This window comes from Pinus tabuliformis, chromosome 6, assembly GCF_031772625.1.
Source record: "Pinus tabuliformis cultivar Carrire ecotype Pingquan chromosome 6, CPIR1, whole genome shotgun sequence".
Lineage (NCBI taxonomy): Eukaryota > Viridiplantae > Streptophyta > Pinopsida > Pinales > Pinaceae > Pinus > Pinus tabuliformis.
In genome coordinates this window covers 859,582,912-859,655,000 of record NC_142292.1, presented here as the reverse complement: position 1 = coordinate 859,655,000, position 72,089 = coordinate 859,582,912, and the positions used below count along the sequence as shown (strand labels likewise).

Below are 72,089 nucleotides of genomic sequence, written 5' to 3'. Positions count from 1 at the left end.
GAAGGCAAAGGATAGCAAGTAAGTGCAAGGGAATAGATGGATCAATAATTATAGTTGGATTGCTTTGCAGGTAAGAGATTGCATGTGTAATTTCCTTGTTGATTTATGAATACATGGTATATGCATGTGATTATATAGTTATGTGATGTCATTGACATGGAGGATTTCCTGAATTTATAGTGGTTTTAGTCTTGCCTTGCCATTTCCTAGATAGCCATGGTGTCGTGGGATATTCCATTTGATTTTTTTCTGATTGGTACTCATTATTCCTTATGGTTGTGGGCTGGAACAAATGATTTCGAAGCCCTAGAACAACTTGGGTTGAGTTACTAGTCCTGGAGCCTAGGTTGGGACAAATGCTCTGGAGCCCTTAGTGGGTTGAGTTACTATTTCTTGGATGATCTGTATTCCAAACTTGAAGGTTTATGGAAAATTTGCAAGTAAATTTTTATGTCTTTTAGGCTGGATCAATTTGCAAAAGTACATAAATTAATGGTTTTTTAAACTCAGTTTGTAGCATAAAAACAAATACAAATATACCATATACAACAACAGAAGACAACAAAATGATAAAGGAGTTCACCCCTCTTGGGCTACATCTCTTGGTCCAGCTTCTAATGTTGGGTCTCTTTCATTAAGTGCTCAAATTTGTGTTTTCATGTATATATAATGCTCAAAATGTAAAAATAATGTCTCTAATGGCTCCAGAATAGTAAAAAACCTTAAGTTGGGCTCTTGTTGGGCTCAATTTGGCCCAAAACTGAGAAAGTTATGCTCAAGAGAAGTTGTGTTGCTAACTGCTCTACAAACTGGGCTTCCCTACTAACTGTTCTACGAATTTTGCCTTTTCTGACACTGCCAAGCGATATTTTCACCCGGCACCGACAAGGTTCGCATCATTTCAGGTGTAATTTGTCACTTCCTTTAAATTCCCTATGAACCCTTCAGGTGGAAAAATAATTCCACATGGGCCATATGCTCAGGGGCTGGGGCTAACCGCTCCCCCCCCACCGATGTAGACCCCATGTACCTTGCGCCATGGTTATATCGGTTCCACATAATCTGGGGTTGGCCCCCTGAACTCCAAAACTATCGATTTAACTCTGTTCCTGTGGTTCTGTCTGCGCTATATGACTTGGACTGAGACCTTATCTCGCACCTTCTCCTGTGAGCACTCAATTTCACTAGGGTTCTGTCCCATGGCACAACATAAGACCATGACCTGGGTTATACCTAGCCCCCTTTGTGAACACTCCAAAGCATTGAACTGTGGTTATATGGGAATTTTGGAACCTTGGGTCGGGGCTAAGCCCTAGCCATCAGCTTCCCTTCACCTACGATCTCGTGGATGTAAGGTGATCAAGGGCCAAAGCTTAGCCCTAGCCCATCCCCCATATACCATTCAATGAAACTTTAAATAGGACTTGCCACCCATATGGGTTAATTCCCACTGAAAAACATAATGGTAGAGCACTATATTGATATGCTTGAGGTTCTGTGTTCAACCCCCACGAAGTTTGGTTCAAGGCAAAACAAAATTTTACACAACCCAAGGTGTCGCGTGGCAGCCTGTGATTGAGCCACTTGGCACCCATTCATTGGTCCATGAAAAAATTCCATTAACTAATCATGAACTTGCCAATTCGAGCCAATCTGGTGAGGCCACTTGGCACCCTGCCATTGGCCCGAGAAACACAGTCAGTTTGCCTAGTCAACAGTCCTACATCTAACCTGCAAAAAAATTTAGTTATTTAGGAAAGCAATCATAACACAATAACGAGAGCATACGATATCAGTTTTGATTGATTCAAGTTGTGTTGGATTCAAGGTGATGAGATTTATGTTTTGGCACTGGTTTCGAGCACTTTTGAACACTTTGAATTTTGAGCACTTTACTAATTCCCTGGATCACTGGAGCTAGGTTTGACAAACACTATGGAGCCCTAAAAGGTTGTGGGTTGAGTTACTAATTCCTCGAGAATTAGAAAACTTGGGTAGAGACTGATCTGGTTGGTGTTAGTGATGTCCAACCGTGAGGTGGAGTCACTATGGTTGAGGGTTGAGGTGGTTTGGCATCTCGAAGCCCTGGTTTGGTTTTGTCTTGGTTTATTCCATGAGATCCCACATTCATGCTTGGAATATGGCACGAGGGTGATTGGCTGAAAGAGAAATTTGGTTCATCCAAATCTATGGTCAGGTGGTATGTGTGTTACAGGGAAAAGTGTCTATGCAGAACTGCTCTATCCCACTAAGGTGTGGCAGCTACCTTAGAAACAAACAAAGTAAAGTCTACTTTTGTTTTCCTTTATGAAAGATAGATGAGAGAAGAATAAAGGAGACCAACCTCTGTCTTGCGCTTGGCTCCTTGTTTGGTTCCTCTCTCTTCTGATAGTCTTTTGCTACTTGCCTTCTCATATACCCAGCTTCCCAGAGTACCTATAGGATCAAAGCAGCATAAAACTATACAAGAATATGGATCTATTATCATAAACAATCTAGGGTCAGATGTAGATTGACCATACAAATGCACAAAACATAGATTACACAAGAGTATGGAAGAAAACTAGAATAGCTTTATTAATAATCAAGAAAGAGCCAAGAGAGTTACAACCAGCTATTCTGACCCAGCATCATCCTCTTGGCAAGAAAGCCCTCCTTCACCTCATACAAAGCTTAGATCACCCAACACACACTGATGTTACCTCAAGAAACTAACAGCAATTCCTTACAAGATGCAAAATTGCAGCCTTTGGATCTATGGGATGAGGGATCCATATATAGATATCTGTAAGGGAGATGAGTCAACTTGTGGTTTGATTAGTGTCTTCCCTCTGATAGTTCTTGCTTCCACTTGGAGATTGATGATCTCTTACTCATACTTGGTCGAATTCAGAGAGGCAAGTGTCACAGGGGAAGTCTTTGGAAGATTCCATGATTTTCCACCTTGCGGATTGACATTTCCATTTGTCTCTTCTCACCCATCGCACCCCATAGAAGGGCTTTTTGAAATGCAACGCACCCACTGAGTGTACTTAGGTGAGATGCATCGCACCTTGTCCATGGAGCAAGTGCAATGATTCTGTTTTGACCCGTTCTGAGTAGTTTTTCATGGAGAACTTCTAGGAGAAGCTATAATCAGTTGACCTTGTTCCTTTAGGGGTTGGAACAACACTTTTAGGGACGTAGGAGCCCTTAGTTTATGGATATTTTATGCCTGGGGTTGCAGGGCCCAAAAATATCTATAACAGTTGCCCCCTAAAGCATGAGGTCGTTAATCTTTTTTGATGTCAGGTGAAATGCTTTATCATGAGGATCCGAAGTTCTTTCAAGCTGGGAGGAGACCTGTAATAAGATACAATACAATACATTATCTTCATAATATTTTCATGATCTAGCTGAGGCGGGCATTCCCATGCTCAGCTTTATAAATTCATTTTCATGTACATAGGACAGACAATCGTCTGAGTGTAGACTGATGATTCTTGTAGAGCCATCATCCCTTTGATTGGATGATTATCTGTGCAGCAATGATGTACATTTGATGTCTTTATTTTCCTGAATATATATCGCAACCCAGATGGATGAAACTAGATCCAGGGTCTTCAATCTCATTCGATCTTCACTCAAAGTACAAGTCGATCCATGTGAGAGATGTTTTGGAGTCAAACATGGAAAGACATCGCCTAATTACCAGCCAATGATGTAAGTTGTTAACAGGCGCGAGAGGAATCACCGATAATGATAATGACCCTCAAGGTACTGCAGTACAATTCACGTGGCGTGAATAAAGGACTTGGCGTCGAACACCACGCAAAATCTTTCGATCGAAGGCCATTGATGTAAACCTTTCGCCGGAAGTGAGAAACTTGCCATTGAGGCATGCAAGCTTCAAAGTACTAAAGGGGTGTTCCTAGATCGACTTCTTGGATAATGAGCTGATGTCGACAAGAAGCGATCCGTCATAGGAGGGCCTTAATGAATCCCACATCTACGACACGGAACGGAGCAAATGATTTTAATGGAGGTGAAAACGGTCTGGTGATATAAGGTTCAGGGTGGCGGTCATGAAAGAATGGAGCGTGAATGTATTGCAGCGGGTGAGGCACAGGTGAAATCTCTGAATGACTTCTCTTGAACATATCAACGACACTGACATGGTGGATTGGTAGCATTAACCCCAAATGTGGATGGTGTGATGTGACCATGGTGATGTGACCGGTGAATGAGACAACCCAACCCGACTTGGATGCGGAGCGAAAGTGTCATGTTCAAGAGCGACTTGCTACCAACAAAGTTTATTCAAGTTTTCTTCCCAATTTTTCCCCAGTCATTTCTGACTAGTACCTCTTTATTTTTGTCAAGCTTGAGGAGGATAACATATGCTTGTTCTATAATTTTCCCTTCGAGCAAACCCATCGCTATGTTTTAACGAGCCTAGCGATAGTGAAACTCGTTCTTGTCTGCCATGGACAAGCTTGTCGCTATTAGGTTTTCGTCATCTAATCCCTTAAGTCCAAAAAAGTATAAAACAATACAGAAGGGATGAATTTTCGATACTTTTAACGAGCCGAACAAAACAAGCGCTCGATCTTTTTGTGTAGTAATCCCTCAGGTCCAAAAAGATTAAAGTCTAAAGGAGGGATAGCACTTCCGGTCGCTTTAACGAGCTAGAGAGGCCAATGGCTCGGCAATATTTTCATATTTTATGAGTCAGTTGAAAAGAGCTTAAAGGAGACTCGTCTTTTGAGGAACGAGTGATAAAATTGGGTAGCAGCTGATTCCAGGTAAGGCTTGGAATTTTCCAATCACGGCAGTGTTACAAGGATGGCTAATAGGATCACTCTTCGCAGCTGTTCCTCAAAAGGGGTAAACAATCAAATGGAGGTGAATGATCGGCCAATGCAAAAGTGGAGGTGATGGTGCGAACACGACCAAGGCTTTTAAAGGCTGAAGTACTACATTCACGATGGTTATTTACCTGTTCATTTTTTAATGAGCTTAAACGCGGGGAGAAACATTTGCTCATGTCTTATGTTTATTTTTTAACGAGCTTGAACTATGTGCTAAAACTGCTCGATTAATCCAGTCGTATAATAAGAATGTCTCATTTAAAACGGCAATTTTTCAAATCTTTGCCCCACATCCTTCCTTTATGCAGGTTAGGAAACGACCAATCCTACGAGTTTAAAGGGTTAGAGGACCTACAAATTTAAAAAAATAAATGGTCGCTCTTCGCTTGCATGCCAAAAGGTTTGCATGCCCCCAGGTATAAAATAGAGTTTCGAGGTTACCCCTCAATTTGCAAACAAAATATTTATTTTATCAGGAAAGGCTTACCTCTTTCAGGTTACCAAAGATTGTTCTATTCACAGCGCAAACAAAACACTTCTTCGGCAATGTCTACCGAAATAGACAAAGGTGAGTGGTGATGCTTGCTCACCCACATAACTTTGACAAGAGAATCTTGTTCCAGTCCAACCCCCATTTCCAAACGCGGAGGGGAGTGTCAGACTAGTCATATATCTCTCGCGGAAACCTACCCTATACCTGAAGTTTTTCTGCCGTAGCAGACCAGGGTGCATGCCCCCTGGGTTTCAGTCACGCCCCTGAATCACTCGCGCTCATTGGGCAGACGAACTGGGGATTGATGAGACATTCCTTGTGTGAAAAGACCATTTAGGGATGGTATACGACTATTTTCCATGTGTGAACCGGGAAATGAAAGCTGGTCTACGAACCTGACCACTCTTCCTTCGTGCGGAAAACACATTACTCTAAAGAGTGAGGAGACAATGGCCTTCATGCAATAAATATAGTCTCACCCAAGGAGTAGATTGTAATCTAGGGGTCCTTGGACTACCATTACATAAATTTGAACGGTTTTCCTTCTCAATGTTATGGGCACATTGGGAAGGATCCCTAACGGTCGACTGGTTCCTTTGTCAAAGCCTATTAGATTTCTCATCTCAGGCAAAAGCGATGGCGAACCAAGCGCTTTCCAAGCAGTCGAGGAAAGGATACTCACAGAAGCCCCTTCATCTATAATGGTGCCGGCTATGACCATTCTGTATATTTGAGTAATGATTCGAAACAGTACACTAGCCGGTAAACGGGTTCTGCCTAGTTGATTCCAATCGAAGGAAACAACTAGGTTGCTTGGAGGTGGGACCGAATAGACGGCCGGGTATGACTCTGACGAACTTCCTTCCTACAGTAAAGGAATGGGTAGATTGCCCCCATGTTCATCGGAGTCTGTGCTTCCGAAAAGAATTTGGACGGTGTCATCCTTGTTCTCTTCGGTGACTGTATCATCTGAAGATGGAACCTCTGAAGGCAAGACCAAGTCAACTGCCGCCTCGACTTTTTGACTTTTGTCTGGTGTGAATTCAGATGGGTTATCTTCAATGATAGACGCTTTAGTCGACCAACTGGGCGGGTCAGCCGGATTCTCAACTAGTGAAGGACTCGACAAGAGTTTTTTATATCCAGGAGGAAGTCGTAACGGTGAAACCGGATGATCGTCCAAAACTCTTTTAGCCTCATCTAAGAAGGGACAACGGTGGATGGCATGATCGCCTTCACACAGTTTACAAGGAAATCTATATTTTCCTTTTTGTCCAGGGGCTTCACTTTCACTAGTCGACGGTGTGCTTTCAACATGATAATCAGAGGTTGACGACACCGGATTGTGCAAACGAGGAGACCAGTCCCTTAAGATCCAAGGGATGCAGGGACAATCTCTGTGATAGTGGTCTCCTTTGCAAATGACACATGGCAATTTAGGCCTGGTCGGTGCAGTGTGTGGATTTTTGCTAGACGACGCTTGGTTGCTCCCTTTCACCTTTGGCTCCTTCTTCTTCTTCTCTTTCTTCTTCTTTTCCTTCTTCTTCTCAGGTACTTGATTTTTGGCTTTACTAGCCCTATCAAGCGAAGAGGAAGGAGGAGAGGAAGAATTGGACGAAGTGGAGGGTTGGGGGGTAACTCTGGAATCGTCTAGTTGCTGACTCGATTGTTCAGGAATTGCGGCGTTCTGAATGACAGAGGTTGAGAAGAGCCATACGGGCAAGCCTATTGTCAATCCTGGAAGCGACAATGTGGCCATATGGGGTGCACCAACATCTCCCCAAGAGGAGAAGGGACTACGATTTCCTCCAAGGGGAACTCCTTGGTTGGTGGACTCCATTTTCTCAACCCAAGACCAACGTGGGAAAGGTGATGATTTTTCCGTTTAAAATAAATTTTTAGATGCTTTGACACAACTTGTTTTTTCAATTTTAAAGAGTCGAGAAAAAACAAAAGATGACTCTAGTCGCCTTCGATTTTTAATGAGCCTGAAGTGACAAGTGCTCAGATGGACCTTTTCCGTTAAGGAGTCTGAAAAGGAACGAAAGGGACTACTCTGGAAATCTAGGTAGAGGGTTTACCAAACCAATCGCAAAACTGCAGAATACTTTTTACGGTACGACAGTCAATCTTCCCGAATGCTGTGTTCAGTGCATTGCGATCGATAGGGTGGCAGACATGGCTTCCTATGGATAAAGGATAAAGCCTATTGTGGTCTCCCAAAATATACTCGACGGTACGTGGGAGCACAAGTCCATATTGGCACTTGTCGTCTCAAAGTGGGGGAATCACCCAACCAACAATGAAAGCGATAGTTACCACGTTTTACGACACTGGAACACGTCTTATCCTAGACTCTAGATGTTGTGCGTTAGGTTCCAAAGCGTTGTTAGATTCATTCAATTTATTTTATAGTTGATCTTGTTTAAGAAATTTGTCTTTCAGGTTCACCGCGTGATGTATATACACAATTCCTAAAATGCAATCTAAGATGATAAACAATCATTTTATCTTCTTTATGCCATGAAAATCCTAGCTACTAAGGAAAGATAGACAATATTCTTTCAACAAAGAGCAAAGAGCACACACTATATGCACTGTCCTAAATCAAACCAATCAAACAGTCTAAATGCAAATGCACATGCATGTATTTGTTTTCGACTTTCTTAATATGTAGATGATAAAAAGAAAGCTTATGTGCAAATCTGAATTACTTTTAAAGCGACAGTACTTAACAATTTTCTTTCCAAAACGAAGTGAAGGCAAGAGAGACACTTAGCGATTTTGAAATGAAATATTGCTTTTCGACACTTTAAAACTCACAAATTCAAATCATATGCAATAGTAACTCGTATAATCGACTACCAAAACAAGAGGATTGCCTTCTATGGCTGAAAACGATAGCTACGACACTTTCAGATCAAAGAATGACAGCTCGATTATGTTACTTTTTGCAAAAGAGAACTGAAAATGACGATAAAATACACTAAAACATTTGCAGTTCTTTGCACATTGGAGGCGGAATAACAGCAAGGAAAAGGGTTTCAAACAGAGGTGTACTGATTACAGGCAGCAAAATTCATGAATAGAACTGAAAAGAATGAACACAGAAACCAAGATTCAGGGACAAAGCCTAGTCTGATCAGCGCACCTGTAACACAGGGAAACTGAAATGCAGCGCACCTGCTACACTCGGGAAGTGCGCTGAATGTCAGTTTCACAGACCAGAGGGTGCGATGGACCAGGGACGAGACTTTGAACGGGTTCCGGGTCACAGTTTGCAGTTCAGTTCAGGGATTTTGGCCAAGCAAATGGTAATCAGTAACTCAACAACAGGGGTAGATCTAAAGAGGTTATCAAGGCTACCACAAGGGCAATTAGAGAGCTTGTAGATCAAGTGTTTAATTCATAAACAAACCCAGAGATTGACTGAAGCAGCGTTGATCTAATTTGCATTCGTAAAACAAATGCAGTTCGAAGGCTAGCTGGCTTGGCTTCAGGCTCTGTCTGTGAGTTTATAAAGTAAACAAATGTAGATAAACAATCAATCTATTCGCTCCCCTGTAGAGTCGCCATTTTGTTACAGGGAAAAGTGTCTATGCAGAACTGCTCTATCCCACTAAGGTGTGACATCTACCTTAAAAACAAACAAAGTAAAGTCTACTTTCATTTTCCTTTATGAAAGATAGATGAGAGAAGAATAAAGGAGACCAACCTCTATCTTGCGCTTGGCTCCTTGTTCGGTTCCTCTCTCTTCTGATAGTCTTTTGCTACTTGCCTTCTCGTATACCCAGCTTCCCAGAGTACCTATAGGATCAAAGCAGCATAAAACTATACAAGAATATGGATCTATTATCATAAACAATCTAGGGTAAGATGTAAATTGACCATACAAATGCACAAAACATAGATTACACAAGAGTATGGAAGAAAACCAGAATAGCTTTATTGATAATCAAGAAAGAGCCAAGAGAGTTACAACCAGATGTTCTAACCCAGCATCATCCTCTTGGCAAGAAAGCCCTCCTTCACCTCATACAAAGCTTATATCACCCAACACACACTGATGTTACCTCAAGAAACTAACAACAATTCCTTACAAGATGCAAAATTCCATCCTCTGGATCTATGGGATGAGGGATCCATATATAGATATCTGTAAGGGAGATGAGTCAGCTTGTGATTTGATTAGTGTCTTCCCTCTGATAGTTCTTGCTTCCACTTGGAGATTGATGATCTCTTACTCATCCTTGGTCGAATTCAGAGAGGCAAGTGTCACAGGGGAAGTCTCTGGCAGATTCCATGCTTTTCCAACTTGCGGATTGACACTGTCATTTTCCTTTTCTCACCCATTGCACCCCATAGAAGGGCTTTTTGAAATGCAACGCACCCACTGAGTGTACTTAGGTGAGATGCATCACACCCTGGCCATGGAGCAAGTGCAATGATTCTGTTTTGACCCGTTCTGAGTAGTTTTTCATGGAGAACTTCTGGGAGAAGCTATAATCAATTGACCTTGTTCCTTTAGGGGTTGGAACAACACTTTTAGGGACTTAGGAGCCCTTAGTTTATGGATATTTTATGCCTGGGGTTGCAGGGCCCAAAAATATCTATAACAATGTGGAAGTTCGTGACTTGGTTGGTATTTTCCCATGTTAATATGAGACATTTTCCTATTGTGATCTATGAGTATATGTGTTGATTATGATAGTAATCTTATGGTCGCTATTCCATGATCTCTATGTTGGTTATTTTTTGGTTATATGGTGTATATTATCTATGGCTCTTATCATGAATTTCTTAGTTATTGATTGGTTAATGAATATATGGACTAATAAGTGTTGTTGCAACTATGTGGAGAGGGCATAAAGCCTTCTTGGTGATTCTCATATGAATCTCAGACTATTATGATCATATATGCATTCATGACTTGTAGCTTACATGTTTGCCATGTGTTTGATGAAATGTCTAATGTGTTCTAAGCAGTCTAAGTCAAGTTCTTGATTCAAGTTTGAATGTTTAGATTTGTCTTCATGTTAATAATGATTATGGAAAGTCTTAGATAGTTCTGGGTAGTGGTATGGAGGCTAGCCTAGAATTGTGGCTCAGATCTTGGGACCACACCCTCTGAACTGGAGATTTTGGACTATAATCGCATGGAAGTAGTCTCATGCATGCGGTTGGAGCTCTATAACCATGCCCTCGCGGGCTTGTGCATGCGGTTGGGCTATTAAGTCAGAGAGTAGCAGCCCTAGCTCAGGGTTTGGTCACCTGATTTGGTTATTTAGCCCCTGAGTGTCTTGTAAGCCTTGATGGATGTATGTGAGTTGTCGATTGTCGGCTTCACTTTCATAACTAAAGCTTGAAGGTCGAGTCATGTCATAGTAACTCTTCATCTCATGTTTACCCTAGAAGGCTAGTGAAATTGAATAAATGTGGGAGGGGTGGTTACAACATTGTAGAAAGCCATAGAATACACATCAAATGCAAAGGAAAAAGAAGAAATTCTTGAGGGGTGAATCTTTGATGCTGAAAAAAGTCTTGATTAAACTAGAGAATGAGATTCAGGAACCATCACAAAGGAGGAGCTTATTTAAAACAATATGTAAATCCAAAGGAAAATGTTATGAATGGTTGTTGAGAGTGGGAGTGTTGACAATCTGGTCTCTACAGATATGGTGGAGAAGATAGGATTATAGAGGATGGCGCATCCTACTCCATACCAAGTGTCCTGGCTATAGAAAGGACATCAAATTTTGGTAAGTGAATCAAGTAAGGTAGAATTCAAGATTGGTAGTTATTGAGATGAATTGTTATGTGATATTATTCCTATTTATGTATATCACATCTTGTTGGAAGACCATGAAAATATAACATGAGACTTGTCCACAATGGAAGGAGAAATACATACACCCCTGAAAAGGATGGTCATAAGCATGTGTTGTTACCATTAAATGATGAAGGGGAAAAGGAAGAAGTAGGCCCAAGAGTGTTGATGATGAGTGGGAAGGAGCTACTACAAGAGATCAAAAACGAAAATAATGTATACTTCACTCTAGTTGGTAAGCCTAAGTTCTTACTAATACAAAATTGGATGATTTACTTGATGAAATGCAAAATTTGTTGATATTGCTATTGTTGAATTGCCAAACACCTTGCCACCTTTAAGACGTATTAGTCATCAGATTGATTTGATTCTCATTGCGAGTCTATCAAATAAAGCAACTAATAGAAAAATGCCGCAGGAAAATGAAGAGATCATAAAACAAGTCCAAAAGCTATTAGAAAAATGATTAATTTAGGAAAGCTTAAGTCCTTGCACTATACCAACAGTTTTGAGCCCAAAGAAAGATGGGGGTTGGAGAATATGTTTTGATTCAAGGGAAATAAGAAAGATAGCAATCATGTATAGATTTCCCCTACCTCACATGGATGATTTAATGCATTGTTTGAGGAGTGCACAATATTTTTCAAAAATAGATCTGAAAAGTGGGCATCACCATATTAGAATGAGAGAGGCCGATGAGTGGAAAACAAACTTCAAAACTAACAATGAGTTGTCTGAGTGGTTGCTTATGCCTTTTGGCTTAACTAATTACCCTAGTACCTTCATGGGGCTCATGAATGAGATCCTTAAGGATTTCATTGGAAAATTTGTAATCATGTATCTGGATGATATCCTTGTATACAACATGACAAAAGAAGAGCATTTCAAATTTTTAAAATTGATGTTAAGAAAGATACAACAAGAAAATCTCCTAATAAAGCTAAAAAAAATGTTCTTTTCTAAAATGGACCTAGTCTATTTGGGAGTTTTAATTTCTCCATAGGGGCTGAAAAATAGACCCAGAGAAGGTGAAATCCATCAAAGATTGGCCTTCTCCAAAGAATATCCATGAGGTATGAAGCTTCCATGGACTGGCCATTTTTTTTAGCAAAAGTTCATTCGAAACTTTAGCCATATTTGTGCACCGATAGTGGAAACCATTGAAAGAGAACACCAACCATTTAAATGGTCTAGAAAAAACATTTAGATTATTGAAAGATAAAATAATAGAGCAACCAATCCTAATGCTTCATAATTTTTACAAACCACTTCACGTGAAATGTGATGCTAGTGGAATGTCTATAGGCACTATTCTCAGCCAAGATGATAATTCCTTTACCTATTTTAGTGAATAATTTTGGATTTGAACATCTCAAAGAAATGTACAAGGAAGATCAAGAGTTTAAATAAGTTTATGAATCTTGTGAGCATCCCATGCTAAGAGATAGAAGTCCTTGGATCGAGTACATGATTCATGAGGGGTTCTTGTTCAAACACAAATAATTGTGCATTCCAAAATGTTTCATGAGAGACAACCTATTGAAGAAAAAGCAAAATGGAGGATCGGCTAGTCACTTTGGACATGTCAAGGCTTATGCTCAATTGATTTCTTCTTACCACTGACTGGGTATGAGGTCTAATGTAAAGCAATTTGTAGACACTTGTAAAATTTTCCAATATGCAAAAGGGAAGCAATAAAACACTAGCTTGTATCAACCACTACTTGTACCAAGTGGAACTTGGGATGCTATAAGCATGGACTTTGTTTTGGGTCTACCTAGAACTCAAAGGGGAAATGATTTTATCCTCGTGGTTGTTGACATATTTTTCAAAATGACACACTTTGTACTTTGCTCCAAATCCAGTGATGCCATTCATGTTGTGAACCCATTCTTCAAAGAGGTTATGAAATTGCATTGGCTACCCATGACTATAGTCATAAACAGAGACACTAAATTTGTTGGACATTTTTGGAGGATGTTGTGGAAAATGCTTAGAACCAATATTTCATTTAGCTCATCCTCTCACACTCAAATAGATAGGAAAATTGAAGTTGTAAACAAAATCATGGGAAATTTTCTAAGGAGTTTGGTGAGTGAGCATAGAAAGCAGTGGGATCAAGTTCTCCCACAAGCTGAATTCGCTTATAATGACTCACCTAATAGAAGTACATGAAAAATCCCATTCCAAATTGTGAATGGTATGCATCCAAGGGGCATCTAAGGACTCAAAATGTTGGGAAGAGAAGAAATGAGAAGTACAAATGTAGAAGAGTTTGCTTCAGGCATGCAAAATTTACATGAGCAGGTCAAGGGACAGATACATGGCATCAACCAAAAATATAAACAAAGGGCAGATTATAGAAAATAGAATTACATTATGAAATCATATATTTGGTTTTGGCACACTTAAGAAAGGAGAGATTTCCAAAAAATGAATATAACAAGTTGAAATTGAAGAAGATAAGACCCTACAAGATCGTAAGAAAACTTTTAGCTAATTCTTATGAACATGAACTACCAACTGATATAGGAATCTCCCCATTATTCAATGTTGCTAATTTATATCCTTATAGAGAACCTGAAACAGAGGAGGATGATCAAGAGGAGGTTTAGTGGGTGAAACAACTTCCGACAACCAAGAAGTTTCATATGGAAAAGATCCTTGATCAGAATGTTGGCATAAGGACAAAAAAAGGATTATTATGAATATCTAGTTAAGTAGAATGACCTCCGAGCTGAAGATGCAACTTGGACATGAGCGACGTCGAGATTCAGAAGCATGGCAAGACTATAGAAGACCTCATGGACAAAAGTCCATGAAAATCTTATGCTTTGTGGTAGTCTGATGCAGGAGCATCCTACGTGGGTTCTTTTGTTTTTCCCATGAAAGAAGTTACCATTTGAAAGAATTTGTTTGTTATTCTTGTGCCCCTACGGGATAGATGTAAATAATCAATTAGGGTATATTTCTAGAAACATACTAGACATAGCCATATGAGAGGTATTTTTGGCAAGTGGCCTGTCGTTTTGTTATGTGATATTTCCCCCCTATTGAATATATATGAATATGTCAAGCTCATATGAGAGAGGGACAAAGGGAAAAAGGAATTTGGGTCTCTGTGAGAAACCCTAAGATCCGCCTGAATCAAATTATAATTAGTATTCTAACATATATAGAATAAATAGAATGTTATCATGTTTGCATATATATTGATCTTTGGAATATTCTTTGCCTTTTTCTCTCATTTGCAAGAAATTGTAATCACCAGGAGGTAGAATAACGAGACAAAGCTTGCTTCTCAAGAGGCTGAAGGGGTTTAGAGTTGGATTCATGAAACTTTGGAGTTCAATAAAATTCAGGCTCAACTGAAGTTGGAATTGTATCACAAACCTCAAAGTTTTTAAAGAGACTTTTTCGTTCTAGTTTTGTCGCCCCTTCCCCCCTCTCGTATCAAAATGGACAAACTGGGATTTTCAATGAACAAAGACAATTGTGCTAATAAGTTTGCAAAGTAGAACGTTGGAGTTCACAGCTCGCGGGAAATCAACCATACTGTGCGAAAAATTAAAATTTGGGCAAACACACAATTTTTTCTATCAAACCCTAAGAGCCCACCCAATAGAGCTACGTCAAGTCACCTAGAGGGAGGATCCAAAACAATGTTCAAAGAGAAAAGTACATTCTAACTAAGAGAAACAAAGTTATCATACTTGCATTAATAATTGGATCATTCTTTATACACTTCATTGCTTGGTGTGAGTTTCAATTATTACAAATATCATTAGAAATAGTTGTCAAAACCTATTTTGCATGAGATCTTCGATGTGTTTAAGTATTTTAATTGAGGTTTCTAATCCTTCTTTTCCCATCAACTATTTGTACAGTGATCATAATGTAAGTAGTGTTCTTTCCTTTCTTTTATTTGAATTCATATTAGTTCAAGAGATTTTCCCAATTGGGGAAGTGATAAACCTTAGTTTCTTCTTCCCTAAAATTTTCAACATCATAATGAAAAATGAAAAAATCTAGTTCTTGTTGCTATTTGCATTTGTGTTTAAAAAGAATTAGCTTAATTTCAATTTCCTTCATTTCAAGATCTCTTTCTTTCGTTGCAAATGGTAGTTAGTGCACTAGAGTGAAATAGGAAAAAAATCTAGTTTTTATTTTTTTCTTCTTTGTTGTTTGTTGATTTACCTGTTATTGAAATACTTAAGAGAAATCACCATTCTAAAATTGAAATCTAAGGTTCACATTAGGCATATCTTAATTTTAATGAACCTCTAAGTGGCCTTTTTTGGCTACCATAATTTCATGGTTTCTCCCCCAAATAGGTGGCAACTCCACCTTCCTTTCTAGCCTTATAGTGTTTTGGATTTTTCATTAGAGTAAAGTGGGCCTTCACTCTAACCATCATGCTATAATGATTTTTCATAATGTTATTAGAACAATTATCAAAATATACTCGGAACCCCTTGATTGTATTTTTAAAGTTGAAAAAAAATTAATGTAAACATTGTGAGAAGCTCTTATGCATTGGAGATATAATGGTACTTCTTTTAATCAAGTCTATGTTTGGACTCATAAAGGATACAATGTTAGGTAAGGGAGGTAATTAAGATTCTACCAGTTTTAGTTTACTTGGTTTTTTTTGAAAAGGTAAAAAAGGAAGTCCAATGCTTAAAACTTGTATTTCTTATTGGCAACCACTTCAAAGTAAATGATATATTACCTTTGTTTTCAGAGAAATTATTCTTAAATATACATTTAAAACTACATTATATATTAAAACAACTACATTATATAACACAGTTTTTTTATATTACCTTTGTTTTCAGAGAAATTATTCTTAAATATACATTTAAAACAACTACATTATATAACACAGTTTTTTTTGTTTTGCTTAAATGTCAAGTTACAAATTTCAAGGACTACACAACATAAGATATTTTATTTGGTTTAAATGGCAGGGTTTTGGAAATTATCCCAAGACTTGAATTTGGCTTGAAACCTTTATATATATGTGTAATTCAAATGAAACAATAAAATCATGCTGAAAGATTTAACAAATTGTAATCTTATCAATGAACAAAATCTAGAGTAACTTCAATCTATTTGAAATTGGTAAATAATGACTTATAATACTCTCTCTCCTTAAATATGGGGGACTTGAATCTTATGGTTTTACATAAGACTTCATAACATGACTTGAATTTCATGGTTTTACATAATGCTTCATAACATTAAACCAAATATTAAACTAAGATGTATGATATTGGAATTTTATTTTAATAAATCTAATTTTGGATAGAATAAGTCAGTTCAAATATTCCTCGTATGCTCTCAGTTCAAAGATTCTATAATATGAATGGGTGATAGAATATACCTCGTATGCTCTCAGTTCAAAGATTCTATAATATGAATGGGTGATAGAATATAGCTCTATAAAATGAGGATGGTTATAGATTTGAGATTCTATAATATAAATGGGTGATAGAGTATAGCTCTATAAAATGAGGATGGTTATAGATTTGCATGCCTTTCATAACCAGTAGTGTATAACCATTGTTGTTTATGAAAGTAGTGTATAACCAGTGTTGTATTGCAGAGTGATTAGTGGAGTCATTTCACTCAACTCAGACAAAACAACATATCTTGAAGCATGTTGCTGCGTATATAGGAACAACCAGGCTATAAGATAGCATCCTAATAACAATTCAAAACCTAAATTTACAACAGCATAGTTATAAAAAATAGAAGTTTTCAATGACACACATTCATCTCACTGCAACTGAAGCTTAACGGTTGCCTGTATACTCTTCAGCCAAGGATTATTAAGCAGACCCATCAAGGAAAATAATATAAAATATATCTGATGAGCATGTCAGGGGATGTCTATCTTTTCTGAAAGTTGAAGTATTTGATGGCCAGAGCAAAGAACAAAGCAAAGACAACGGGGATACACACCATCACCGGTGCTACAATTCCTAAAAAGTCGTGTCTCATCCCGAAATAAGATTTTATGAATGTGCCCACCTTCACTTTCCCATCTGCTGTCTCCATCTCGGTTTCTACATCACCCAACTGTGAAGCAATCAGACCATAGAGTGTCCAAGACGAAGGACTTGCCCAGTAGTACCATCTCCACCATACAGGCATTTTCTGTTTTCAAAACTCAACCAGAGAATTTACCTTGTTAGGATCACTCAATAGGGGGATTGCCAACTACAGTCAACATTGCAATTCAAATCATTGCCGGAAGAAAAAATTGATGAAGGGATCAAGAGTTGAAAATATGGCCTTACAGGTCGAGGAATAATGAAACCACAGAAGAGATTCCATGCAGAATAAAAAGCTGATGAAACGATTGCAGCAATATGGTAACTTGGAGTCAAGGCTACTATCATCATTCCATAATATGTATAGTATAGAAAAGTGAAGAACATAACGAAGAAGAACCATAAGAACTTGGGAGCTGTCCACTCGAAAGAAATCATAGAATAGACCAAGATGGCATAGACTACGGACTGTATCAAAACATAGGGCACCTCAATTGCCACCTGTACAGATAACAAGGATGGTCATTCGATGAAATTGATCTTCATAACAAAACTATAATTGACTAGCTGTTCACATTTAGATTACCTGTCCAAGGGCATAAGGAAGTGCTGAATACATTCCAGCAGCTTTTTCTCTGTAAAAGACAGTTCGTTCAACCTCGACAACTGGCTGGACACTCGATGAATTGCTAACACCCAGAAAAAGTACAGCACAGTACATCGATCCCATAATATTCATTAGGTCTTCTTGTTTTCCTCTGTAGAAGGACACTGAAGGATACTTAAGACAACATTGAAGAATACTTAGACAACATTGAGCAGTTGAAGCAAAAGACGTTAAGAGAAACACAATTTACTCTGCTTACAGAGAACAACAAAATAGTTTTCAAGGGAACAAATAAAGACTACAAGTTCACTTGGAAGACATACGTCAGACTGATTTCTCAATATGCTAAGTGACTCTGTTGACTCAAATATGTAATAGACAATAAACTAATCAATGATAGAGAAAACAAAATGTCAAATTGAGGCCGGACCAGTTTTGCAAATAAGTCTATTATGCCTGTCAAGAGAGTGTCCAACCTCTTTGTTCCAAGGTCCCAAAAGATGGTTCCAAACAGTAGGGCAACCACTGTAGTGAAGAAAAACCGCACAACATTATAGTGTGGATTCCTCCAATATGACCAATGTTGCTTCCAAAGGCATGCCAGGCACTGAACTTTGAAGGACTGTGCATACTGTGTTGGAAAATTCAAATCCTGCAAGCCGGGAGCAGGGGTGCTTAGCTCTTTAATAAGAGCTTGATTCCATCTGAAAGCAGAACAACACATCAATCAAAAAAGGTTTAAAAAAATTGCAGTCGATTCTTCGGGGGCGATAAGTGACAAAAAAATTAACAAAATCAGATATAGATATGAAAAAGCTCTTTCTCAAACAAGTTCCTACAATTACGTCTAGACATACTCATAAAGTGCTGATTTTCTGTAGATTTCAACGAAGTCCACACCAAGCCTTTCCTCAACAGCTATGGAACTTACTTCTAGTGCCCATGTCGCTGGATTGTATCCTTCTCTAATCTGCGGTATTTCTGGAACGGCCTAACCGACCAAACAAGAATCAGACAAGATCTCTATTTTTTACCACGGATTGATAATGGTAAGCACAATCATTTACTAAATAGCTTATAAAATACAATAAAAAAATCACCGTTACCTCAAAATACTCAATGAGTTTATGAGAATGATGACCCAAAGGACCTGCGTAGATGATTTGGCCACCCCTTTTCAGGAGCAAGAGCTGCAGTTCAACAAACCAATAAAACTGAAGATTTAGCAATTATTGGTTCTGTGGAACCCTGCTTTATTCTAGCCCTTTGCACCCCTTTCCTTTTGTTAAGCCAAGCAAAGAAACATAAAAAATGCCGTTTGTTTCACATTGCATGGATTGATAGTGAAAGTTTTTGAATTGACCTCATCAAAAGCTTCGAAGATATCAATGCTGGGTTGGTGGATGGTACAAACAACTGTTCGACCTGTATTGACTATGTTGCGAACAGTACGCATAACTATTGCTGCAGCACGGGCATCTAGTCCGGAAGTTGGCTCATCCATGAAGATTATAGAAGGATTGGCAACTAGTTCTACTGCTATGGTAAGTCTCTTCCTTTGCTCTGTAGAAAGACCTGTCACTCCAGGCAGCCCTACAAGAGCATCTCTCAAAGGAGATAGCTCCACAAGCTCCATGACTTCTTCAACAAAAATCTGCAGTTTATTGTAACAACAAAAATCCGTGAGCAAAAGCTGTTTGCATGATCTCATTAACAAGGAAATATTTCACTCGAGTTCTGCATGCAAAGGGGAAATCTAGACCAACCATTCTAGTTTTCTCATCGACCTCGCAAGGAAGACGGAGCCATGCAGAATACGTGAGTGATTCAAAGACTGTGACATTTGGAGAGTGGATGTCATTTTGTTCACAGTATCCTGAAATGCGAGCAAATGTTTCTTGCTTCTTGGGGAATCCAGAGATGTTTATATTCCCTTCTATATAGCCCCCTGTTTTTCTTCCAGCCAAGACATCCATTAGGGTAGTTTTTCCAGCACCGCTAACTCCCATCAAGGCTGTAAGTACCCCTGGTCTAAAGGATCCACTTACATTGGAAAGGAGTTGCAACCTGTCTTCAGCCAAGCCTTCTCTTTTCATCTCCTGTAACAAAACTAAACATCTCATGTAGCCCCATTGAAGAGAACCTGGGTATGTCAAACTACTGGCAGATTACAAATTCAATTGAATGGTTTGTAGATACACATACCGGTGGCATGTCAACATAATAGTTTATGTTCTCAAAAGCCATCGATAATTGCTGGAAAGGAAGGATCATTCCTTTCTTGTGTTGTGCCAAGACTTGAGTGACAATGGCTTCTCCATCATGTGTAGAATTTTCAGAGGTTAGACTATCTTTCCTCTCTGACAAGTAAACATGACTGACAAAGTTATTAAATCTATGAATGACCGACAAAGTTATTAAATCTATGAATGAATAGTGCATATTTTTTTCTTATACTTTCAAAGCTTTGGATGTGACACAGGTTACAGAATTTTATAGGTTGCAAAATTTGAAGTGCAATTGTTTCATCCTTTCTTTCAAGCAAGCAAAAACAGTGCTTTCGAGTCTCAATCAAGAACAGCAAAGAGTCTTTCTAACATCTCTAACGATTGTCTGAGACAAGCTGTTAACAGAGAAGTTTTAGATTTAGTTCATTCAAGTTTCTCATTTAATTCTCTATCGAAGATTTTAATCAGTTACAATTAGCACTGTCTCCATTTACATTGTACTTTAATCTGTGAGCAGTAGATTGAATATTCACAACTACTAAAGTATTTCTGGAGAGCTCAACTTACCACTGGAGTTTCTTTGTGATGTCAGTTGAACAGAACGATGTTTCTTTGATTGGCTGCTTTCTCCAGTTCTGTTTGCTTGCTTCTCTTCAATAACCTCTTCAGATATAACAGCCTGTGATTGCCCTAAAGCTGTAATTGGACGAGGTTTTATTAGATCTCACTCTTAGGATAATTTGAGGTGAGAGAAACAGTAGCGCAAACTAAACCTTATAATAGAATACCAGACTTACGGTTGAGGCACGCTAAAGCAGCAGTGTACAGAATGTTGAAAAGTACACAGAACCCGATCAATGCTCCAACGCCAATCCAATAAAATTTAGCTTCAGCAAATAATCCACGAGATTCTAGTACAGCACGTCCAACTGTTTTATTGGAGCTGTTGCTGACAGGCTGCACAAAGATTAATTATTTGGATGAAAGACAATATTCAATATTTCTTTCCTAGAATATGATGATGACAGAATGCTCAATCAGGACATGATAACTCCTACTTTGTCCCATCTGGAAGCCAGAAATTCATTCACTGCTATGGCGTTTTGGCCATAGGACATCGGTGAGCACCAGTATGCCCAAATCCACCAGCTAGGTATGTTCTCTGTTCCAGAAACATGAATAAAGTCAAGCATTTCTTGTAGACCGAGTTCTTCTAGTCAAAAAGCTCAAAATTTCTAAGATTTTTTCTTTGGAGTGAATAATTATTTTTGCATATACCATACTGTCAAATACCTCTTGATACCACAAATCCTCCAAGAACAAACACAATGAGCAATGCAAATGATCCAAAAGTTTGTGAGACAATCATGTTCCGCCCCAGTGAGGCTATGAATTTAAAAAGTGCCAACGACATCTGATGCATCACAAAGAGGAGGAAGAATTGCCTAAAGAACCTGCCACAATCAACGCAATCTCCTGAGTTACTTATTGCATATTTTAGTGTTCTGACAAATGAAAGAATTTTGACGTGCCTGCTTTAATTTTCTTTTTTCAGAGGGCTAATTTGGCCGAGGAGGATGCTTCATTTCGTTTCCATTCATTCATCAATAAAAGAGAAACCAAGAAAATATATAGATATTATTTCACAAAAAGTGATTTGAAATGCGGTTTTAATTTCAGGCTACATAAGAAGATTCAATGTCCATAATTAAATCTGTTCATCTGGTTGTATCTCATCTATGTCCTGCAGTCCCATAACTTTCTTGAATTGGGAGATTGACGAAAAGATAATAGACTGTAAAATAGATTCCGAATTTCTATTCATGTTCAGCAGCTTGCCAACAGTGGACAGCAACTTCAAAGAATGAAACAATTTGTATGGTACAAAATGCGTCTATACTAAAAAAAAATGATGCAGTAGCATCAACCCTAGGCAACCCATTTTTGTGTAGACCTTAAGGGGGTCATGAAATTCTCCAAAGGGGAAGAAATTCTCTAAATTGTAATTTGTATAAAACTGGGATTTTGTGTCTAGACCTTAAAAGAATCTGGTTTGTTAGTTTGTTTTGGTGAACTGGCATTATGGGAAAGAAATTCCCTAAATTGTAATTGGTATAAAACGGGGATTTTGTGTCTACACTTTAAAAGAATCTGGTTTGTTAATTTGTTTTGGTGAGCTGGTATTATGGCCAAGTGGGCCTTTGTAGAGATTTCAAAGCAATTGAGTGTGAAGAGGAGAAAGTTCACTATTGTGAACCAGAACAAGGAGCATTCCTTGGTGAAGATGATGAGAGGAGACTAATAGAAAGTCTCCTGGACGATGAGGAAAGTTCAAATCAGTGTGGAGATCTGCTGATCTCAAATGAGGCTAGAGAGCCTTATCTTTTTAAATTTGAAAGCATGATGAAAGTAGACAGTCATTTGTAGTCGTCACAATGATAAAGGGGCATGAACGAATTCTTTCTCAAAGCATTGGAGGAGGAAAAAATTTAAAATCTATGTTGCCAGGAAACGTGGATTCAGGGACGTGTGTGGGAATGAGTGAGTCATTTTTTGAAACAGGTTACTTGGGTTTCTCAGGGGTATATTATAATTTGTATATTACATATTATATAAATTATAATATATATGAATTTTGAAATCTTCCAACTGACGATAAGAAAAATAAATCATTTAAAAACTTAAACATGATCATTCCCTTTGAAATTTCAAATTTAATATTAAGTAGAAATTGCAATTTACATATTAACGTAAATCATGATAAACTATATAGCCTTCATCCAAACTTTATCACCAAACTATAGAATGCAACTTCAAGCTCTACATTGTTACCTAGAGACTATAATAGTAGATAGAGCTTACCGCTCTGATACCAATATAGCACAAATTACATATCACCTTATGTTAAATAATACATTTGGAATGAAAGGAAATAAAAAGTATTGTTAAAATTAATAAATGATACGATGATACATTCAGTCAAATAGGTTGTTATTTATAGGGAAAGGGTGTTGGGATAATTTGTTGAACAACCATAAAACATTATATTATTATTAATAAATCCAAATTGTCAGGGTCAACACCAGACACGCCGACAATCACCAATGCATTTCTATCTTTGTATTTCTAGTCAACAAGTTCATCACCATCTTGCAATTTAACTTTAGTTCCTTCAACTATTACGATGGAATTTCCAGATGGCATAATTCTCTCCATCAAATTAGTGTGCTTTCGACAAAGGAACAGTATGAAAACAGAGATGTGCGCACACACAAGTATTTTTTTATTTCACTGAAATCACACAATTAGACCAAGCATATATAGTAGTATTTGTGAGGTCTAATAATTTCTAATTTGAGAGATTGCTGTTGAGAAAATATCTCAACGGTCTAATCTGCTCAACAATCTAATTTTACTTATTTTCTTAAAATAAGTGTTATTTTCAAGTTCCGTTTACATTATTACATAAGTCATAAATTACATATAAATCATATCAACTCTAGTATGGTCTTTATAAGCAATTATGTTCATTTTGAGATTTTCTAGACACTGCTCTTTTTCACTACCACACGAGCTATCACTTGATCTTTATTAGAAGCATTACCGCCTCTAACCTGTTTAGAGACTTTGTAAAATTGACATTTCTTAACTACCTCAAAGAATAGCTAAGATATTGAATATCTCTATGGACAAATTTCCATCCTAGAAGTATGCACCAAAATACACACTATCAGTTATATAGGTACCCTGTCTAAATACAAAGCTTATCCAAGAGTCAATTATGCAACTGACCTTTCTTCACATACATTAATAAATATTATAACTGATAGTTGTTTAGAAAAGCATAAGAGGCTCCGTATTAAATTCATTATCGTTGTCACAACCTGAGAAGTCCTGAAGGTTACCCTCATGCAAGTCTTCAATAATAATAATATCTATGTTGTCTGATTCCTTTAATTTTCCATTTAAAAGATCTCTAGCACGACTTTTGCAATTGAACGTTGTGTGTCCATGTCTTTGGCAGTAAAAACATTCCATTGAGTTCTTATTTTTATTGACTCTGCCCTTTGAGAATAGTGCCATCTCATCATGTGAGTTGTCCTCTGTGTTACCTAATTTCATCCTCTTCTCTTCTGCTAAGAGTGTTGCAATCATTTCATCTAATGATCGAGAGGAAAATTGACTTAAGGTGAAAATAGCATTATCATAATTTGATGGTAAGCTATTTAACAAAATAGCCTTAGCATCTTCTTCTTCTACTTTTACCTCAATTTCCTCCAACTGCCTTATGAGTGATTTTAGATCATTTATGTGTGTAGACAATGATACCCCATTATGCATTTTGAGTTTGAATAATTGTAATTTCAAAGAGAATTTTGCATTCATGGCCTTTTCCCCAAATATCTTGCTTAAGTGTTCCCATATTTGTGAAGAGGACTTTCCTAAGTCTATAAGGTGAAGTTGTGAATCTGACAAAGATAATCCTATAATAGACTTAGCTCTTTCTTCCCTTTTCTGCCATTCAACTAATTGTTTTGGATCTTGGGGTGTTGGTTCTAATCTTTTTACTAAGCTCCACAAGTTTTGATGCATCAAATTCATTTGGACTTTCACCTTCCACGTAAAGAAATTTGACCCATTGAATTTTTCAACAACTATTTTCTCCATATGTAAAATAAAGTTACCTCGTGCACTGGCTTTGCGGCTCATGGCTTTGGTGAACCCACCTACTCCGTAGAGGATGTTGTTGCTGCAGTCATGAATCAAATACAAACTTTCTCACATTTTCCTAGGCTCTTTGGAATAGAGTTAACCCAGAGTTACCAACTCTGACACCAAGTAAGAAAACAGAGATGTGCACACACACACAAGTATTTTTTTATTTCACTGCAAGCACACAATTACTTCAAGCATATATAGTATTTGTGAGATCCAACAATCTCTAATTTGAGAAATTGTTGTTGAGAAAATATCACACCACATCATCCATCCAATCCACAAATCAGGGTCCAGCTCAAATCCTAATAACTATAAAATGATCATGGTGGGCCACACATTCTCGAAGTTGTATGCTACTATTCTACATAGGAAACTCTCCAGTGACCTTGAACAAAGACAACTCAGAGCTAGGGGACAGTAAGGTTTTCGACCAGCTCATCAAGTGATTGACCACATCTTCACCCTTCACGCCGTGATTGAGGAGGCATGGCATCGCTCTTCGAAAGTCTACTGTTGTTTCGTAGATTTTCGGAAAGCTTTTGACTCTGTTCCGAGGGAAGCCTTACTCTAGAGACTCAGATACATTGGCATCTCGGCGACCCTATTGACAGCTATTACGCACCCATATGAGTCTGTCCTTGGTCATCTTTGTGTTGAGCCCCAAACTTGCACCTTCCCTATACACCTTTCTAACCTGTTTTTCCATTTACTTGGACCTCCTAAGCTGTCAATCATTGCATATTAGTTTAGAAAGAGCATATAAAGTGGTTTCCTAACTATGTCTTGTGTCTGCTGTTTGATTTAGATTTTTGCTCATTCAGCTGTGGAATCTTGTCACTTCAACCAGTTCAACTTTCCGCAGCATTTTTGTTGAAGTCTATGTTACAGGTATCTTTAGGCGAATCTGGCCACATGGGCAAGTTGCAAATGACGTGGACATGGACCGTGCCCTACTGGCTCAGTCAAATCCATCAAAGAAGTTCGTGGTCAAAGATAGTCAAGCGGTGGTCAACCTAAGTGTCATATGGTGATAGAACTCTGTTTTTCACCACGTGAAGACTTGCATGGCCATTTCTAAATCTCAGGAGACGTGTTAACACCTGTGGACTGTTCCATGAACCGAATCCAACAGCCACCCTCCTTAGATTTAATCTTCACGGCTACCATAATGCTAGATTCCTAGACGTGGTTGCTTCACGTGTCTTTTATCAGCGCAGATTTTAGGAAAGTAGTTATGTCATCCTCTCTTATAAATAAATCGTTCTCATATGCATAGTAGCTAGTTCTTGTAATGTAATTTTGACTGTTAACGAGCCCACTGTGTCGTGACTTTATCTTTATGTTATGACTGCATTTTAATACATGAGAAGACTTTGTTTATAAGTTTAATTCATGGTTGATTGCTGACTGCCCGAGGTTGTGCAGAGGGCCTCTGTACACACCAAGGTTTTGTTAATTGTTGTATAGTTTCATGCTTTATTTCTTTATGTTCCTTATGCCATAATCATTTATTTGTATATATTGCACTGCTTATGGTATTTACGTTGATTGTTGTCCATAGTTTGTATGCTTTCTAATGTTGTTAACTGATTAGTGTCTTTGTTTCAGATTACAATAGGCAGCCCGAGCATTTGCACATAGCTTTATAATGACTAATGACATGGAATTATTCTTGTCCTTCTGCTGATTTATTTTCTTAGTTCTAATTCCAACACTGTTTTATTTCTTTCAGTTTTGTTCATTTACTTTTCTGCAAGATAGATATTAGATTACTCATGTCATTTTCAGTTACCTTCGAAAGCCAGAGAGAGTCAAATGGTGAGGGATTAAAGTATGAATGCGTAGTTTGATATTAGTTTATTTTTCTGCAAGTTAGTTATTGAATTGCTCATGTCATTTTCAGTTACCTCCGAAAGCCAGAGCGAGTCGAATGGTGAGGGGTCAGAATATGAGTTGATGTAATGTGATTCTAGTTTACTTTGCTTGCAGTTTTTGAATTTCTTTGAGTTTAGTTTCTTTTATATTTATACAGCAGCAAGGATATTGGGTTTCATGGTCACTAGCTCACTGTTTGTTTAATTAGAATAGTGGTACATTTTCATTCTCTTTTAGAAATTGATTTCATCATTGCAAGTTTTAAAACCTTTTTGAAAATTTTGAAGTTTGGAAATCATTTTAAAGGACACCATTGCCTTGAACACTTATATCCATACTTGACTTTTAGAATTTCCATCTCACATTAGGGAATCAACGAAGATAAACCCAAAAACAAACTAAAAATCAAAAACGACAAAAAGAAATAAATCGGTTATCTTGCATATATAGTGCACCTCACTTCAGCAGTTTACGACTCCCGGATTAACAATTAATATAGCAATTTAGGACACTCTAAATTGACCAAACATTTTGGCGCCGTTTCCGGGGAAGTGAAACTAGGTAGCCAGTTTCTTAAAAAAGAAAAAAAACAAGAAAATTTCAAGGAAGGTAAAAATTGATAACTTCTCAAAGTATGCTCTCCTCTTGCACCTAGTGTGATCTGGAGGATCAGAAAAGAGGGTTATTGGTTCAATTATTTCTTGAGTATGCTCTCTTCTTGCACCTAGAGTGATCTGGAAGATCAGAAAAAGAATTATTAGCCCGACTTGAAGAAAAATAAAAAATGACATGCATAGAGAAAGAGATTCTAGGGGAAGGTTTATAGCTAGGGCCAAGAATTCGATTTTTACAACTCCATCTACTTCAAGGCATAGACAAGATACACCTCCATTATCTCCAACTCACACTCCTAGCCTTAGGATTCCTGGAATTCAAGGGGTAGCAGCTGAATTAGGAGACTCTCCCACACTATCCACTGAATCGGAATTAGGCAAAGACCCTTTCTTTACTTCTACAGGAGAACATATTGTAATCAAGGAAGTAGAATCACCTGAAGAGGAAGAGGGAGAAATTCCTCCTCGTTCGCCATTAGTAGAGGAACCAGAGGAATCTGAAATCTCTGAGGAAACTATCATGACAGAGGAAGTAGTAAACGGATTTGGAGGAGGAGATAGAGGTAGAGGTAGAGGAGGAGGAAACAATGGAGTAGGTATAGGTAACAACGGGGGAAATAGGGATGGAGATAACTCATTTGGATTTCCTATAGTTGATGAGGAATCTCGTACAACAATGAAAAAAATTTCACCATCTATCCTCCCAAACTTTTATGGGTTGCGAAGTGAGGATCCTGAAACATTTCTATTTGAGTTTGAAGTCGTATGCCGAACTTATGATTATATGGAAGACTCTCAAAAACTCAAATTGTTTCCTTCAACATTGAAGGGATCTACTCTAAAATGATTCATGGGATTAGTCACTCAATCTATTAGGACTTGGAATGATATGAAACAAACATTTTTGGATAGATACCTGGACTATTGTATGCTCACCAATCATAAGGATGAGGTATTCAAAATGGTGCAAAAAAAAGATGAAAACTTGGAGGATTTACTTGAAAGATTTCAATTCAACCTGAAAAGAGCAAAAATAAATAACCTAGATGAGGAGACCTTGAAAGCTCTTCTATTAAAATCCATTAGAGATGAATGGATAGATATTTTAAATATGATGGGAAAAGGAGATATTTCTTAACTTCCACTTCATGATATAGCAGAGCTATGTGTCCATCTCTTAAGGGGAAAATCTAAAACTGGAAAAGGGCCTAGAGATCCTTCTCTCATTAGAGCAAACAAATCTGCAACTGGATCAGTAAGTAGGGCAGAGATTGGCAACATGCTTGATGAGTTCAAAACTGATATTTCAGGGAACCTTAGTGAGCAACTGGATACCCTTAAAATACAAAACAAGCAGAAAGATGAAGCTGAAGCTTTGGCCATATTTTGTCCAAAATGTAGGAAGAAACATGCTCTAAGGGAATGCCCCTTAGATGCAAAAGTTGTAGAAACATGTATGATTTTCAGAAAGCCATGAGGCCAAGGATTGTTCTTCAATTCCTGGGCTCAAAGCTGTCTTTCAAGAAGATCAAAATTCAATTGATTCTCTCTGCTTTGTTTCAAGGAGACCTTGGCAGGGGCAACAAAATCAAGGGTTTAACAACCCCACGAACTTTCAACCCCCACCAAATTGGAATCCTTGGCAACAACCTCGGTCCCAACCTCAAAATCCATTTCAATCATGGGTACAAGATATGCAAAATCCTTATGGGAGATTTGCTCAATTTTATCAATATCCTCCATCTTTTCAAAATCAACAAGCTCCACAACTTCCAAATCAAAATCCACAACTTTCATTGCCATTTCCAAAACAACAACAACCTTCTCAACAAAATCCAAATTCCCAACTCTTGCTTCCATTCCAACAAAAGACAAATCAACTACCTTCCCAGCCATTACCAAATCCCAATAATAAAAATCCTCAAAATGCTTACATGGTAGAAGGACAACAATTTCTTACCTATATGATTGTTCCTCTCAATGATGTACAACTCAGATCTGGTAGAGTTTTAGAAAAGCCTTCTATAGATGCTCAAAAGCAAAGTATTTCTGAGGAAGATTCTCTTGAATCCAATAAAGGTTTTGAAGCATCTCTTCAAAACTCAAGCACTCAATAGTTGAGCAACCTGCATCTTCATCCACACCTCCTTTTCCTGAAAGATTACAAATTGACAAAGGAGTGGAAAAACAAATCTTGTTGCCTGACTATGATTTTCTAGATGAATTAAAGAATGTCTGTATCAAGATTCCCTTGCTACAAGCCATTAGAGAGATTCTTATTCTAGCAAAAACAATAAAGAAGTTGAGTCTCCAAAAACCAGGAAGGAAACCAAAAGATACAAGAAAAATCCACCTGGTAGGAAAAATTGTAGATAACATAATGGGAAAAATTACCATGCAGAAGTATGTAGATCCCGGTAGTCCAATTGTCAAAACACATATCAATGGGATAGAAATTCCAAATACTTTGATTGATTTAAGGGATGCTATCAACATTATGAGTAGACAGAGTATGGAACAGCTAAAACTTCCTAATCTTCTTTTTGCACCTACTCTACTGCAACTTGCAGATCGATCAATTATCAAACCAGATGGTGTATTAGAAGACATTTCGGTCTCCTTAGATTCTTGGGAATATCCAGTAGATTTCATGATTTTAACTCCCAAGAGTAATCTAGGAGGGCACCCACTAATTTTAGGAAGACCTTGGCTAGCCACATATGATGCTTTTATCAGTTGTAGATATGGGGATATGTACATTTCTGATGGTAATTCGACAAAGAAATTCAATTTGTATCCTCCAGCAAAAGCAATTACAGAAGTAGGAGATAATGAATGGGTCGATGATGAGGACATTATACAACTTGTCTTTACCATTTCTGAGATCAGTGAATATAGTCAAATTCTGAACACATTAGAAAATTTTGAAACATTTTCGGAATATGACTACACACAATTTCAGTTAGATTTTGACATTGAGTATCTATCATCTAGACAAATGTCTCTTTACTCTATGGAAGAGTTTAGAAGTTCCGCCATTGAGATTTTTCCGGGTAAAACATTGAATATCAACAAAAACTTGGAAAAATCACAACAGGGAGAGCTAACCAAAATCTTGCAAAAACATTCTACTGCATTTGCATGGGAGTATACTGATATGAAAGGTATTGACCCTAAGACTTGCATTCATCACATCTACATCAAGGAAAATAGTAGACCAATCAGACAACCTCAGAGAAGGATGAATCCAAACCTTAGGGAGATAGTGAAAGAGGAGCTCCAAAACTACTCAATGTAAACTTCATTTATCCAATTTCAGATAGCCGATGGGTTTCTCCTTTGGTTATAGTACCTAAAAAGAATGGTAAATGGAGAGTATGCATTGATTACAGGGAATTGAATAAAGCAACTTTGAAGGATCACTTTCCTTTGCCCTTTATCGATCAGGCATTAGATACTCTAGCAGGCAAAAAGTACTTTTCATTTTTGGATGGTTTTAGTGGCTATAATCAAATTCAGGTAGCACCTGAAGATCAAGATAAGACCACATTTACTTGTCCATAGGGAACTTTTGTTTACCGAGTGCTTCCTTTTGGATTATGTAATGCACCCGCAACATTTCAAAGAGCAGTACTAAGAATCTTTTCTGATCTAATCCATGATTGTGTAGAGTTTTATATGGATGATTTTACAGTTTATGGTAATTCATTTGAAGAGGCATTAGAGAATTTGGAAAAAGTCCTTATAAGATGTAAAGAAACAAAACTTTCATTAAGTCATGAAAAATGCTTTATGATGTTTACTGAAGGTATTGTTTTGGGACATCACATTTCAAGGGATGGGATTAAAGTTGATAGATCAAAAGTTGAATTCATTTCCAAGTTGCCTATTCCAAATTGTCAAAAAGATGTTAGAAGTTTTCTGGGATTTACTGGGTACTATAGAAGATTTATAGAAAACTTCACCAAAATAGCATCTCCACTCTTCAAATTTCTTACAAAAGACTGTGAATTCAAATGGGATCCTGATTGTCAATCAGCATTTGAAACTTTGAAAACAAGAATATCTAAAGCACCCATCTTGAGAGGGCCAAATTGGAAACTTCCTTTCCATATTTCTACAGATGCTTCAGATACAGCTCTAGGAGTTGTGTTGGGTCAAAAGGATTTAGTTCCTTATGCCATTTACTATACCAGTAAAAATTTGACTCCCACTAAGTTGAACTATACTGTGACTGAAAAAGAGTTCTTAGTTGTTGTTCATGCAATCAATAAGTTTAGACATTATATAACAGGCTACGAAACTATTGTCCATACTAATCATTTTGCGATTAGATATCTAATGAACAAACCTGTTACTAATGGCAGAATTACAAGATGGCTCTTACTTTTACAGGAATTCAATGTTACTATGTTGGATAGACCAGGGAAACAAAATACAGTAGTTGATTTCTTGTCTAGGATCCAAAATACTAAAGAAGATTCTCCCGTAGAGGATAAGTTTCTAGATGAATATTTATTTGCAGTAACTACTAAGACTCCTTGGTATGCAGATATTGCTAACTATTTGGTTATAGGGAAACTACCTCCACATCTATTTCCTAGTGAAAGAAGAAATATTATTCAGGAGAGTTCAAAATATTCATGGATTTCTAACAAATTGTTTAAAACAGGGCCAGATTTTGTGATCAGAAGATGTGTTAGGGAAGATGAAATGCCTGACATCCTTAAGGCATGTCATGATGAACCAAGCGGTGGACACTTTGCTGACAAAAGGACGGCCTATAAAATCCTTTCTTTAGGATATCATTGGCCTTCCCTCTTCAAAGATACAAAAGAATATGTCAAAAGGTGTGACAGCTGCCAATGAAATGCCATTACAACCACAGGTACTCATTGAACCCTTTGAAAAATGGGCTTTAGATTTCATTGGACCTATTAATCCACCATCTAAACAAAAGAAGTATATATCAGTATGTACTGATTATGTCACTAAATGGGTAGAAGCCAAAGCATTACTTTCTGCTACTGAAAATTCAGTTGTTAGTTTTCTTTATAAGGATATTTTTACTCGCTTTGGTGTCCCAAGAGAAATTGTGACAGATCAGGGAAGTCAATTTACATCCAATATGATGGAGAAGCTGATGGAAGAATACAAAGTCAAGCACAGAAAATCTACTCCTTACCATTCGCAAGCAAATGACCAAGTGGAGTCTACAAACAAAGTTATTGAAAGCATCATCATCAAAATTGTTCATCTACACAAAAGAGATTGGGCAAAAAGGCTTCCTGAAGCCTTATGGCACTACAGAACTACATGGAGGAATACAACAGGACATTCTTCCTATGAACTTGTTTATGGGAAAGAAGTCTTGCTCCCCATTGAGTTTCAAGTCAAAACTTTCAAGATGGCAGTTCAGTTGGGGATGGATCTATCAGAAGCCCAAAAGCACAGAATGGAGCAGTTGAATGAGCTGGATGAGATCAGACAAGAAGCAATCCTAAGAACTGATCTAGTTCAACATCAAATAGCTAAGTAGCATGACAAATACATCAAAGAGAAAAAGTTTCAAGAGAGAGATTGGACATTACTATTTGATTCCAAGTTTAAAGACTTCAAAGATCAATTTCAGACTCACTGGCTTGGGCCATATGAGATTGACAAAGTCTTTAGCAATGGAGCGGTAAGAACCAAGACCATTGATGAATTTCAAACTCCTCTTATTGTGAATGGCCACAGATTAAAGATTTATCATAAGCCACTCTCAAAAGAGGAATTTGTCAAAATTGTTTCAAGAGATTTCTGCAATAAGGCTGGTGAAGAAGAATCCTTCTTCTCCACTAGCCTAGCCTTTGTTCCTTTCTGTTAAAAAATAAATAAAATTGTATAAGCCTAAAAACCAATCACTGATTGGCAGTCTTATATAGAAAATATACAGTGAAAATCAAGAACATCTGACACCCTATATTTTCCAACAAAAAAAAAATCTCTCTTTCTTTCCCATTTTCAATTCACTTCACTTCATTTTATTTCCATTCCACTCCACTCCATTTCATCAATAAAAGTCTCTTTCATGACCAATTTCATTCAGCTAGTTATTATCTAACTATCTTTATTCAGCCAAGTGGTTGCTGTGTCAGTTTCCGCAGCTGGAATCAGTTTCCGCAGCCAGAATTAGTTTCCGCAGCCACCACTCCATTTTTCAAATTGACAGTCAAGATGTTAGTTCAATAATCATGAAAATGCAGGTATGACTGAGGACATATTATGAAGACATGGAGCATCTAAAGGCATCAATAAGGAGCAGTTGATTAAGGGCTAATGGACAACAAATGGCAAAGATTCCAAGGTATGAGTAAAAATTTCTTTCAAATAGCAATCAAAAGCACAATTTTGCATAGTTATTAAACCATAAGCTCCACTATATGCAATGATTGCCATGATAGCTCCATAACCATTCCACGACATTCCTCCACGAACCATGCATTTATTCTCTAAACGGTCTCATGATTAATTCTCGGGTTTAACTCATAGTTGACTACACTTTCACACTCCACTTGTAATCATGAAATGTAACCGATTTAATTACGACTCCTCTCCACCGCATAATTTCCGCAGCCATTTCATAAACGTGTTAACATTTCCTCTGCAGCCGTTTAGTTTAAAAATTCTGCCGGGTTCACTTCACTCCCCTGCCATTTTATTGAAGCCATGACTACATTACCACCTCGTTCACATATGTCTCCACTCCACTTCGTGAACTCACCTCGGCTGCCTGTCCTCTGTTTTCCGCTTACAGTCCCTGAACACTCCCATTACCTGTTCTCCAGTTTCCATTTTCAGCCACTATTTTCTTCTCCATAAACCCCGTAACCTAGCCGTCTTACCTCTGCTAAACCCCTCACACACAGTCGAATTTCAAATAGAAGAAATGATGGGTCAGTTATTAAGGGCAGAACCGGAAGGGCCCAAGTTCTTAGAAGGATACCCTCAAGTGAAAGACTTATTGAAGAAGGCAAAATGGCTACGTTTCATTCAAAAATTTAAGGGCCACAATAAGGAGATAACAAAAGCTTTTGCAAGGTCTTTTAATGGCCAGGTGGTGGAAATTGGAGACCTTAAGTTCACAGTCACCGAAGCATCCCTAGAAACTGCTACAGACCTGCCCCAAGAAGGTGAATGCTGGTTCAAGAACAAGAGTTTGGACGAGCAGGCTTGGAGAGTCCTATTACGCAACCCAGGTATGGACGTAACTGTATTCACAAGAGGAATTCCTGTTCATGCATTAAAAGAAGAGTGGGCTAGCTTACTGTTAATCATTCAAAAGTTCATTACTTGTGAAGGCCGTTTTGGAGCAATGTACATGTATCATACTCGGTTATTCATGAACTTTTTAGAAAAACCAAACCCTCAATTTTCCCTACTTTTTATTGTTGAGCTTGAAAAAGATGTGCACAACAGTCCAAAAGAACATAGAAGACATAGAACCTCATTTATATCATCATGGGCTTGTGAGAATTCTAATTAAAGACCAATTGAAGAAAAATAGGGATACCTAGGAACGGTTTTTGGTGAGAAATTACTTCCAAGAGCCATTCGAGGCACTTGAAAGCAGTACACCAAAAAAACCAAAAAGGAGTAGGAGAAACGAGAAAAGTGCAATAATTCAAGACTCTCCTATTAGCAAAACTAAAGAAGTTGATCAAAAAGAGAGGGAGGAAAGAACCAAGGATAGAAAACAGAGAAAATTGAAAGGGAAAAGAAGCATAGAGGATCTCTACCAATTACTAGAACCATCTTCAGAAGAAGACTATCAAGTGTTGTCTAAAATACTAGTGCATCTTAGAAAACAAGCAGCTACAGCCAAGAAGAAAGAAAAAGGAAAACAGAGTATGGAAGAAGAGAGTACTAGCCCACAACATTTAAGAAGAAGAAATAGGCTTAGAGGAAAGTGGAGGAAAACACAAATAAAAGGACCTCACTTTATTGACTTGGGTGGGGAAACACCCGAGAAATCTCCAGCTGGACGTAGCCCACCTCATCTTCAGCCAAATATTGAAACCAGTCCTCTAGATGTTGATATAAGTCCTTCTCGGCCAGAGTTAGAAATCAGTCCTCCTCAACAAGACTTTGCGGTCAGCCCAAGGAAAACACCCGAAATAGATCCAAATCAGCAAGAAGTGTATGATTATCTAGAATCCTTAGAGAATACAGCTGCAGGCCCAAGCATGTCATCCACTCTGCCTCACATAGCACAAGAAGCAGCAGTCCAATCATTGAAACAAGAAGTGTTTGAATTGGAGGTCTTAAACAGGGACATTAAACAACAAAATGAAGCATTAAAGGAGCAAAGAAAACTGGACAAGATCATTCATGACAACACTATGTTACATCTGGGACTGTAGCAAAAAAAGAATAGGAAATTAAAGAAAAAGTGCAGGAAGTTGAGTAGGGAATTAATCAATCTCAAATTCAGATGTTTGATGAGGAAGCCCAGGATGGTAGTAGCACCAAGGAAGAGGAGGAGAGGACTGGATGTACTGGCAGAAGCTTTAGAACACATGGACTAAAGGAGGGATGATCAAAACTTTGGTTGCATGAGGACATGCAACACCTTCACAGTGGGGGTATGTTGAGCCCCAAACTTGCACCTTCCCTATACACATTTCTAACCTTTTTTTCCATTTACTTGGACCTCCTAAGTTGTCAAATCATTGCATATTAGTTTAAAAAGAGCATATAAAGTGGTTTCCTAACTATGTCTTGTGTCTGCTGTTTGATTTAGATTTTTGCTCATTCAACTGCAAAATCTTGTCACTTTCCACAGCCAGTTCAACTTTCCGCAGCCTTTTTGTTGAAGTCTATGTTAAAGGTGTCTTCAAGGGAATTTGGCTACATGGGCAAGTTGCCAATGATGTGGACATGGACCGTGCCCTATTGGCTTAGTCGAATCCATCAAAGAAGGTCGTGGTCAAAGATAATTAAGCGGTGGTCAACCTAAGTGTCCTACGATGATAGAACTCTGTTTTTCACCACGTGAAGACTTGCGTGGCCATTTCTAAATCTCAGGAGACGTGTTAACACCTATGGACTGCTCTGTGAACCGAATCCAACAGCCACCCTCCTTAGATTTAATCTTCACGGCTACCATAATGCTAGATTCCTAGACATGGTTGCTTTACGTGTCTTTTATCAGCGCAGATTTTAGGAAAGTAGTTATGTCATCCTCTGTTATAAATAAAGCGTTCTCATACGCATAGTAGCTAGTTCTTGTAATGTAATTTTGACTGTTAATGAGCCCACTGTGTCGTGACTTTATCTCTATGTTATGACTGCATTTTAATACATGAGAAGACTCTATTTATAAGCTCAATTCGTGGTTGATCGCTGACTGCCCGAGGTTGTGCAGAGGGCCCCTGTACACACCAAGGTTTTGTTAATTGTTGTATAGTTTCATGCTTTATTTCTTTATGTTCCTTATGCCATAATCATTTATTTGTATATATTGCACTGCTTATGGTATTTACATTGATTATTGTCCATAGTTTGTATGCTTTCTAATGTTGTTAACTAATCAGTGTCTTTGTTTCAGATTACAATAGGCAGCTTGAGCATTTGCACATAGCTTTATAATGACTAATGACATGGAATTATTCTTGTCATTCTGCTAATTTATTTTCTTAGTTCTAATTCCAGCACTGTTTTATTTCTTTCAGTTTTATTCATTTAATTTTCTACAAGATAGATATTAGATTACTCATGTCGTTTTCAGTTACCTCCGAAAGCCAGAGCGAGTCAAATGGTGAGGGATTGAAGTATGAATGCTTGGTTTGATATTAGTTTATTTTTCTGCAAGTTAGTTATTGAATTGCTCATGTCATTTTCGGTTACCTCCGAAAGCCAGAGCGGGACGAATGGTGAGGGATTGAAGTATGAGTGTGTAGTTTAACAATAGTTTCATTTTTTGCAAATTAGATATCAGATTGCTCAAGTTGTTTATGATTACCTTCGAAAGCCAGAGCGAGTCGAATGGTGAGGGGTCAGAATATGAGTTGATGTAATGTGATTTTAATTTATTTTGCTTGAAGTTTTTGAATTACCTTGAGTTCAGTTTCTTTTATATTTATACAGCAGCAAGGATACTGGGTTTCATGGTCACTAGCTCACTGTTTGTTTAATTAGAATAGTGGTACATTTTTATTCTTTTTTAGGAATTGATTTCATCATTGCAAGTTTTAAAACCTTTTTGAAAATTTTGAAGTTTGAAAATCATTCTAAAGGACACCATCGCTTTGAACACTTATATCCATACTTGACTTTTAAAATTGCCATCTCACATTAGGGAATCAACGTAGATAAACCCAAAAACAAACTAAAAATCAAAAACGACAAAAAGAAAGAAATCGGTTATTTTGCATATATAGTGCACCTCACTTCAACAGTTTACGACTCCTGAATTGACAATTAATATAGCAATTTAGGACACTCTAAATTGACCAAACACTTTGCATGGTTCATGGGATGTCTGATTTCATCCGAAGCACTATTGGAGTTAAACAGGGTTGTCCATTGTCTCCTACCCTATTTCGGATCGATATTGATGAGTTAGAGGCTTTTCTACACAAGCATATCCAGGACACTAATGGTTGCCTTCTTCACGAGGTCATGATATCTATTCTACTCTTTGCTGATGATGTGGTCCTCCTCTCCTCATCTCCAGAAGGATTATAGAGGTAGTTGGATGCCTTAGCTTTGTTTTACGATCTTCGATAGTTGATGGTCAACCTGGGTAAAACCAAGGTTATGATCTTCAATGGGGTGAAGAAAACTTCGGACCTTTACTTCCTATTTAGAGGGGAGGAGGTTGAGATCACCAACAAGTATACGTACTTGGGGGTGAAATTCTCAGGTCCCCACTTCAGTTTGTGACCAACTCTTCAGCCTCGGATCAACAAAGGATATGGATCCTTAGCCCTTCTCGAGAGACAATTCTTTCGACATCACTGTTGAGCCTCAGATCTCCACTTCTTTTCACATCCTCTCAACCTCCTTTTCCATTCATTTCCTTCCTTTATCACTCATTTCCTCCATCAAATTGCTTAAATCATTGTATTATAGGACTTTTACATGGTTTATTAATTATGCTAATGACTGTGTTGTTGGATTAGAATTTTGGTTCAAGACCTGCACTTTCCGCAGCTCACACAGGGTTTCCGCAGCTGATCCCAGTTTCCGCAGCTGATCCCAGTTTCTGCAGCTGTTTTATTAAACGGCATGATCCAGGTGTCCTCCGGTCAGAAGAGCCACATGGGCAAGTGCGTGGAACCAAGGACATGGTGTGTGTCCTTCTAGCTCAGCCAAATCAGTTATAAACACCCATGGTCAACGAGGGGGAAACTACGGTCAACAAAGGTCATTGGCGGTGGCACAGCTCTGCGTGTTCGGTTTCAGAGCACGTGAAGCACAGCTAGCCTCTTCCTCAGCCACGCAGATGATGGGGAACACGAATCCAACAGGAGATTTAATGCCCACCACGACCGTTGCCTAAATCCGTGGACTGTGCTAGATTACGTGTTTTTCACACAGTTGATAGAATAGCGTAGTTTGTGATTAAGTTAGTTTTGTTTTTCTGCTACAAATAAAGCATATCTGAACGCTGATTAGTTAGCTGCTAATGTGTAATTTTGAACCCCACTGTACTTTCCATTTTGCTACGTAATATATGAGAAGACTGTTCTCCATTTGAGCGTTTAATTGATCTTTTGAGCTGGCTGGAGTAGGCAGAGGGCCCCTGTTTACTTAAGGCCTGTACAGTGCTTTTCATTTCTTGCATTTCTTCTTATCAGTTTATGTATAATAGTTGTACAGAATGCTTTTGATTGTTATGTTTTGATCATGTACAATAGCTGTATATAACTTTGAATTCTGCCCATTTATATTTCTGCACTTTTCCATGACTGATCAGTGTGTTTTTGCAGATTTCTTAGGTGCCCGAGACAGTTTCTTTTCTTTCTTTTTTACCGCTGGTGGCATTTGTGATCGTCTTATCTAAACTGATGATCTTTGTTTTTGATTTCCATTAGCATCACTGCTTTAGTTTGCACTTTATTTTCTGCTCATAGATTATCAAGTTGTTTATCTTTTAATGGCTCTTTTTATCATAATCAACTAACTTTTCGAAGAGCCAGAACATCACTTAAGTGCAACTTGGTTATTTTGTTTAAGACTCACATTGCTAACTTGCTCATAACTCTTTCTTATATGATCAATCCAGCTGAAGGCAGAAAGGTTAAGGGAAAATTAAGTAGTGTGATTTGTCACTTAGATTGTACATTGCTTAAGATTTCATTGAAGAGTTAAAGTAGTTGTTCTTGTTTAAATGTAGATGTCATTTTCAATCTCATTTTTATCAGCAGTAGAGGTACTGGGCCAATGCCATTGGCCTTTTATTTGATGCCTTCATTTTTCCTTTAAGAGTTAATTTCATTTCAGTTGTTGTTCAAAGCTTTCTTGTAGATTACTTTTAAGCTTTAAGAAATCATCTAGAACTCATCACAATCACACACACCTCACTCACTTTATTTCATTTCCATCACATCACTGTAGGAGAAATAGATTTGAAAACAAACTTAAAAAGTTAAAAACGACAAAAACTTAAGAAATAGTTGCCTAAGTACATACAGTACCCATCACTTCATCAGCTTACGAGCCCCGGGTTGACATTTAAAAGTTGCAATTTAGACAACACTAAATTGACCAAACATTTTGGCGCAGTTGCCGGGGAAGTGAAATTAGGTAGCCAATTTCTAAAAAAAAAAATTTAAGAAAATTTCAAGAAAGGAAAATTGATAACCTCTCAAAGTATGCTCTCCTCTTGCACCTAGAGTGATCTGGAGGATCAGAAAAGAGAAAGTTATTGATTTAATAGTTTCTTAAGTATGCTCTTTTTTTGCACCTAGAGTGACCTGGAAGATCAGAAAGAGAATTATTAGCCTGACTTGAAGAAAAATAAAAAATGACATGCATAGAGCTAGAGATTCTAGGGGAAGGTTTTTAGCTAGAGCCAAGAGTTCGATTTTTACAAGTCCATCTACTTCAAGGAATAGACAAGAGACACCTCCCTCATCTCCAACTGACACTCCTAGCCCTAGGATTCCTGGAATTCAAGAGGCAAGAATTGACTCTCCCACACCTTCTATTGAATTTGAATCAGAAAGAGATCCTTTCCTTCCTTCTACAGAAAGACCAATTGTAATTGAAGAAGTAGAATCATCTGAAGAAGAGGGAGAAATTCCTTCTCATTCACCCTTTGTAGAAGAACCAGAAGACTCTGAAGTCTCTAGGGAAACTACTATGACAGAGGAAGGAGGTGGTAGAGGTAGAGGTAGAGGAGGAGGAGGAGGAAACAATGGAGAAGGTAGAGGTAATATTGGAGGAAATAGGGATGGGGATAACTCATTTGGGTTTCCTATCGTCGATGAAGACTCCCGAGCCACCATGAAAAACATATCACCATTTGTCCTCCCAAACTTCCATGGGTTAAGGAATGAGGACCCTGAAACATTTCTATTTGAGTTTGAAGTCGTATGTCGAACTTATGATTATCTGGATGACTCTCAAAAACTCAAATTGTTTCCTTCAACATTGAAAGGACAAGCTTTGAAATGGTTCATGGGATTACTCACTCAATCCATTAGGTCTTGGAATGATATGAAACAAACATTTTTGGATAGGTACCTGGACTATTGTATGCCCACCAATCACAAGGATGAGGTATTTAAAATGGTACAAAGAGAAGATGAAAACTTGGAGGATTTACTTGAAAGATTTCAATATAACTTGAAAAGAGCAAAAATGAGTAACTTAGATGAGGAGACCTTGAAAGCCCTCCTATTAAAAGCCATTAGAGATGAATGGATAGATATTCTGAACATGATGGGGAAAGGAGATATATCTCAACTTTCACTCAATGATATAGCAGAGCTATGTGTCCATCTCTCAAGGGGGAAATCAAAAACTCAAAAAGGGCCTAGAGATCCTTCTCTCATCAGAGCAAATAAATCTACAACTGGATCAGTAAGCAGGGCTGAGATCGGCAATATGCTTGATGAATTCAAAACTGACATCTTAGGGAGTCTTAGCGAACAATTAGACACCCTTAAGATTCACAATAAACAGAAAGCAGAAGCTGAGGCTTTGGCCATCTTTTGCCCAAAATGTAGGAAGAAACATGCTCTAAGGGAATGTCCCTTGGATGCAAAAGTTGTAGAAACATGTGTAATTTGCTCAGAGAACCATGAGACCAAGGATTGTCCTTCAATTCATGGGCTCAAAGCTGTCTTTCAAGAAGATCCAAATACACTTGAATCTCTTTGTTTTGTTGCAAGGAGACCTTGGCAAGGACAACAAAATCAAGGGTTTAACAACTCTATGAATTTTCAACCCCAACCAAATTGGAATCCTTGGCAACAACCTTGGTCCCAACCTCAAAATCCTTTTCAATCATGGATAAAAGGTATGCAAAATCCTTATGGGAGATTTGCTCAATTCTATCAATATCCTCCATCTTTTCAAAACCAGCAAGCTCCACAACTTCCAAATCAAAGTCCACAACTATCATTGCCATTTCCACAACAACAACAACCTTCTCAACAGAATCAAAGTTCTCAACTCTTGCTTCCATTCCAACAGAAGTCAAATCAACTTCCTTCTCAGCCATTGCCAAACTCCAATAATAAAAACCCTCAAAATGCTTACATGATGGAAGGTCAACCATTCCCTACCTATATGATTGTCCCTCTCAATGAAGTACAACTCAGATCAGGTAGAATCCTAGATCAACCTTCTATAAATGTTCAACAGCCAAGCATTTCTGAGGAAGAGTCTCTTAAAGCCAATAAGGGTTCTGAAGTATCTCTTCAAAACCCAAACACTCAAAAAGAAAAAGAAAAAGAATCAACCCCCACAACTCCCATAGTTGAACAACCTACATCTTTGTCCACACCTCCTTTTCCTGAAAGATTACAAATTGATAAAGGAGTGGAAAAACAAATTTGGTTGCCTGACTATAATTTTCTAGATGAATTGAAGAATGTCTGTATCAAGATTCCCTTGTTACAAGCCATTAAAGAGATTCCTATTCTAGCAAAAATAATAAAGGAGTTGAGTCTTAAAAGACCAGGAAGGAAACCAAGAGATACCAGAAGGATCCACCTGGTAGAGAAAATTGCAGATATCATGATGGAAAAAATTACTATGCAGAAATATGTAGATCTCGGTAGTCCAATTGTGAAAACACATATCAATGGGGTAGAAATACCAAATACTTTGATTGATTTAGGGGCTGCTATCAACATTATGAGTAGACAGACTATGGAGCAGCTAAAACTTCCTAATCTTCTTTTTACACCCACCTTGTTGCAACTTGAAGATCAATCCATTATCAAACCAGATGGTGTATTAGAAGACATTCCAGTCTCCTTAGATTCCTGGGAATATCCAGTGGATTTCATGATTTTAACTCCCAAGAGTAATCTAGGAGGACATCCTCTTATTTTAGGAAGACCTTGGCTAGCCACAGCTGATGCTTTCATAAGTTGTAGGTCTGGGGATATGTATATTTCTGATGGAAATTCGACAAAGAATTTCAATTTGTATCCTCCAGCAAAAGCAATTATAGTAATAGGGGATAATGAGTGGGTTGATGATGAAGATACTATACAACCTGTCTTTACCATTTCTGAGATTAGCGAAGATAGTCAAATTCTGAACACATTAGAAAACTTTGAACCATCTTCAGAATATGACCACACACAATTTCAGTTGGATTCTGACGTTGAGTGTCTATCATCTAGACAAATGTCTCTTTTCTCTATGGAAGAATTTGGTAGTTCTGCCATTGAGATCTTTCCAGGAAAAACATTGAATATCAATAGAAACTTGGAAAAATCACAACAGGAGAAGCTAACCAAAATCTTGCAAAAACATTCTACTGCATTTGCATGGGAGTATACTGATATGAAAGGTATCAACCCTAAGACTTGCATTCATCACATCTACATTGAGGAAAATAGTAGACCAATCAGACAACCTCAAAGAAGGATGAATCCAAATCTTAGGGAGATAGTGAAAGAAGAACTCCAAAAGTTACTTAATGTAAACTTCATTTACCCCATTTCAGATAGCCGATGGGTTTCTCCTTTGGTTATAGTACCTAAAAAGAATGGTAAATGGAGGGTTTGCATTGATTACAGGGAATTGAACAAAGAAACCTTGAAGGATCAGTTTCCTTTGCCCTTTATTGATCAAGTATTAGATACTTTAGCAGGCAAAAAGTATTTCTCATTTTTGGATGGTTTTAGTGGTTACAATCAAATTCAGGTAGCACCTGAAGATCAGGACAAAACCACATTTACCTGTCCATGGGGGACATTTGCTTACCGAGTACTTCCTTTTGGGTTATGTAATGCACCCGCAACATTTCAAAGGGCAGTATTAGGAATCTTTTCCGATCTAATTCATGATTGTGTAGAGGTCTACATGGATGATTTTACAGTTTATGGTAACTCATTTGAAGAAGCATTAGAAAATTTGGAAAAAGTCCTTATAAGATGTAAAGAAACAAATCTTTCATTAAGTCATGAAAAATGTTTCATGATGTTTACTGAAGGGATTGTTTTAGGACATCATATTTCAGGAGATGGAATTAAAGTTGATAGATCAAAAGTTGAAGTCATCTCCAAGTTACCTATTCCAAATTGTCAGAAAGATGTTAGAAGTTTTCTTGGGTTTACTGGATATTATAGAAGATTTATTGAAAACTTCATCAAGATAGCATCTCCGCTCTTCAAATTACTTACAAAAGACTGTGAATTCAAATGGGATCCTGAATGTCAATCTGCATTTGAAACTTTAAAAACTAGAATATTTGAAGCACCCATTTTAAGAGGGCCAAATTGGAAACTCCCTTTCCACATTTCTACAGATGCTTCAGATACAGCTCTAGGAGCTGTCTTGGGACAAAAGGATTTGGTCCCTTATGCCATTTACTACACCAGTAAAAATTTGACTCCCACTGAGTTAAATTATACTGTGACTGAAAAAGAGTTCTTAGCCGTTGTTCATGCAATCAACAAGTTTAGACATTATATAACCGGCTATGAAACTTTTGTCCATACTGATCATTCTGCAATTAGATATCTTATGAACAAACCTGTTACTAATGGCAGAGTTACAAGATGGCTTTTACTTTTACAAGAATTCAATATTACTGTGTTAGATAGACCAGGGAAACAAAACACAGTAGCTGATTTCTTGTCTAGAATCCAAAATACTAACGAAGATTCTCCTGTAGAGGATAAGTTTCCAGATGAATACTTGTTTGCAGTAACTACTAAAACTCCTTGGTATGCAGATATTGCTAACTATTTAGTTACAGGGAAGCTACCTCCACACTTATTTCCTAATGAGAAAAGGAAAATCATTCAAGAGAGTTCACATTATTCATGGATTTCTAATGAATTGTTCAAAACAGGGCCAGATTGTGTGATCAGAAGATGTGTTCGGGAAGATGAAATGCCTAACATCCTTAAGGCATGTCATGATGAACCGTGCGGCGGAAACTTTGCTGACAAGAGGACGACCTATAAAATCCTTTCTTTAGGATATTATTGGCCTTCTCTCTTCAAAGATGCAAAACAATATGTCAAAAGGTGTGACAGCTTCCAAAGAGTTGGGAGACCAACTCTTTCAAATGAAATGCCATTACAGCCACATGTATGCATCGAACCCTTTGAAAAATGGGTTTTAGATTTCATTGGACCCATTAATCCACCATCTAAGCAAAAGAAGTATATATTGGTTTGTACTGATTATGTTACTAAATGGGTAGAAGCAAAGGCATTGCCTTCTGCCACTGAAAATTCAGTTGTTCAATTTCTTTTTGAGGATATTTTTACTCGTTTTGGTGTCCCAAGAGAAATTGTGACAGATCAGGGAAGTCAATTTACATCTAACTTGATGGAGAAGCTGATGGAAGAATACAAAATCAAGCACAGAACATCTACTCCATACCATCCGCAAGCAAATGGTCAAGTGGAATCTACAAACAAAGTTCTTGAAAGCATCATCACCAAAACTGTTCATCTCCACAGAAGAGATTGGGCAGAAAGGCTTCCTGAAGCCTTATGGGCCTATAGAACTACATGGAGGAACACAACAGGACATTCTCCCTATGAACTTGTTTATGGGAAAGAAGTCCTGCTCCACATTGAGTTTCAAGTCAAGACCTTCAAGATGGCATTTCAATTGGGGATGAACCTATCAGAAGCCCAAAAGCACAGAATGGAGCAGCTGAATGAGCTAGATGAGATAAGACAAGATGCAATTTTAAGGACTGATCTAGTTCAGCACCAAAGAACTAAGTGGCATGATCGACACATCAAAGAGAGAAAGTTTCAGAAGGGAGATTGGGCACTTTTGTTTGATTCAAAGTTTAAGGACTTCAAAGGAAAATTTCAAACTCATTGGCTTGGACCATATGAGATTGATGAAGTCTTTAACAATGGGGCAGTTCGAGTAAAGACCATTGATGAGCTTCAGACTCCTCTCATTGTGAATGGTCATTGATTGAAAGTCTACCACAAGCCACTCTCAAAGGAGGAATTTGTTAAAATGTTCCAAGAAGATTCTGCAATGAGGCTGGTGGAGAAGAATTCTTCTCCTCCATCAGCCTAGTCTTTGTTTCTTTCAGTTGAAAAAAAAAAAAAAAGAAAAAAAAAAGTCTCTTGTATAAGCCTGAAAACCAATCTTGGATTGGCGGTCTTATGCAGAAAATATAAGATGAAAATCAGGGGCACCTGACACTTTATATTTTCCAAATTAAAAAAAAAAAAAAATCTCTCTCTCTTTCCATCTCATTCGCCATTTCATTTTTCATTCCACTTCATCTCCATTCCATTTCATTTTTATTCCACTTCATTTTCATCCCATTTCATTTTCATCTTCACTTCCATTTCCATCTTCATTCCATTTCATTCATCTCACTCCATTTCATCAATAAAAGTCCCACTCAGGACTATTTCATTTAGTTAAGTCTTCTCTAACTACTTTTTGTATAGACAGAAGGGTGTTGTTTCAGTTTCCGCAGCTGAGAACTGTTTCCGCAGCTCGCACCAGTTTCCGCAGCTCGCACCAGATTCCGCAGCCAGCACACTCTGTCTCTACATCAGCAGTACTCTGTTTTCAAAAATCACAGTCAGAGGGCAACAAGGATGGAAGGCACCTGCAGGATCAAAAGGCAATCAGGGATCAACAACCTTAATCAACAGATGGTAAACCCATAAAGGTATGATCAAATTTTTTTTCCAAACAACCATTTAAATGTCATGTTGTGCATAATTATTAATCATGGACAGAGCCACTAAATGCAATGATTAGGCAAAGATCATCCCATTTCTCTGCCATGATAATCCTTCATCCACCTCACACCCTCATAACGGTCTCATAATCACTCTTAGTTTAAACTCAAATCGAGACTGCGCTTTTATTAATTAGCCGTACAAGGAAGAAGAGACCTATCGTACTACGTCTCTTCTCCACCACAATCTCCGCAGCCAAAACCGAAATGTGTATGAAAGCCGTCCGACTCCAAGGGATTTGGCCGTTATTTTATTCCCTTATCACTCCATTTCCGCACGCATTTGAACTCATTCTCGTGCTTGTCCTCCACTCCTTCACACTCACACCATTTCTACTCTCGTTTTTGTTGTAAACTCCACGGCTCTGTTTTAAACTCCACGGCTCTGTCTCAAACCCCGCAGCTCTGTTTCAAACTCCACAGTTCCGTTTTCAACCTGTATTACCTCGCATTACATTGTGGCTATTCCACTTACAGTCGTAGTCTATTTGTCTTTCCCTTGAGCATCCAAACACAGTCAAAGCTTCAGCCGAAGTTGAGATGGGGAAACTGCTTAGAGCTGAGCCTGAAGGTTCAAAGTATCTAGAAGGATACCCACAGACAAAGGAAGCGTTAAAGAAGGCAAAATGGTTGAAGTTCATTCAAAAATTCAAAGGATATGATAAGGAGGTAACGAAAACGTTTGCTCGTTCATTCAATGGACATACTGTGGAAGTAGGAGATCTGAAATTCACAGTCACAGAGAACTCCATAGCAACAGCAACTAATCTACCTATGGTGGGAGACCGATGGTTCAAGAACAGAGGGGTGGAAGATCAAGAATGGAAAAATATGCTTAAGAATCCAGGTATGGACACTTCAATATTCACCAAAGGGATTCCTGTACATGTTATTAAAGAAGAATGGACTGCATTGTTGTTATTAGTTCAAAAGTTTATCACATGTGAGGGCCGCTTTGGCACTATGTATATGTACCATGCTAGAATTATGATGAACTTCATGGAGGGCCATGCCATCAATTTACCTTATTTTCTGTTAAGAAGCCTAACAAAAATGAGTTCTACTGTCCAAAAGAATATAGGCAATATTGAACCTCACTTGTATCATCATGGGTTCATTAGAATTCTTATAGAGGACCAATTGAAAAACAACAATGATACATGGGAAAAGTTTTTAGTCAGAAATCATTTTCAAGAGGTAACTGAAGCTTCCGCTAGCAGCTCTCCTAGAGTCCCAAAAAGAAGTAGGAGAATGAAAAGGGATGTTGCAACCCAAGATCCTCCCATTATAGAAACTCAGGAGACTATTCAAGAAGAAGAGGTAGAGAGAGATAAAACCAAGAAACAGAAAAAGGATAAAGGGAAAGCAGTTGTCCAAGAATCATATTCATCCCCTGAACCTCCAATAGAAGAGGACTATCAAACCTTGGCTGATAGACTAGTACAACTCCAAGCTACTGCCCTCTCAAAGAAGAAACAAAAAGAAAAACAAAGCAGTCAGCAAAAGAGTACTAATGTACAAGTGAGAAGGAGCAGTAGACTTATAGAAAAGAAGAGTGTGACTAAAGAAAAACAGTCACATTTCATTGATTTGGGCACACCTAAAAAGACTCCAATCCAGCTAGATATTGAGCCAAGTCCTCCACGAGAGGAAAGTCTCTTCCAAGAAAGAGAAAAAAGTCCTCAAGAATTCGAGTTTAGGCCGAGACAAACACCTGACATTGACCCTGACCAGCAGGAGGCATACAATTATTTGGAGACCTTGGAGCAATCAGTTGCAGGTCCAAGCACTATATTGCCTCTTGAGGAACAAGTCCAATCTCTAAAACAAGAGGTGTTTGAGCTAGAAGTCCTGAACCGGCATATTAAACAGGAAAACGAGGCATTGAAAGAACAAAGCAAGGTGGACAAGATTGTCCATGACAACACCATGCTTCACCTAGGACTCTGGCAGAAGAAAAACAGAAAATTGAAGAGAAAATGCAAGAAACTGAGCAGGGCCTTGATCAATTTGAAATTCAAGTGTTTAGTCAGAAAACCAAGGACAATTTTGGCAACAAGGAGAAAGAGAAGAAGGCTGGATGTTTTGGCAGAAGCATCTGAGCACATGGACTGAAAAACACTGACAAAGTTTTGGTTGCATGAGGACATGCAACATCCTCACAGTGGGGGTATGTTGAGCCTCAGATCTGCACTTCTTTTCACATCCTCTCAGCCTCCTTTTCCATTCATTTCCTTCCTTTATCACTCATTTCCTCCATCAAATTGCTTAAATCATTGTATTATAGGACTTTTACATGGTTTATTAATTATGCTAATGACTGTGTTGTTGGATTAGAATTTTGGTTCAAGACCTGCACTTTCCGCAGCTCACACAGGGTTTCCGCAGCTGATCCCAGTTTCCGCAGCCGTTTTATTAAACGGCATGATCTAGGTGTCCTCCGGTCAGAAGAGCCACATGGGCAAGTGCGTGGAACCAAGGACATGGTGTGTGTCCTTCCAGCTCAGCCAAATCAGTTATAAACACCCATGGTCAATGAGGGGGAAACTACGGTCAACAAAGGTCATTGGCGGTGGCACGGCTCTGCGTGTTCGGTTTTAGAGCACGTGAAGCACAGCTGGCCTCTTCCTCAGCCACGCAGATGATGGGGAACACGAATCCAATAGGAGATTTAATGCCCACCACGACCGTTGCCTAAATCCGTGGACTGTGCTAGATTACGTGTTTTTCACACAGTTGATAGAATAGCGTAGTTTGTGATTAAGTTAGTTTTGTTTTTCTGCTACAAATAAAGCGTATCTGAACGCTGATTAGTTAGCTGCTAATTTGTAATTTTGAACCCCACTGTACTTTCCATTTTGCTACGTAATATATGAGAAGACTGTTCTCCATTTGAGCGTTTAATTGATCTTTTGAGCTGGCTGGAGTAGGCAGAGGGCCCCTGTTTACTTAAGGCCTGTACAGTGCTTTTCATTTCTTGCATTTCTTCTTATCAGTTTATGTATAATAGTTGTACAGAATGCTTTTGATTGCTATGTTTTGATCATGTACAATAGCTGTATATAACTTTGAATTCTGCCCATTTATATTTCTGCACTTTTCCATGACTGATCAGTGTGTTTTTGCAGATTTCTTAGGTGCCCGGGACAGTTTCTTTTCTTTCTTTTTTACAGCTGGTGGCATTTGTGATCGTCTTATCTAAACTGCTGATCTTTGTTTTTGATTTCCATTAGCATCACTGCTTTAGTTTGCACTTTATTTTCTGCTCATAGCTTATCAAGTTGTTTATCTTTTAATGGCTCTTTTTATCATAATCAACTAACTTTCCGAGGAGCCAGAACATCACTTAAGTGCAACTTGGTTATTTTGTTTAAGACTCACATTGCTAACTTGCTCATAACTCTTTCTTATATGATCAATCCAGCTGAAGGCAGAAAGGTTAAGGGAAAATTAAGTAGTGTGATTTGTCACTTAGATTGTACATTGCTTAAGATTTCATTGAAGAGTTAAAGTAGTTGTTCTTGTTTAAATGTAGATGTCATTTTCAATCTCATTTTTATCAGCAGTAGAGGTACTGGGCCAATGCCATTGGTCTTTTATTTGATGCCTTCATTTTTCCTTTAAGAGTTAATTTCATTTCAGTTGTTGTTCAAAGCTTTCTTGTAGATTACTTTTAAGCTTTAAGAATCATCTAGAACTCATCACAATCACACACACCTCACTCACTTTATTTCATTTCCATCACATCACTGTAGGAGAAATAGATTTGAAAACAAACTTAAAAAGTTAAAAACGACAAAAACTTAAGAAATAGTTGCCTAAGTACATACAATACCCATCACTTCATCAGCTTACGAGCCCCGGGTTGACATTTAAAAGTTGCAATTTAGACAACACTAAATTGACCAAACAATCACTTCCAGGACGTCTCGTCCAAGATGAGCCTCATGGACACCTTGATTCGTCCCACTATTCTATATGGCTCAAATATTTGGGGACCGTCTTTACTTGAGTCGAATTTCACTTCAGTTGAGAGAGTCCAGACTCTTCTTATCCACTGCATCATTAGATGCAAGCAGACAATACCTCAGCACATTATCCTTGCAGAGTTTGGAGCTTAACCCTTTCGGCTTGAGATAGTCTTTAGTTTGGTGTCATTCTTGCATCGTGTCCAAGGATTTGCAGACTCAATAAAGAGTAGGGACCATTACCCTTACTTGGCATATTGCTCTTTTGAGAATATTGCTCGTTCTATTCCCTCGGGCCGAGCTAGATGTTTATTTATAGGGGTTTCAGATCTCTTAGAGTTAATGGGCATTCAGTTGGATCATCTCCATCCTTTCCGATATTCCTTGGATGCTCTTGGTCACCTTGTACCTACTAGACAGGAGTTAAACAAGATCATCAGGGAGGACATCTACAGGCAATTTGTCCAGGTCACCTGGGTCAATCCTCCTGGAGGGTTGCGCCCAAAGATGGCCTTCTACTCTAAGAACTTATTGGAGTTGAGAGACGAGCTCATTATTCGACCCCAGTATACGTTTCACCACTGGATGCATGCTCTTCTATTAGGTCCCTATAATACTAGTGATTACCCCATTACTATTGTAGTTATACCCCTTATTTATATTGTTGTGCCCCTATTGCCCCCATATTGTTATTACTGTGCCCCATAGAATCCCTCTATTGCTATTTTTGTGGCTTTATATTATTATTGTTAGGTCGGCTAGATTATATTGTGACTCCTTAGACTCCTATATGTAGAAAGAATATTTTGTCATTTGAATCATCTAAGAATTGTTTATTTATGTAATGTAAAGGAGGATGCCCCCTCAAAGAGGCTGAATTCTAAGGCATTGATCTATCTTTTCTTGAGCTGGTTTCGTAACATTTGGTATCAGAGCTTTGGATTCTAGGGTTTCATTGCTCCAAACAGGTCATTGTGGCATTTTCACTATAAATTTTTTTATGCAACGTTTCAGAAGTTGAAAAAAAAACCCATTTGAGAAGAAATCATGCTGAACCTTGGGTCCAAATTTCAGAGCTTTTCGCGCTATATTTGTGGAGATATGATCTGAGGAAGTTGGTCTTTTTGCAGACTCCTGAATTACATTCCAAACAGGTGACCTGGGGGAAATCGTCATAACTTTTTCTCTGGGGATCGGATTGAAATTTCGTAAGAAGGTGCAGAAAGAGGACGGACTTTAGTTTATTCTATGCATTTTTCAGATCCATAGGTCGAAACAGTGACACGTGGCATGTCGTACAAGTTTGCTCTACTGAACTAGTCTATAATCAAGTCACTGTGGGAGATTTCACATAACTCTTCTTTGGAGAAACCAATTTGGGTCAGACTTGTGGCATTGGAAAGAGGACACAGAAGGCTACTACAGATCGCAATTCCAGAACTGGATGATCCGAAATTACAGAGATACATCAGATTCAATATCAGGCTTCTACAAAGTGAAAAAAGGTGTATAGTTTTTTTTAAATTCTTGCGTAAGCGTGGTTTGAAGGAATTCAAAGGGCATAGTAAAGCATTATTATCAGTAACTGATGCCCCGAGGAAAGAAAATTCAAACACCTAATAAGGAACCTGAAAGCTCTAGCATGACTCATGAAGAAGAGGAATAAATGCTACATGATATATCAAAATTACAAGAACAAGTGCAACAAATGTCACGCTCACAAAAGCTAACAGAAGCTAAGATAAATGGCGTGGAATCTAAGATAAATGGCGTGGAATCTAAAATAAAGGGCATGGAAGCTAAGATGGAAGATTCGGAGATAGATTTGAAGAGAGACATGGCAGATTTGAAGACAGACATGACAGATTTGAAGACAGATTTAACAAATTTTCTACAAGAAATACTTACTAATGGTGAAAAAGGTTGTAAAAGAAACTCATGATGTGAACAAAAGAAATGTTAATCATGATTCCATAGACTCTAATGTTGGATCGAAGACCCATCATATTCCAAAAATCGATATGAGGAAGTTTGATGGCAAGGATCCCGCCATATGGATATTACAGATGGAGCAGTTCTTCGATCTCAATAATGTGCAAAACACACAAAAGGTACGTATGGCAACTTTATATTTGGAACTAAATCAGTTTGTATGGTATTAATGGCTTTGCTCTCGTAAACAATTTATCACTTGGGCAATTTTTACGGAAGAATTGATAGCACATTATGAGGATACAAAAAGCAACATTTTTTTTAGCCAATTGATAAGTCTCAAACAAAAGGGTTCAATAATGGAGCACATTGAGGAGTTCCAAAAATTGAACATAAGAATAAAAGATATTCCAGAGGAGCATAGGATTGATGTGTTCATAGGGTCTTTAAAGGATAATATCCAACATGATGTTCGTCTTTGAGAAAATGATTCATTAGAAAAGGCATTCAGGTTAGCAAGAAAAATGGAAAGCAAAATTATGGCAACCGGGAAGCATACCACTCACAACTATAAAGACGGAAATGTTATTGCCCCTAGTCTTCCACAACCTATAAGGTTGACACCACAACAATTGGAAGAAAAAAGAGAAAAAGGGCTTTGTTACAGTTGTGATAGCAAATACACTAAAGGTCATAAGTGTGCTGAAAAGAAATTATTCTACATAGATTGTGAAGAGGAAGAAGAAAAGGAGCAAGAAATGTCAAAAGAAGAGGATATACTCCAAGAACAAAGCCTAGATGAAGAACAAATAAATCTGACCATATCTTGTAATGCATTGGCGGGAATTACCACTCCTCAAACCATCAAGATAGAAGGACAAATCAAAAAGAAAAAGGTAATAGTGTTGATTGATTCAGAAAGCACCCACAATTTTATTCATTGTAGGGTAGCAAAAGAATTGAATTGCTTCCTATATCCAGCACCAGAGTGTCAAGTAATGATTGCAAATGGAGGAAAAATAAATTGCTCTGGAAAGTGCCATAATATCAAGCTATCCATGGGAGAATATGTATTGACTAACCCAATGCTTTCCATTCCAATGGGAGATGTTGATGTTGTACTAGGAGTCCAATGGCTACAATCCTTGGGTACAATAGCTTTTAATTTTCAAGAACTTTTCATTAAATTTTCTACGGAAGGAAAGGAAGTTGAATTAAGGGGTATTGCAGGGAAACCAGGAAAGATAATCAGCTCTAATGGTATGACAAAGCTTCTAAAAAAGGAGCAAAGAGGTGTAATTGCACAATTATGTTCGCTAAATGTTTCCACATCGGAATCATCTATTTCTCCAGATCTCCAAAAAGTCCTGGACAATCATTCCAAGGTATTTGAGACTCCCAAAGGTCTCCCACCTATGCGTGATCATGATCATGCTATTCATCTGATTCCACGAAGTGTTCCTCCAAACATCAGACCGTACAGATATCCCTATGTCCAAAAAAGTGAAATTGAACGTATGGTTGCAGAAATGCTAGAGGTTAGTATAATTCAACCGAGTCAAAGTTCTTTCTCTGCTCCAGTAGTATTGGTGTACAAGAAGGATGGATCATGGCGCATGTGTCCAGATTATAGGGAGCTCAACAAGCTCACTATTAAAGATAAGTTCCCCATTCCTATCATTGATGAATTACTGGATGAATTGCATGGATCAATTTACTTCACCAAGTTGGATCTTCGTTCAGGATATCATCAAATCAGAATGAAGATTGAAGACATTCTGAAAACGACATTTAGAACTCATGAGGGTTATTATGAATTTTTGGTCATGCCTTTTGGCCTTACCAATGCACCTTCAACATTTCAAGGTTTGATGAATTCAATTTTCAAACCATTCCTTAGAAAATTTGTGTTAGTATTTTTTGATGATATACTAATCTACAGCAAGTCTTGGAAGGATCATGTTGAACATGTTGACAGGGTGCTACAACTATTGGAGGAGAAACAATTATATGCAAAAAGATCCAAATGTTTCTTTGGAGTCCAGGAGGTGGAATATTTGGGTCATATTGTATCTCATGAAGGAGTTAAGGTAGACCCTAGCAAAATTAAAGCCATTAAGGAATGGAAAATCCCCACATCCATAAAGCATCTGCGAGGATTTCATGGGTTGACAGAGTATTATCGCAAGTTTGTTAAGAATTATGGGAGAATAGTAGCACCTCTAACAACATTATTGAAGAAAGATGCATTTTCATGGACTCCGAAAGCAACAAAGGCCTTTGAACATCTTAAAGAGGCAATGTGCCAAGCATCGGTCTTAGCTACACCGGACTTCACAAAAACCTTTATTGTGGAATGTGATGCTTCAGGAAATGGAATTGGTGCTGTTCTAATGCAAGATGAAAGACCCATTGCTTTTGAAAGTCGTCCAATCAAGGGAAATTTTTTAAGCAAAGCTATTTATGAGAAGGAAATGTTGGCAATACTCCATGCACTTAAGAAATGGCGACCCTACCTAATGGGAAGACACTTCAAGGTAAAAATGGATCATGATAGCTTTAAATACTTTTTAGAACAAAGATTATCCTCTGAAGAGCAACAAAAGTGGGTCACAAAGATGTTGGGTTATGATTTTGAAATTGTCTACAAAAAAGGGAAGCAAAATGTGGTGGCAGATGCACTCTCAAAAAAGGATGAGGATGTGGAAGCATTGTTGTGCGCCATTTCTATTATCCAACCAGATTGGATAAACGAAGCAAGGGAGGAATGGAAGAATGACGAAGAAGTGTGGGCACTTATTCGAAAGCTACAACAAGATTCCAGTATGTCTGATACATTTAGCTAGCAAAATGATTCGTTATGGTACAAAGATCGCTTATACCTCTGTAAGAATTCCCAGCTAAAACAAAAGATTCTTATGGAATTGCACACTTCTCCCTTAGAAGGGCACTCAGGATTTTTAAAAACTTACCACAGGGTTAAGAAGGAATTTTTTTGGGATGGCCTTAAATCAGATATTCAAAAGTTTGTGGCGGAATGTTTGGTTTGCCAACAAAATAAAGTTGAAACAATTAAGACACTGGGTCTATTACAACCTTTATCCATTCCAAGCCAACATTGGGAGGAGGTTTCAATGGATTTTATCACAGGTTTACCCAAGTCTGAGCGAAAGAGTGTCATCATGACAGACTTACCAAGTATGCACACTTTTGTGCATTATCACATCCATTTAAAGCCAGTACAATTTTTACTGCATTTATGGAAACAATTCAAAAGCTACATGGAAACCCAAAGATTATTGTAAGTGACAGAGATCCCATTTTCACTGGAAATTTTTGGACAGAATTATTTTCTTGTCTTGGTACTCAGTTAGCTCATAGCTCATCTTATCATCCTCAATCTGATGGGCAAACTGAGATAGTAAACAAATGTTTGGAAGGATATCTTCATTGCTTTGTATCTGATAAACAGACACAATGGGTCAAATGGTTGCCTCTGGCTAAATGGTGGTATAACACTTCCTTTCATATAGCAACAAAAATGACCCCATTTATGGCACTTTATGGGTATCAACCACCATCCATCACATCATATTTAAGAGAAAATTCTAAGGTTCAGGCAGTGGAACATCACATCGAACATCAACAACAAGTCCTCCAACTCTTAAAGGATAACCTCGTGTTGGCACAGAATAGAATGAAACAACAGGCAGATCAACATCGCAGTGAAAGAAGTTTTGATGTAGGTGATTGGGTATTCCTACGGCTACAACCATATAAGCAAATGTCCCTCAAGCAAGCTAAGAAGGATAATAAATTATCACCAAAGTATTATGGTCCGTACAAGGTGTTGCAAAAGATTGTTACTATGGCATACAAATTGGAGCTTCTTGCAGCATCTCGATTGCACCCAGTTTTCCATGTTTCATGTTTAAAGAAGGTTATAGGTGACAAGCTCCTAGTTCAAACAATATTGCGAGAACTTGACGAGGAAGGAAAAATTATATTGGAACCGGAAGCAGTCATAGAAACAAGAACTCGACAGCTACAAAATCAATCAATTTCAGAGTATCTTATCAAGTGGAAGAACTTATCCGCTGAACATTCCACATGGGAGGATGAAAAATTTATGTAAAAGTATCCAGAACTACTCAAGCGTTGAGGACAACACTTTTTTGAAGGCGAGGGGCATGTTGAGTCCCTATAATACTAGTGATTACCCCATTACTATTGTAGTTATACCCCTTATTTATATTGTTGTGCCCCTATTGCCCCCATATTGTTAGTATTGTGCCCCATAGAATCCCTCTATTGTTATTTTTGTGGCTTTATATTATTATTGTTGGGTCGACTGGATTATATTGTGACTCCTTAGACTCCTATATATATAAAGGAGGTTTTGTCATTTGAATCAATCCAAGAATTGTTCATTTATGTAATGTAAAGGAGGTTGCCCTCTCGAAGAGGCTGAATTCTAAGGCGTTGATCTATCTTTTCTATCTTTTCTTGAGCTAGTTTCATAACATCTTCGCATTCCTCTAGGCCAGTTCAAAGTAGGTTCTCATAGACTTCAGGTAGAGACAGACCACCAGATTGATAGGCCAGACAAAATATGTTAAGTATGTCATTTACAGGAAGTAGAGACCGAGGTGAACTTCATTTTTGGATGCCCTATCTACTACGAGATCAGAAGAAGGTTCCATTGCTTGTTCAGAGACTCTCAGACCCTCACAGACTTTTTCAGGTATCCCGATCAAAGATGTTTGACCCTATATATGCAAGAGGCTCTTAGGTTCTGAGCACATATTCTTCAGCCTCCCATCAGACCAAACCCCACACAGAGGATCACAACATTTTTCAGGGTACTACCTTCAGACAGGGGCACAAAGAGAACGATTGATACCATTTCATATCCAGAGTCTAGATTAGTGAGGATTCGTGGGACCTCACCCCACCACACGAGACCCCAACAGCTAAACCGTCTCAGATCCGTCCCTGGGAGACTGAGTAGGTCCTCTAGACCTCAGCAATGAACAAACTACCCCAGACAATGAATTAGTGGACACTCTGTACCTCCCACTGACCCTTCATCAGGCCAACAAACTTTGTGGAATTTTTTTTCAGCGCTCTTCAGTCAGTGTCAGATGTTAGGAGAGATGGGTCTGATCCTCTTCGTCAAGGCATTCCATACATTGTATCTTTTATATTCCTGCATTGTACCTTAGATATTCATGAATTTTATTTTTTATAGGAGACTGTTTGGTTCTCCCGCATTTTATGGACATCATTGTACTCAACAGTCCCTTTGACCTACTTTGTGGTCATTAGTTAGACATAAATACAATTATCTTATCAACTGTCCAATATGCTCAATAAACCAATCTTACCTATTTCCCTAAGATAAGCGTTATTTCCAAGTTGAACTGTATATGATTACATGCTTTACAACAAAACTCCAACACGATAACCGGTAACAGTGAACACCACAATCTTGGTCGTCGCTCATGGAACAATTACCGATTCACCAAACGTTGCACCGCCTCTGTGTGAAAATGCCAAATGCAAACACTTAACAATGCAGAAATGCAATAGGTTCTAGTTATATGTTAAAACACAGGTTTTTGTTTAATAAAAAGACAAATTTTTATTCCCTGCTTCACCAAATGAACCCACCATGCACACCACATCGAGGTGCGCCACACCCGTTGCAAAGAACAAACCCATCCGGCGATTATGGAGTACCAAGTTCTTATGGGAAGAACCCTGGTTCGTATGGGTTCTTTTGAGACGTCCCCATTCCAGCACTCCAACACCCGGTTCATGGAGACAAGAACCCAATACAGGTTTGTGAACCCCACTCCTGGGTTCGCGAACCCCTGCTACATAGTTTAAAATTTTCATCATAAAAGATGAAGCAACATTGTCTCATAAAGGAAATTGGAAGAAGATCCATACACACCAAGAGGAATTGGTGACGAAGGCAGCAAAAGAGGCTAGATGGCCTCATGTTTTTAAAACTGATAAATCATATGTGTTTGCAGGTCAAGAGCATAGACAGATTGTCCAAAAGGAAGAGAAGGTGCAGGAATTGCTTCTCAAAAGCAGAGGCAAGTAGAAATATGTTTCAACCCTGCAAGCAACTAATAAAGATAGTCATGGCAACAAATAGAACAATGTTAACTTGTGAAAGTAGCCAAATGTAAGATGAAGGACAGCCATTGAAATTTGTTATAAAAGAAAGTGCATATGAGGAGGGCAGCCTCATAAAGGAGAGAGGACAAAATTCCACTGCGATGCCGTTACAATATGAAAAGGAATTGAAATTTAGGAAGGACTGTTTGGACAACCCATGGTTTGAAGGAACTTGCACCAGGAATGAAGGCAAGAAGCATCATGAAGAGGTCAGGATGACTAAACCATCTGACTTTGGATAAATTACATGATGTAATGGCTGCAGGGATAGCAAGAAGAGGACAACACATGTTGTAAGAAGAAGGAGAAAGGGAGAAGCATGAGACAAGTTTGTCTCATGAAGATGAAATTTTGTTCCATTGTCAACCAAGGCATATGGAGTAGAAACCTGTTCTAGAAATTAACAACATCCTACAAATAAAAAATCTGCATATTTTGTTGGAGGCAGCAATGAAGGAGAACCAACAATTAAAGAACAAAGAAATTGCTGCAATTGATCCATTTATTTTGCAAGAGATGCGAATCTACTTTCCATAGAGAAGCAATGTGAAAGGTTATCAAATTTTTGTAATTAAGAATGGGAACTATATGAGGAGATGGAAAATGAAGCCATGGAATTTTTGAAGAAACTGTTGAGAATGAGTGGCACCAACCGTTTGGACCAGCAAGAGAACGAGCTGGCCACTAAAATTGAGAAGTTGTGGAAGTTGAAGGTACCTAGGAAATGGTACAGCGAGAAGGAAGAGACAGTCAGCTACAGAACTTGGTTGACTGTGGTTGACTGTAGGAGAACGCATTAAAGCAAGTGGAAGGCAGCAACAAAGCAAAACATGGGAACCTGGAAGGACAAGGACAGTTGTAGAACAATAGAGCAAGCACGCCACTGAGCAACAGGAGCACTAAGTCTAGGATCTAGGAGGACTGCAACAAATTTGAAGACATGTGCCCAGGAGGTCATATAAATTTCCACTGGGGAGTTTGATGCAAGAGCATTAACCCTAGGCAACCCATTTTTGTCTAAACCCCAAGAGGGTCACGAAATTTTCCAAAGGAGAAGGAATTCCCTAAATTATAATTTGTATAAAATTAAGACAATGTGTCCGGACATTAAAAGAATGTCGGTTATTAGTTTGTTTTGGTGTGCTGGTATTGTGGCCAAGTCGGCCTTTGTAGAGATCACAAGTGTGCAGCTGAGTTGTAGACCCTTTGTAGAGATCACAAGTGTGCAGCTGAGTTGTAGATAATTTTAGGTTGTTGGGACAAATGTCTAAATTGTCGTTGTTCGGGAAGGATATTTCCTAAAGCATCAAAGAAATGTGTACAATCAGAGCTGGAAAAAAAAACCAACTGTGGAGACCTCGACTCGAATCCCAGTAAACACACCATGGACAGATAAGGCTCTCAGGTCTGTAAATTGTCGCTAGATTATGTAATTACTCGGAATAATGGAAATACAAATTCTAGTTGCTGCTTGTATCAATTTAACTGTTAGCTTCCTGTGTTATATTGAGGTATCGAATAGGAAGCGACGCATTAAACCCGTATCACGTAACCTATGAAATGTCATGCTATTTTATATGATTGTGTGCAATGCGAATTACACAATTCACTCTTGGTTTATGATTAGTTTTGTATTGTATTTGTACCTTTGGACGACGACATTGGTCAAATCTCGCATTATATAAAACTGTGTAAAAGGCACCAGTAGCACAAGAACCACGAAGAGTCTGTAAGTGAGCAAGAAGAGGGATAGGTGGCGTAGCCCATGGAGATTGGAAAGACCCACAAGTTTAACAACCGCAATGGGATTCATATGCCAAGTCTGCAGAAGAGGGATAGGTGGCGTAGCCCATGGAGATTGGAAAGACCCACAAGTTTAACAACCGCAATGGGATTCATATGCCAAGTCTGCAGTTGTTTAGAAATTTGGGGATCGTACTTGATCATATAACAGAGCTGAGCATTGTGACTGCGAGAGGCTCTGCCATAAGTGGGAATTTTAAATCACTAGTTGCGCATTTTGTTTAGCTTCATCAAGTATTCACCAAGAAGGGTTAAGCTTGAGAATCCCTAGAATTAGCTGCATCGAGTGATCGCTAGCAAGATCAAGGTAGTAACACTGAGTGTGCCATTCGGGCTTTTGATTTGGGAGCACAATTGTGCATTGGTCACGAATCTTGAATATTGACTCCTGTGGGTTAGTGATTTGGGAGCACAATTGTGCATTGGTCACGAATCTTGAATGTTGACTCCTGAGGGTTAGAGCAGAAACAAGGTAAAATGTAAACAAGGTCTGGCATAGCCAAGCCATATCAAAGATGCTGTAGACTAGCCAGATAGGCTGCATTAAAAAGTACAGTCTAATTGTTCTATGTTTTGGTTTTTCCACCACCGCAATTTTCTTACGGATACAAATTGGTGAGATTGGATACAAATTGGTGAGATTGTGATTTTTTAGTTGTTTTAAATGTATTTTTAGATGCATAAATGAATTCAGTACCCTTAAAAAAATTTTGTAAATCCTTATAGCACTTGAATTATGCAAACTACAACGGGATTATGCAAATTACACCTACACGCTCAAATTTGTAATTCCAACAAATCTACCCATCTTTTCCAAATTTCAGAGAAAATTGATCAGAAATATTCCCAGAAAAGCCAAAAATATTAAAGAGTTAAGACTACATTTAAAAAAAAGACGACAAGCACTTCTAGAAACTGACTTTTTTGCAGTTCTCTGCTGAGCATCTTTTGCATAACGCACGAGTTGAAGATAGCCTACATGTAACCACAAAATATATTCTTTCATAATCTTATATATCTACAAAACTGGCCCGTCTGTGTGTGTACTGATCATAAATATATCAATCAGACTTCTCATTCTCCCCAGTCATATCCACCGAATACTCAAAAGGTTGATGTTATGCTTCTATCCATGATCAATGAAAAAAGGACACAAATTCATTTAGGCACAGAAGCTATAAGAATTACCTCTCAGCTGCTGGTGCAAAACCGATAACATAGTATGTAACACAAACCCAAATGCCTGCTTCTAGCAAAGAGAGTGGAATTCCTACTATCCATGTTGGTAAAACATAAGCCCAACATGGATAGAACAGAAGGTCTCTTTGCTTGTAGAAAACTGGAAGACGGCTAACTGTCATGGATAATTCTGGGAAAGCATTGAAGATTATATGAACTAGTCCATAGAAAAGAGCTCCCATGTACAGGTTTCCATCATTAACAGTTCGGTGATGCATTTCCGTGCGTAAAAACAGGGTCATTGTGACTGCCCCTACAACTAAAATCTGCATATCTGTTTGTCAGCATTCATACTTCTTATCTCCGTTAAGTGAATAAAAAAATGGCATGCCTTCTCATAATTTGTATTCCAACTTACCTGTGCTGTTTTGAATATATATACAAAAGAGTTTCTCTTCATAAGCAGCCATTCTCTGGAAAGGCAGGCTCTGAATATGTTCGTTTTACTGACACCATACTTAGAAGATGAAAGAGCAGCGGGATGGGTTTTTTTCCTATCATATGGATGTGATAACTCTTCTGAAAGGTTCTTGCCAACATGAAATGAATGAAAAGCCTTCGCAAATTCTTTGACAGGTATGTAACGGTAGAGTTGGCTTTCAACTGCCCAATACTGTTCTTGATCCTTTCTCGAGGTCACCTGTAAAATTTAAGTAGCTCCAGCGCAGATGCAATTAAGAAGTGAAATCTAACGAGCGGTATTTGCAACACAAATTTAATCAATCCATTTAATCACTAATGTTGTAAATAGATAGAAAGGAACCCTGGTAAGTCGTAGCTCACAAAGTTATCAAGCTCCACAGCAATCATATCCGTGAAAATGCTGTAAATCTTTCTGTTTTGAGATATAGATGATAGTTTGTAACTACCACTCTCAATCCACAGGACAAAACATAATTGTATCAGAAATTATACTTACTTCCTGTAAGAAATCAGCAACCCCTTTTCTTTCTGGGCACTTGAAGCCCATGGACTCGAAGAAATCAAGCACAGATTCTCGAGGTCCTTGATAAACCACCTCTCCTTCAGACATTAAGATGATGTCATCGAATAATTCATATGTTTCAGGAGCAGGTTGCAGAAGAGAGATCAACATTGTCGCATCCAAGAGATGGATAATTTGGCGAAAACACTTGATGATCTGGAAAGTCGTAGCGCTGTCCAATCCGGTTGAAATTTCATCCATAAAAAGAGCTTTTGCACGACCGACCAACATTTCTCCTGCACAGATCTTATCAAACGATCAGACAATTGCTTTGGCACTACTATATTATGCAAATGCAAATTTTCAGTGGTGCCAAGGAACTATTCTTGCTTAGCCCACCAGTCGTAACCCTCTTCTTCTGGCCTCCAGAGATTCCACGGCGCATCTGATTTCCAACCATTGTGTCTGCACAAATGTCCAAACCCAGAACCTGGAAGAAATCAAGGACACGGCAATCTATGTCAATAATCTATATGCCTAAAAAACCTGATACATCCTCATCCCATAAGCTTTTGACGAATAACCTTTAACACATAGTCCGTGAAAAGGCTAGTTGGTTGTCCCTCAATTGAAGTTTCCTGTAGGCAATAAGAAAAAATGATTCTGCAATAAGTGAGAATTTTGAAATCACAGAACTTGGGCAAAATAGCTAGTTTGAACGGGCGAGACAGGTCACTAGGGGCAAAGCATATCTTTCAGGATTCGAATATTGGTAATAAACATCGAGTTTTACCATCAGACCAAAACCCCATCGATGACACAAGAATCGTCAAGAGTTAATTGAGGCATTGAATAGCACCACTCCTCTTTAGCAGAAATGCCTACCTTCATGAAGACATCAACATCCGAATCCGGTTTGATGCCGGCCTCCTTTTCACGTCTTGAAAGTTCTTGCAGCAGCTCTGGAAAGCAGTGCATAAACATGGGTTCAATATTCAATGGGAAAATGCTGTAACTTTGGGAAAAAAATTAAGCACTCACCGTATCTTGACAACGCGCTGAAAAATCCAATGTTTCCCTTACTGTCATTTCACCGAGGTGCAAGTCATGCTGGCTAATATAAGTAGATGTTCTTTGAGGCACAAATTCATTTAATGAGTGCCCATTGTAGGTTACAGCTCCAGTGACCTGTAAAATGAAAAAGATAAATTTTCTGTAAGAAGTAGAGTCACTTATGAAAACTTGTTAAATGTTGATGTACTAAAATATAGACAGCGAAAAAATTGGGCACATTTGAGAGTAAAAAACAATGTCGAATTTCTTAAGCCATATATTTAAAACTTGGATGGCATTTCTTACAATATTATTTTACTAGAATAGATCCTAAACTTACTGTGAGATCACGATCAGGCTTCCCAGCCAGAGTTGTTAGCAATGTAGTTTTTCCAGCACCAGGTGGACCAAGAAGAAGTGCCATTCTGAACGGTTCAATGACGTTTCATGAGAATGGAGATTGTCTCTGAAATGGCTGACCTATCTAGGAACAAAGGGCATATGAAAAACTTACCTAGAAGGCTTGATGATGCCACTGATATCATGGAGGATTGTTAGAGTCATCCTCTTTGACGGCAAAATCTTCATGTAGTTAAGAAATCCCTGCACAATAACACCATATTTTATGCGGTCAAATGTCAAGTTGTCAATTTCAATCTTACCTCGTGTCAATAGGGTGTTTAATCTTAAACGGTTGCCATTAGAGAGTCCCGGATCTCTCTGCTCTTCTCTGAAGGCATAGAATTTGTTGTCCTGGATCTCGCTGATCTTCTTTGAAAGCATTATGTACACCTGCTTAGGCTTGAGCCTGCACTCTTTGCACGGTGACACTCTATCACAACCACTAAGCCAGGGTCCAACAGCAATGTAATCAGATGATACTCAAGTAATTTTTTACTTGGCCTTGACTGAACCTATTTCTTGAAGGTATCAGAAAACAGAGGAATCGGAAGGGTGGAAACGATTGGTTTTCCTTTTGTACTAACTATAAAAGATAAAGAAATAGATTCAACACTTTGTTAGAAAACCATACCACACTTTGATATCAAAAGGAGCATGTAGCTCAGTGGGAGAGTAGTCAGGCTTGCTGAGCGGAGGTTCTTGGTTTGATTTCCACCCTGTAGAGCTTCTACGAAAGCCAGGTGTTGAGAGTGACTTGTAATAGCGGAAAGGCTTCAACCAAAGTGTGGTTTGAAGAAGAGGATTGGAAATCAAACAGCTTTCCTCACACAGACAGGGTTCTACTCCTGCCAACCTTTGATTTTAGGCTTTTTACAAGGCAATTCCCCATCGCAACCACTAAACCACAACCACACTGTAGTATAGTCATATATGATATATCCAGCTAATAAGTATTCCATTCAACTAACCCAAAAGGCGATATATCCAGCAAGTATTCCATTCAACTAAATCAAAAGATGATTTTTTCTTCCAGACAAATTATACGGACTTGCATGAACTTATTTATTGAAGCTGGCCGACAACAGAGGAAACTCAAGGTGGGATACCACTGGTGCGCGGTTGCAAGAACTTATTTCTTAAAGCTGGCAAAGAACAGAGGAACCTTAAGGGTGGAAACCGCTGGTTTTCTTTTTGTATATTAGTCAAGATAAATAAACAGATTCAACACTTTGTTGGAAAAGCAATCCACAACCTGATATCAGAGGGGCATATAGATCAGTGGTAAAGAAATTGGTTCGCAGAAGGCAGGTTCTGTATTTGATTTCAGCTCGTAAAATGTCCAACATGGTACTGGAGCCAGGTGTTTGATGCGGATTGTCTATAGCCAGAAGGCCTGAGCCAAAGTACGGCATGAAGTAGAGTACTGGAAATATGAATCCATGCCTGGATATAACACATGTCCTGGTTTTGATAGTCCTGGCTTTCATTTCTAACGCGTACAGTTGTAAACATGATATCAGAGTTGGGTATTTTCTTGAAAAGGATAGCCAAGTGCTGGTGCTGAATGTCTGAGAAGAGACGAAAGAGGCATGTAGCTCAGTGGTAGTGCAATTTGGAAACAAATTGCAATGGAGTAGGTACTATTCCCCAGGTGGATTTGACGAGCAGGATTACCTTTACTAGCACTCCAAACTAAAATTACATCAAAAGCAAGGACAAGAACAATGAATTCGCAAATATATCGTCTGGTGCCTCACCTCTATTATTTTGACAGTAAAATTCAAAAGAGTAGGAAGGGCTCTGCCTCCGACGTGGGCATCTGCTTCAATGTTCAGGTGCTCAAACCGAACTTCTATCGTTGGCATCGCAATCCCAACTCTGTGCAGCCAAAAAATACCTCCATCATCACAATTCCATGACATTCATATTATTTCATCATTGCAAAAATCTCAAACTCGACGCCAGATATTCTGCTTTACCTGTCAATCCTCTGTTTGAGCTTCGTCAAGAACCGCTCGTTGTCCACTTCGGCCACCTGCAGCACTCTCTCAATGAACCTCTTGCGAGTGTCATTGGAAAGCGTGGTGACATCCACATCGCGATATTTGAAACTCCCGGTCTCTGCAACTTCGCTTAGAACAGACTTCCTCAGCCGATCATAAGTTGGGAGCTTCTCAAGAGCAGCCCATTTGAGGGCCTCTTCATCGTCCTCTGCGTGGATGCTCCTTCTACTGAAAGACCCAGATAATGCAGTGTCTTCGCCATTCCATGCACTGCTCCCAGATCGCCACAACCCCCCTGATTCCAAACGCACAGGCACAGCCATGACCTTGCAAGCCTCCAATCCCTTCAACAACTTCTGCAAGGAAACCTAAGAAGAGAACATTGAATTCATTAGCATGGACAGATATTTGAACGTCCTCATATAGCTAGCGGGGACAGAATGAGACAAGCAAACAGATGCTTCATGCCTAACATTATCTGTGCAAAATGTATGTCATGCTTAAGCTTAATCTGTGCAAAATGTGTGTCATGCTTAATTAATCTGTGCAAATTGTATGTTCCAGGGTTTTAGAACGACATCCACTAAGCTTGTATCTGGTAGTGAGCCTTTCCATCTTCTGTTCGATGATGAGGAACATGGTATCTAATCAATAAAATAATAAGAATAATATGACAGAAGGTGCATATCAATCATAGCTTTTCCATTCAAAATAAAAATGGAAAACAATGTGAATGATAAAAAATTCACATCAAAAAGTCTTATACACCAATGATTGTTTTTCCAATCAAAATAACAATTCCAAAACATGTTTACCTCTGCATGTGAGGTCACTATCAGGCTTCCCAGCCAGAGTGGTTTCTCAGGTAATCTGCCTTGATAAATTTGAGATTCATGAAAGCTAGTTCTGTGAAACTTTGCCACAAGTGACTTGCATAGGCAAACATGTTAAGGAAATTTCCATATATTTATATGTAATTTTTAAATGAAAACATCTGAATCACGAATCACGATCGCATGATGCATCTGCTCGGCTATAGAGGTTCGATGCATTCGAATATGTTTGGAAAGTGAGCAATTCGGTATCAGATCGGACCTGGAACGGATGTCAACACAGTATAAAGACACTATAAAGCCTTTGGTGCTGTCCTGGTTCAGAAATGTTTGGAAAGTGAGATTAAACATTAGTAAAATAATCATCTGCAAATTCCAATAGCATGGTAAATATTTTTTTTTAATGAAATAGCTATCTAGAATAAAATAAGATTTAGTGAATTATATATTTAAGTAATAATAATATCTTTTAGATAAGGGATTATATTATAATTTGGGTAATATTCAGTGTTATGAATGAAATTAAATATTTTATTAAATCTATAAGAATAATAATAGCTGGTCCAGTAGATTATATATGTTTTAATAGATGTTATTATATAAAATTCTAAATAATAACGTTTTTAAAATATGGTAAATATATATTTTTTTAAAAGTGAAATAGTTATTTAGAATAAAATAGGATTGTGTGAATTATATAGAAAAGCAATGATATTTTTTAAAGAAAAAATTATGAAATTAAATGTTAATATAAATTTTATTAAACTCATAATATGATCTTATGATTATATATATTTTAATAGATATTATTATAAAAATTACCATACAAATATTAAACATAGAAAATAAAAGTTGCATAATAGTTAATACTTGTTGCTTAGTTTAAATATAGCTTAATTAAACTGAAAAACATAAAGACACAAAGATTTTATTATAAAAATAAAGCAACTAATAAAATGAGTATCATGTGATGCAATTAGTGCTAAGTAGACTATTCAAAAATCATGAGAAATTAGTCAGTTGCGATTACCTATCATGGAAATAGTCATAGATGAATGACTTCTTAACTCAGTTGAATCCCAAAAAATGATATCCAATAATACACTGTGAAAAACCCCAATACTTAACTAATAAAATATTATAATGTTGAATGCCATCAATAAAAATTAAGAAATATGATTAACTAATATTGTTTATATTAACATATATATACACTTTAATATATATGTGTGTATGTTTTTTTCTTATTATTATTATTATATATAAAAAAGAAATTAAATTTTATTAAAATATGTTTTTAATATAATAATAAGCCGTTTTAAATATAAAATGTGGAGAAAAAATTATAATTCATGAAAATGGAAATAATAGAACCATGGTTGGAAACCTAATCTGAAAGACATTATAAAAATAAAATTAAAAAGCTAGATAAAAATAAAAAAAAAACATAAACTAAAAGCAAAAAAATAATAACTAATAAAAATAGAAGTTAGTATATAATAAGATCTCAACCAATCATCATACAAATACACAAATTTAAATAATAATAATAAATAACAAAAAATTAAATTCCTAATGTTAAATCACAGAAAGACAAATTAATATACTATCTACAAAATTATATATTTAATTATTTAATATAATATTTTTTTGTTTTCTATTTTAATTTATTATTTATTTATTTTGTATTTCCTTTTATTTGTGTTTTTCCAGATATATAAAATTTAGTAAAATATCGCAAATTAAAATGATAATATTTTGTTGGTTAAGAAATTTAGTAAATCACACATTAAAATGATAATAGTGTTTTGATTAAGAATGATAATAATGTTTTGGTTTGTAGTTTGGATATTATTAGTTATTATATATTGCATTAAGGCTAAACGTAATTAGATAGGATATTTGTTTCAGTACAACCAACCTATTCTGTATCAAGCTTGTACTCGTATAAGTAGGATTTGAAATTAGCTTATCCATATTAGTAGCTCCTCCTTTGAATCAACAATTAGCTCCTCCTTAATCTGAGCTCCTTAATAAGTTATCCAATTCAGTAAGACTCAATCCACCTGAGAGACCCTGCCCTTTTACCTTAACAGCAGAAGCAACCCTTTCAGCTCATCTTGAATTTAGACCTTGCTTGCCGGGAGGTCAGATGGAGATAGAAGATAGCAGGATCCATACATTAAGGTTATTGGCTATATCAGAACGTAATTAGATAGGATATGAACCATTGAAAATAATTTTAATAATAGTTGTTTTTTTATCTATATTATTTACGCTGAAATTGGTATTAGAGGTACAGTAAAAAAATGGTTTGGAATGATTATAGAGATATATTGTTTTTTTTATTAATGTTGTTTTAGTTTGAAATCATTTTGTCTGTTTTTGAATTTATTTTATTGGTTAAGAATTTATTTGTTTTAGTTATAAAAATAGGTTAATGATCTAAAATTTAAATATATTTAATAAAAATATAAATTTATATATTATAAATTGTTATTTTTTATTTATATAATTATGTTTTTAATAATAATAATTAGTAAAACTATATAAATTAAATAATTAGTAAATCTATAGTAAGTATTAAAGATATAGTAAGCATTAAAGATATTTATCTATCTTATGATGTATCTCACATTGCCAAGATTTAAAAAATCATAAAAATTAACTAAATTATAACTTTGTGTTTAATTATTATTATTATTATTATTATTATTATTATTGATTATAAAAATATTGAGTATATGAGTTACAATATGTACATTTAAAAAACCATGTAACAAGAAAACATTGAAAAATAACAATAAGAAATAAGAGTTCAATGACATGTGTGGACATGCATTTTTTAAATTAAATTGAAAAGCAAAAATGATGTAACTGCCTTTAAGATAAATCTCAATCTTTTGTCATAACAATTACTAAAATATTCCATGGAGGTTAAATACCTACCATACACTTAATAGTTATTGATAATTAAATTAAAATTCTACAATCCTTATTCCAATATAAACATTCTTTTATATGTAATGAGGATAGAGAATAGGGTCAACAAGCATAGAGTGGTTTAGAAATATAATAGCTTAGTGTAGCCAAATTGAGAATCCCTCCAAAAATCATTACAAAAAAAAATTGATTGTGTTATATACAAATTTCTTGATCATCTTAAGAATGAAGATGAAAGATTGTCGATGTTCAAGAGAATTACGGGAGGTGGGGGGGAGGGGTGAGGAATTAGCCTTAGGAGAAACTAGTCATTTGTGGCAAGTATCACAAGGCGATTTCAAGGAAGGTGTCCATAAGTAGACGAGAGATATCATGAAATTTATGGTCAAGTAATTGTTTTTAATATTCATAAACAAAGGTAGCACAAGCATAAAGAAATGTCGACCACTTGCATAACTTATCATTCATACTCTTTAGTTATTTTTTCTAAATTATGTTTATGTCAATTTTTATATTGAGTTGAGGTGTTTACAAATTTTGTGGCGATGTTTTCATATATATATATCATTACATTATAAAATAATTAAAAAAATACAAACTAACTCAATTACACTTTCAACAATTACAAGTTAACTACTTTCACTTTACACATACATATATATCCATCTCAATATATCAATTATTCATTTGAAAACTCAAAATTGGAAGAAAACATATTCAAGAGGAGAAGGTGAGGTGGAGAAACAAACAAGAAAATAAAGAGTTCATCCCATTGCTTTGTTTCCTACACATCAAATTCGCACCAAAGGAATGATATAATCAATCAATTTGAATTCTGAGGGATAGGTCGACTTGAATTTGCCCCATACAAGTTAATGCACAAGGAAGTTCCCATGGAAACAATTCCTATGCCATGTCTCCTATTAGATGTTTATACATAGAACTCTATTGGCCATACTTTGTGTTCCCAATAAGAAATGCTTCCACATTTTTTAATGTAAATTAGTAATGTTATGTTGTCCTTGTAATCTCGCTAAGACATAAAATGTGTGTGGTCTACAAAGATGATGCTAAAACTCTATTACCAAAAAAATAACTAATCAATAGAAATTCGAAATTCTTCCATGATAAAGGTGTACTTACTATCTTATCCTCTACATTCAAAATAGATTACATATAACTATTAAATCCAAAATTTTATACAAATCTACATTTACATCCTCAACCTATATAATTAATAGCTTAATTTGTAAATGCTACTAGATGTTTGATTCATATATTACACCAAAGTTACATGCCTTGTCAATTCATTAATCTATGTATTTTCTAATTCTTATAAATACAAGATATATGAGGATGTAGTGTAACTATGGACTTGATGTTATGAAACCAACTCAAGAAAAAGATAGAAAAGATAGATCAACACCTTAGAATTCAGCCTCTTCGAGGGAGCAACCTCCTTTACATTACATAAATGAACAATTCTTGGATGATTCAAATGACAAAACCTCTTTTTTATATATAGGAGTCTAAGGAGTCACAATATAACCCAGCCAACCTAACAATAATACTATAAAGCCACAAAAATAACAATAGAGGGATTCTATGGGGCACAGTAATAACAATATGGGGATAATAGGGGCACAACAATATTAATAAGGGGTACAAATACAATAGTAATGGGGTAATCACTAGTATTATAGGGACCCAACATGCCCCTCTCCTTCAAAAAAGTGTTGTCCTCAACGCTTGAGAAGTTCTGGATGCTTCTGTATAAAATTCTCATCCTCCCATGTGGAATCTTCAGTGGATAAGTTCTTCCACTTGATAAGATACTCTGAAATTGATCGATTTCGTAGCTGTCGAGTTCTTGTTTCTGTGACTGCTTCCGGTTCCAATATAATTTTTCCTTCCTCGTCAAGTTCTGGCAATATTGTTTGAATTGGGAGCTTGTCACCTATAACCTTCTTTAAACATGAAACATGGAAAACTGGGTGCAATCGAGAAGCTGCAGGAAGCTCCAATTTGTATGCCATAGTACCAATCTTTTGCAACACCTTGTACGACCATAATACTTTGGTGATAATTTATTATCCTTCTTAGCTTG

General features: G+C 37.5%; 1 protein-coding gene across 2 annotated transcripts; it reads right to left on the bottom strand.

Moving 5' to 3' along the window:
* Positions 1–16,756: 16,756 nt before the first annotated feature.
* Positions 16,757–63,728, bottom strand: LOC149261604 (ABC transporter G family member 35-like). 2 transcript variants are annotated; one of them, XM_089422433.1, is made up of 19 exons: positions 63,634–63,728; positions 63,333–63,386; positions 63,148–63,238; positions 62,743–63,044; positions 62,182–62,463; positions 61,773–62,089; positions 21,358–21,518; positions 21,123–21,226; positions 20,862–21,021; positions 20,632–20,760; positions 20,042–20,196; positions 19,603–19,935; positions 19,200–19,490; positions 18,943–19,026; positions 18,694–18,827; positions 18,313–18,540; positions 17,816–17,987; positions 17,476–17,730; positions 16,757–17,332 (listed from the first exon to the last, which is right to left on the bottom strand). In XM_089422433.1, the coding sequence occupies exons 1-19, from the start codon at positions 63,724–63,726 to the stop codon at positions 17,066–17,068; spliced, it is 3,612 nt and encodes a 1,203-aa protein (XP_089278559.1). In that variant the 5' UTR covers positions 63,727–63,728; the 3' UTR covers positions 16,757–17,065. The 2 variants fall into 2 exon arrangements, with proteins under 2 accessions (XP_089278559.1, XP_089278561.1); XM_089422435.1 differs by having other exon boundaries at positions 20,042–20,148.
* Positions 63,729–72,089: the final 8,361 nt, after the last annotated feature.

Excerpts from the sequence above, each read along its gene's own strand:
- LOC149261604 (XM_089422433.1), bottom strand. The coding sequence starts at position 63,726 with ATGCACTGCTTTCCAGAGCTGCTGCAAGAACTTTCAAGACGTGAAAAG. Across the intron at positions 62,090-62,181 it reads ATATATTCAAAACAGCACAG|ATTTTAGTTGTAGGGGCAGT; the intron begins GTAAGTTGGAAT and ends ACAGATATGCAG. Across the intron at positions 19,491-19,602 it reads TCGATGAGAAAACTAGAATG|ATTTTTGTTGAAGAAGTCAT; the intron begins GTTGGTCTAGAT and ends AATAAACTGCAG.